Genomic DNA, 71,664 nt, shown 5'->3' with positions numbered 1-71,664 from the left:
AAGTAGTTAACACAACACCTGAACAAAATATAATTGCAGTTCTTCTACAAACAGAAACCCCAAATTTTAAGGCATAGCATCCAAGTATTAAAAGACTCCAGGAAACCAAGGAAAAGCAATTGCTCAATATTCCATTTTAAGCATTTACTATTAATTCAGGTAAAAGGAAATAGATTTTAAAATTAAATTTACTCCATTAAGAACAACAGAAAATTTGATGCTTCTGAGACATATTGACATACTTAAAATAAAAAATCCCCTCTATGACTTTTAAACTCCTAATTTCTTATTTTTATCCTACTGCATCCCATTTTACTAAGCTGCACTTTCCACTTATGTTTTCCAGTTCTAATTTAGAAGTTCACTCAACTGTACAATTGGCACATACCAAAAATCCTTATGCATTTAAATATGCTCACTAAATATTTCATCTTAAGCCCAAAGCATAAAAAGGCATCACTGGCACTTTCAGGTTAAAACACACACACAAATAAATTGTCTGTGTATATATATTTTCAACATATCATTTCAAAGTAGTTTTTTCCACAGCCTGTTTTTCTACTGGTAGTTTAGAAAGAGTTAAAAGCCAACACCCTACATACAGAAAAACAAGTTTTATATTTGAGAGAAAGAACAGACATGGCGTCTTTTGTTCTTACCAAAATAGAAATGGATTGTTTCCCCTTTTCAGAAGCAATGGTGAACAACAGCTCCCTTTCAAAGTACTTAGGAGTTTGCAGAAGACATATAAGGCACCTCTGATTTCCCTCCTCCAAATACTGTAAAGGGGTGCAGTCTACATTTGCTGCAGACCCCCACCCTATGATGCCCTACACAAATGCTGCATTGGGGCAACAACAAGCTGCAGTACAAAATATCTGCCCTTCAGGATTAATTATAGCAAGAAAATAGTTTGCAAAAAAAAAACCACACAGACCTTTTTCAATCAATATTAAGGGGAAAGTGCATCAAGTCCTTAATGTTGCGGATTAATTACCCCCCCCCCCGCAAAAAAAAAGAAATGGTGCATAAGATGGGGGGAGGCAACAGAGAAGAGAGAAGAAAAACTCTGGCTCAAATGGCGGCTCTGGTTTGACACCAACATCCTTGAAGACCAGGTTCTGCGCCTAGATCGGGAGTCTATAGAGACAGAACCCCTAATTCAATTTAGGAACTCCTTCAAAATGGAGAAGGGGTACTTTAACACCCCTTTAAATTACAAACAAGAACATGCTCAGTAAATAAAGCGAGAAAGAAACCAGGGTGATGGCTTCTTTCCAACCCAGCCTTGATTATCAGGTTTTGCCCTTGCTCCCAGAAGCCCCTCATGGGCACCCCTAATTCCGATTAAGAAGCCACACATCAAAGTGTGAGTTTTAATACATACCCAAGACTTGACAGGTAAAGGACGAGGAACCGGGTCTTTTTCCTTCCTCTGCCGCTCTTTTTACGTGGCACTCCCCTCGCCCAACTCCAGCTGCCAAGATGCCCCGAAATGGGGAAAATTAGGAAGGGGGCTTAGGTCTTGCCCTTTTCCTTCCCATAATCATAAAAAAGCCCAGGCGAAGGAGTGAATTGTGTCTTTCCTGCCTAGGTTCTCATGTCCTGTCCCAGGAAGCCTTAACACTCAGCACCTTTTCCCCACCACACCGATTTTAATTGGGAGGTGGGGAGACAGGACCCCCAACTGGAAGGAGAGGACCCTAAATCCGCCTTTGCCCCGAGTTAAAAAAGGCGTCGAGGGACGGCTAAAAGTGATGGCCGGCGGTTCTTTCCCGACAAACCACCACCTGCCTCTCCCAGGCGGCTCTCCTTTCTCAAGGACAAAGAGACAATGGCGGAGAAGGAGGACATGGAGGGCTGAAAGGGCGGACGATACTTACCACCCAAAGCGGGAGAGACGAGGCGGGCATACCAAAAGGGGCTCGCCGGGCGCAGCCGCAGCCGCTCTCGCCGCCGCCGCCGCCCCGAGGACGAGCCGAGCCAGCCCTGCCGCATAGGCGCCTCTCTTTGCGGTTGTTTTTCTGAGGGGTTGGGGGTCGGACAGGCCACCCTCCATTTCAGGAGCCTGGGCCCAGCCGGAGAGCCTCCCCACTCCTCAAGCGAGCGGCCGCCTCGGGCCAGGGGGGTGGCCGGAGGAACAGGCGCCTGGGACAGGGAGGGAAACGGCAGCAGCGACCAGCGGAGGCTCCTGTCTCCCCGGCCATCTTGTGTCGTATGTGCGTGTGTGTGAGGGAGCGAGGGAAGTGAAGTCTGTGCCCGTCTTCATTGCCTCTCAGCGAAGCCTTCCTCTCCTCCCCCTCCCCCACCCGCGCCCCTACCCAGCATCACAAAATGGCCGCCCTCCGCTCCCTCAGCAACGGCTCTGCGGCAGGGGGAGGGGGGGAGAAGGGAGGGAGGCGGGGCCCGCGCACGACGCAGCTCTCCACCCGCCTCCCCTCCATCCAGCTGCGCATGCGGGCAAGCCGCTTTTCTATTGGCCTTCCTTCCTCCTCACGCCCATTGGTCGCTCTGCTTTGGCATTCGCCTGTCACGGGGCTGTGGGAACCCTATTGCTTCGTTTGCTCGCCGCCGCCCTGTTGTCATCTGCTCTCCGCCAGCTGCTACTCCCGCCTCCTCACCACCCTCCACGAACTATAACTGGCTGAGACGCGAGTCCCTCAGCTGCCTCTTCTTCTTGATTGGCGGGTTTTGGGTTGCTCCCGCGCCGCCCCCCTGCCCCTCGTTCTCGCCTTGCTTCTTTGCAACGGTTTTCTCTGTACCCTTCGCCCGGCCCCTTCGATGGCGAAACACCTCATCGTCCCCCCCGCCCTCTCACGCTTCTTGCAGAGCTATAGAAAATACGCGAAGGGAGGGAAAGCGGCCGAAGCTGCTGATGGGGTGGGGGGAGGGGGTTGGTGCGGTTATTGCGCGTGCGCGCAGGGTCATCACTCGCCCTTCCCCCACGCTCCCTCCATCTGTCAAGTGCGGTGTGTGTCGCTCCCACAGATGCCGCATCACAATGTAAATTCGACTAAATAAACAATTTATGCATTGCTTCACATGAATTTATGTGTGTGTTTGGTGGGACGATAAAATCCCTGTACAATCAAAGTTAGTATCAGAAAGCAGGAATCAATGGAAAATATACCGAATGGAGAGTTTTATTTATCTGTAGTATTTATATGCCGCTTTTCAGGTGGACCTCATAAAGCGGTTTGCATGAGATTGTTACAAGGAACAGAAATTTATAATTTTAAAACGTGAGAAAAGAACGTAAAAGACAAGTTGTTTAGAAAAGCACTCCCCCTCAGGGCAAGGTCGTCCCAATGGTGGCAGCTGAGGGGAGGCCCACTATGGGCACTGGATTGTAACAGTCCCTCAAGCTCCTTCCTTCAGACCCCTCAGGGCAAGATGAGGTGCAAAGTTAAACTATTGGCGCCTGTGCTATTTAACTTGTTCACAAATAAGCTAGAGTTAGTTGGGAGCCAGTGACTAGGTGGCCAATTTTGCTTGATACTTTGGTTGATTCTATCAACATCCTATGTGGGGGTTTGGGGGGGGGGTTGATTATATATTTTGTGGTTTTATATTTTGATTCTTTTCCGTGAACTGCCCTGAGACCTCCGGGTACAAGGCGGTATATAAATTCAATAAAATAATTAAAAACAAAACGGGATCGTGAAGAGCTCCAAAAATAACCTCTCAAACGGAGTGAATGGGCAGTAAAATGGCAAATGATATTCAGTGTAAACAAGTGTAAAGTGATGCATCTTCGCCCAAACCTCCCCCCTCCACCTTAATTTCACATATATGATCATGGTTTCTGAAATGGTGGTGTCCAAATGCCTTGGGGATATACAGTGGTGCCCCGCAAGACGAATGCCTCGCAAGACGGAAAACCCGCAAGACGAAAGGGTTTTCTGTTTTGGAGGCGCTTCGCAAGACGAATTTCCCTATGGGCTTGCATCGCAAGACGAAAGCCCATAGGGAAATGCTGGCGGTCGGGAGCAAAGACTTTCGCCCACAGCCGGCCTTCAGAAGAGGACCTCTTCTGAAGGCCGGCGGGGGGCAAAAGTCTTTGCTCCCCCCCGCCTGCCTTCCCCCCCGCCTGCCCCGGGCGATCTTAAAATGCTGGCGGGCGGGAGCGAAGCGTTCACTGCCGACCCCCAGCATTTAAAAATCTCCCCGGGACAGCAGAGAAGTCTCTGCTGTCCCGGGGAGATTTTAAAATGCTGGGGGTCGGCAGCGAACTCTTCGCTCCCGACCCCCAGCATTTTAAAACGCTGTTCCGAAGCGGGGCGGGGGGGCGGGAACACCTGCCCCAGCCGCCCCACTTTGGAACGCTGTTCCGAAGCGGGGCGGGGGGCGGGAACACCTTCTGAAGGCGGGCGGGGGGCGAAAGTCTTTGTCCCCCCTGCCTGCCTTCCCAGGGGCTTTTAAATCGCCCCGGACAGCGGAGAAGTCCTCCGCTGTCCCGGGGCGATTTTAAAATGCCGCCCGCCAGCATTTTAAGATCGCCCGGACAGCGGAGAAGTCCTCCGCTGTCCTGGGGTTTTTTAAAATGCTGGGGGTGGGAAGAAAAGCCCTTGTCCCCCCCCCCCCCAGCCTTCAGAAGAGGTCCGGGGACAGACTGTCCCCGGACCTGGTCTGAAGGCGGTTTCCCTAGGAACGCATTGATTGATTTTCAATGCATTCCTATGGGAAACCGTGCATCGCAAGACGAAAAACTCGCAAGACGAAGAGACTTGCGGAACGAATTAATTTCGTCTTGCGAGGCACCACTGTAGATGTCAAATGACAATGCCAACTTGCCAGAGAGGGCATTGCACAATTGGGGAGGGGGCAAGGGAGAATCAGAGACTGTGATTTTATAAATCATTACTATTCTTCACAGAAAGTCGCTACTTAACCAAGGTTTCTTCAGTACTTTAACTTAGCTGCTGCAAAGCCTCATGAGCTCCTGATGATCTTGCCTTAAGCCTTTGCGACAAACATGGTGAACCAACAGTAGACAGCAGCACAATCATCTTGTTGACATTTCACGCCCAGCCAGCTGGAAAAGTTTATTCACTCTAATAGTGGGGCTGCCCTGTGACCCAAGGAGGATGTTAAGAACAAACACCAGAGGATGATGAGGAAACCAAATGTGAAAGTTCAGCTTCTCTGATTCAAAATATTAGTTTGCCAGTAAAATTTTTATTAGTTCATCCATTGAACCAATAGCTGACAGTAGATCACTTAGAAGCCCACAGACTGGGTGCTTTCTGAATTTGGACTTTCTGAATATGAACTTTTATCTTTTCAGGCTGATTATAAGTTGTGCCAAAGTTTAATGCCCTGAGAAGAAACTTGCTTCATAAATTGCACCATGACCAGAAGAGAGTGTCATTTATCTGCAAGTTTAGAAACATAGAAAAAGGTTCAGGAAAATGACATGGTTTGTGGTAACTGCCTCAACCAAAGAACCTAAGGCACTAACTACATCAGAGTTATTGAATCCTCCTGCCATCGAGCACTGGTGGGCGGTAAGGAAATTTTACCATCAAGAAAGAAGCATTAGTGGGCAGTAGGTATAAAAAGGTTGACTACCCCTGCTTTAGACTAAGAAGGATGGTCACATAGGACTCCTCCAGATAACCTGTTTATTCATCCTGATTTGCATACACAAAGCTTACAACATAGTTAGGCTATGTCTGGTCTTTATTGAGCATATATATTTATGGTGAGGTTATATGACAATGAGCATTCATTTGATTTTCTTGTGAAGTGTTTACATATCTTCATTCACTCCACACTTTTCAATGCATTTTGCATTCACTTTCCAAACTGCAAAAAGTCTGTTATTTTAAAAGGTGGATTTCTTGTGCTAGGATTGCAGAGTGCAACCCCAAAGTTTGGGTATGCACTTGAATCCCTCTCACAAGATGCTGATGGTCTGGAGGCACACATAGTACTGTAGAAAACTGGTAGTTGACTATTATACTTTCTCCTCAACATTTTCCTTGTAATGTATTGGTAGACGAATCTATGGAGTTTTTACATTCACATTGTTTCTCTGGAGTTCTTCCCTTGTCATTCAAGTCCCCTGATCCTTTCAGGTGTAACTATTTTGCCTCTGTTTTCTCTATAAGCTACAATTACCCAAAGTGTGATTATGCACAATTTACACTGATTCTCCTTTGTTATTCTGACTTGGCTCTGATACTCTTCTGACAACAACTCTGATAATAACCTCAAACCAGGATCATCTGCCCATGAGGTCTCACACCCATAGAATGTACTGTACTGAACAGAGAGCATAATGCAAAACCTATTAGGAAAGGCCGTAGATCAGTGGTAGAGCATTTGCTTTGCATGCAGAAGCTCCCAGCTTAAATCCCCAGCATTTATAGATGGGCCTGGGAAAGTTCCTTGCCTGAATCTCTGGAAAGCCACTGCCAGTAGTTGTAGACATGAGGTGGGGAAATATCCTCTGTCCTCTTTATCCTTCATCCAGGCAAGCAAGACACATTATCAGCATTCAAAGGTGCTGTCCAGCCAGGCAAAAACAGTAAAGGAGAGTGCAAAGCAGGGCAGGGATGCAGTCTGGGAAAGGTGTGTGGTCTGAGGATAGTCCCAAGCCCTAGACAAACAGACCTGAAGGGGCACATTTAGCACCCAGGCCTGAGCTTTCCCATCCCTGATGTGGAAAATACTGAGCTAGATGGACCAATTCCTCATACCTCACCTCTCACATATAAATTTGCACATGCATTACCCATACCGCCCTTCAAAACCTCTCCAGGTTTGCATGGTCAACAGTGGCGTAGCGTGGGTTGTCAGCACCCGGGGCAAGGCAAGTAATTTGCGCCCCCTAACCCATGGATTTGCGCCCCCTAACCTGTGGATTTGCGCCCCCTAACCCATGGATTTGCCCTAACCCCAGATGTTGCGCCCGGTGTGGCCGGCCCCCCCTGCACCCCCCATGCTACGCCACTGGGTTGGCCAGTTGGTGTTAAAAAAGATAGAACTTTTTTTATGTATGCTACAACAGCAGCAAGAATACTCATTGCAAAGTATTGGAAGACGCAAGATTTACCCACTCTGGAAGAATGGCAGATGAAGTTGATTGACTGCATGGGATTGGCAGAAATGACTGGCAGAATCCGCAACCAGGGAGAAGAGTCGGCAGAAGAAGATTGGAAGAAATTTAAGGACTATTTACAGAAATACTGCAATATTAAGGAATGTTGAATGATGTTGGATTGAAATTACGTTAAGTGGTTTCTAGCTGTAATGGTATAAAAGGTTATGAAAAAATGGTTTTTTAAAGTAAAAGTTTAAGTTTCAAGAACTTGGATAGAAAATAAGGTGTTATTTAGCGGTAATGCTATGAGATAAGGATTTGCTGAACAAATAATTTGAACTAGAAAACAAGAAGGGGAGGTATGAGGAGGTCAGGGAAATATGTTATTGAAAAATAAGTTGTGAATTTTATGTGTTTTTAATATATATTTTTTCTATTTTCTGCATTTTTCTCTTTGTATAAAATTGAAAACTTTAATAAATATCTTATTTTAAAAAAAGGAATTTATTAAATTTATTATTTGTGGAGCCCCCGCGGGCCGAGGCAGCCAAAGCCCCCTCCCCTTGGGCGCCCGACGGAGGAAGGAACCACGGCCCGCCGGGCGGCCAGCGGCCTCTCTCCCGGTGCTGGGGGCGTACGGCGGCGGCGGCAGCGGCAGCGGCGGCTTCTCCTCCTCCTCCTCCTCCTCCTCCTCCTCGGGACTCGCTTCTCCGGAGGCTGCCCCAAGGTGAGCCCGAGCCTTTCTCCCTGCTCCGCGTCTGGCTGCCTTGCTCTGCCGCGGGGGCGACAGGGTGTGTGTGTGTTGTGCGTTGCGTTCTGCCTCCCGGGGCGGGAGGGAGCATCCCGGAGCCGCCTCCCCCTCCTCCTCCTGCGCGGGGCATGTGCCAGAGGAGGCTCCCCGGGAAATGGCCCTGGGCGCTGGGGGGTCTGGGCGGCATCCGCGGCGGCGGCGCTGAGCGAGGCGAGGAGGAGAAGCTGCCGGCGGGCGAGGGATGCGCGGGCTGAGCGAGGGGCGTTCCCCTTCCCTCTGGACTCGCGCCCCCCCCAGAAGTTGCGCCCGGTGCGGCCGGCACCCCTGGCACCCCCCACGCTACGCCACTGATGGTCAATGTGGTGTTTCTGCAGCTGTCAGTCTTAAAAGCACAAGAAAAGTAGTACAGTGGTACCTTGGGTTAAGTACTTAATTCGTTCTGGAGGTCCGTTCTTAACCTGAAACTGTTCTTAACCTGAAGCACCACTTTAGCTAATAGGACCTCCTGCTGCTGCCACGCCACCGGAGCATGATTTCTGTTCTCATCCTGAAGCAAAGTTCTTAACCTGAAGCACTATTTCTGGATTAGCGGAGTCTGTAACCTGAAGCATATGTAACCTGAAGTGTATGTAACCCGAAGTACCACTGTATTCTTATTTGCACTGACTTCACTGTCCTTATTTTCATATTGAAATTGAAACAGGAAGCCCCCAAACTACAGCGTGCTGAATAGAGAACTGAAAAATTATGTGCTGCTGAGTGCTGTCTACATTATTAGCCGCCTGGCCTTTCCCACATCACTCATACTGTACTGGGTGTCAGCTGACAACAGCAGACTTCCACACCCACTAGTTTTTCACATAATTTAATCAAGGGCATGCATGGGACTGTTGTGCAATTCACAGGGATGTTTAAAAAAAATAATCTTATCCTCTAGTTCTGAGATATAAAAGGACCTCCATGTGCGCTAAATATTGTGCCATGATGCTACTGAAATGTTCTAGCTGCACTGCGTCACAAAGTATTCAGTTTCTCAACAGAGGATATGTATTTGCAAGGATGGGGGATGGGAAAGGAAGTGGCTCTTGTGTCAATAATCTGTCTCAGAAGACTGGAGCTCTGCAGGGACAAGTTCGTATTTGATTTAACTATTCACCTTCTGGAAAGCTTGGATTTTGAACATGGAATCAAAGAAAACAGTAATAAATAAAGACACAATAAAGACACTTACTGAGATCTGAAATAAGATGGATGAAGCACTGGAAAACCAAACGAAGAGAACAACTTGATAAAGATGTAATGTATATCCTCATATAAAGTGAATTAACAAAGCATGGCTATCTCACAATAAACAAATAGGGTGCTACCAGCCAACCTCATTATTGAGGATTCATTCTGATTTGCTTGTAGGTTACATTATGTTGCATCAAAGCACATGTTGATCTGCACTTTCTAGTCCATTTTCCCAATTGCGAAAAGTCTGATATTTGGGGGGAAGCAGGTTCATTGTGCAAGATGTCCCAATCAACTAAATGTGAAAACTTAATTAGCAAGTATGTGATAGCAACAGCCTGGAAGCATCCCTAGAATGCTTCCAGACAGGGGCTTAATATTGTAAAATGGGTCACTGAGGTATCATAAATGGGTTGTTGACAACAGGGTGGTGTTGTTCTTTAACTTATTGGATTTCAGCCTTGTAAAGGATAAATCTGGATTAAACTTGGGGGTGGGCAAAGAGTAGCACCCATCACACAACTGTCAGAAAGCACCCCTAGTATGGAAGCACCCCACATCATGAAGATGCCCTGTAAAAACTGAGTGAACAAACCATGCTGATATTATGAAACCAAATACAGAAGCCAGTTTCTCTGCATTATTCCACACTCTTACCCGATTGCCATAAACCAGTCAAACCGGGATGTCACACCCAGAATGGGGAAAAACCAAGTCATAGCTGGCTCCTTTGGCAAAGCTTAGGTTAGCAGCTAGACTAGCCTTCTGCAACAATCATCTTTAAGAGCATCTTTGGTTGCCTCTTGAGCCCAGGATGTTTTGCTGCTTCATGCAGAAAATGCCACCCTGCCTCCTTTGCACCTGCTTCCTTGCCACTGCCACATCCGCCTCCTCTGTGGCCTCCTACACCACACCCATCTGTAGCCCCTCACCGCCACTGCCCCCAAATAAATGCCTTGGTTGGGCCCAATTAATCACCTTGCCCTATTGCATCTGTGCACCCCATCCATGCCTATTTAGGATCACTGCTGGAGCATCTTTACAGCAAACATGCACCATACAAGTTTTTAGTTCCCTGCAACAGGGGTCACCAATGTGGTGTCTGTGGGCATAATTGTGCCCTTGGGTTCTTCTTGCCCACAAAGCTTCTGAAGGCCCCCTTCACCTCACTGCCCCATTGGCCATGAAATGGTAGCTACTGTTTTCTTCCTTGAAAATTATAGAGATGGAGGAAGAAGTTGGAAGTGTAGAACTCTTTCCCATCTCTTCATGATGGGCTTTTCAAGGCTCTCTTCAACTTTACTGGAACTGACTTTTACTCAGCAAAATCTGTAAAAAAGGGGGGGGGGATTGTGGGTGCACATGCTCTCTCTCTTTCTGTGTCTACAGATGTTGCTGGACCCCAACTTCCATTGTCGTGGCTGTGGCTGCTATGAGTTGGGAGTAGAACAATATCTGGAAGGTTCCCCATCCCTAGTCTAAAGAGAGTTAATGGGACAGAGTGACTGGTTATTATTCCTTAATGGGCAAGTGATGTCTCTCTATGGGATATTTAAGAAAATGGTTTCTTAATCCAGAAATCATAGGAAGCTGCCTTAAACGAAGTCAGAATGTTTAGTTCAGTATTATCTGCATTGACTGGCGGCAGTTCTGCAGGGCTGGGGATTGAATCTGGGACCTTCTGCATGCAAAGTACATGCTCTACTACTTTGCTAGGGACCTGCTCCATGAAAAAGAAAGAAGTCTGAGCTTTGAGGAGGAGGCATCCTGGGTTGCCAATACCTCTATAAATCTAATGTAGGACAGTGAATCTACCACCTTCTAGGAATGCAACACTGCTTGCCACCATGTACATGTTACTTGTATCCAGTGCTTTTTTCCTGGGGGGGATGCAGGGGTACACATAAACATTTTGTGAATCTTTGTACTTTTGTCAATTTACTGTATTTATTTTTCCAGATTTGAACTATAAAATGGTGATTTTTTTGGAGTCAAAATGAGAATACCCCAGCGCCAGATTTGCATTAAGCTAAACAAGCTGTAACTTAGGGTCCCCCAAAAAATTAAAGGAAAAAAAAACCCTGGATGTACATTTCAAAATATGAGAGAAAAAACAGAAAAAATAAAAACCTACGTACAGCAACAGTGTTTTGTGTTGTGTAGGCTTCTATGATGTAAGTAATGGGCCCCGCCTGCTAGTCTGCTCCCTAAAATATCACTGGTTTGCTCATTTCTATATATCGGGTGCTTATATTCTGCATGTGCAAATGGCTTTAGATACCTATTAGGTCCATAAATTACCATATAGCATATATTCAACACAAAAAAGCGACAATTTGTTGTTGACAAGGACAGCTGGACATATAAAAGGTCCCATTACCTTCAGTAGCTTAGGGCCTCATCAAACCTAAATCCAGCCCTGAGTACCCCTAAACATTTTTAAAGAAAATAAAGCACTGCTTGTATTTTTCTTAAATATAAAAAAATACAAGACCACCACAAATCTTCAAGAGAGTACTGTCCCTGGAATGCCTCGCTTAAGGATGTGAGGACCTCCTAACAATAAATTTCTGAGATCCATCAGAAGTTCCACTAGTATCAAGCTCCAACTTTAAATTCACCCACCTCCACACACCCAAAAAATGGGGGAGGGTGCGCTAGGGCAGACAACCCAGCATTACAGGAAGAAACTGAACCACTCCCTTTAGGAGCAATAGAAAGCTCTACAGACCAAATAACAAGCACCTTCTTGTTTCCACTGCTGCTGCCTTCACTAAATATAGCCTGTGTAAAAGAGCCACGAGTTTCTCTCTGCCCTTTTCCCTAGCCAATAAAGTCTTTGCAAACAGCGTCCTCCCTCCACCCACTCTCTAAGGAGAGAACTGCTACCGTGCCCTAGTTACAGAGGCGAAAAGCGAACAGCCTCCTCTTAACAAACATGGATCCATCAGAATCAAGTGCAAATGTATTCTGCATAGATTCCATGCACAGCACAAGGGGGAAATGCTCCCTAGTGCTAAGCATTCAGCAGCGGCACAAATTGGGACATGGTTATTAATTGTTATTTATTGCATTTTTATTATTTTGAAAATTTATCTATGCTTAATTACTACTGTCTCAAAGACTAGTACAAGTAGCGCAATACAATTTATTGAACAGCTTCTACAAATAATTATAATGTTTATTGAAATGTTATCCCGCCCTTCCTCCCTGAGGAACCCAGGATGGCAAACAGATACACAATTTAAAAGCAAAAGCAGTATAAACCAGGTCAAAGCATTCTAGAAACAATTACAATTTAAAACATTTAAAAGCAGCTACAGTTAAAAACATCCATCCACCCAACAATCTTGGGATTGCCAGGCGTAGTCTTGGCTGAGACTACAAAGCGGTTTCAAGGCATTGTACAAGTGATATAAAACAAAGAATCTAAAAACATAACAAAAACAAACAACAATTTTAAGCATACAAAAAAAGCACACCACTCCATTAAAATACCAAACAGCACAAGCCTAACCATGGCTACTCAGAAGGAAGCCTTATAGAATTCAACGGAGCTAGGTAAATGGGGTTAGGATTACAGCATAAATCAGTGGTTCCCAGTTACAGGTCCACGGTTCCCATGGGGGTTCACGGCCCCACCCCCTGCCTCCCACCCCCCAACTAATTTTTTGTCATTTTTGCTTGATAATACCTCAAATTTTATGGCCTGTTTTAGCACTGTGTTAAATATATTGGCCAAAATCAGTTTTGAAATCACACCGCGATAATGATTTTGACCTGACAATAAGCAGCAATATACTGCTCCTCACACGAGGGAGAACAGAGCGGACGATTTCAAGGCACCCCCTAGATCGCAAGATGATCTCAGCCAATACCACTGCTTCACCCCACCCATGCGATCTCCATGACTGTTCCTTCCCTCATCCCTACACCTGATCTCCAATTTCAGACATTGTGATGTAGGCTGAGCCTAGTCCATGCCAGGGAATCGTTGGCCCGCGTCCTCAGATCCAGAGAGAGAGCAAAAGAAAGCACCAGGAAAGATCCTTCTTTGGAGGAAAACAGTTTATTCTCTGTGCACAGTGACAGCCAGCAGAATAACTTCTGGAAGACTGGCTGCCCCGAAATACGCCTCTGCAAACTTTCTTATACCTTGAGAAAGCTCTCTCCCTCCTCCCGTCTCCCTCCTCCCGTCTCCCTCGTCCCGTATGTGTCTTTCTTATCTTACATTCCTAAAGTAAGAAAGCGAGGGGCCTCTGGTTATTTCTAGCTTACAGTCTCCTTCATATGTGTCTTTCTTTATCTTGCATTCCTAAAGCGAGGGGCCTCTTTTGCAGAAGTCAAATTAGCTCAGAAATTTACTTAGATCCAAAGTACAGAGAATATAGAAGATCCTTCTTAGGTACAAGGTACAAGGTATAGAAAGCATATAGAAAGCAATCCTTCCCTCTCCCTTCACTCCCTCCTCTTCTTATGAACAACCTAATACTTAGGTTCGTTCTGGGGTAGGGGTCTATAATCTCTCATGAAAGCAAGCACACGAGGTCCCATCATGCGAGACATCATCTTCTCCATCATATTTTGCATACATTGCATCAAGCAGGGCATACAGAAGCAGAAAAGCAATAAAAGCATTATTGGACCTATCACCATAGTAAATATCCTCCCCATCCATCCACCTGGGAAGATGCCGTCCAACCAAGACATATCCCAGCCCTCCCAGGTTTGTACAGGGACATGTGCTACCTTTTCAATGCTTGCTGCCAGATCACGGATAGCCTCGCCATGGTCTGAAATGTTGAAGCAACATGCTCCACCTGTGAGATTTAACGCTGCACAAAAGCCTCCATGTTGCGCCAGGAGAAAGTCCAATGCTAATTGGACTGAGAGAAACGCATTGCGTGTCTCATCCAATTGCGTAGCAATTAGCCTAAGGGCCGTGGCTGTCGTGTTAGCAACAATCTCTACCGCTGCCTGGAGTCTGATTACGCGGTTCAAGTTATAGATCGGCCCCCTTGCCCCAGAGATTTTCTCTCCCTGATTCCATGAGGCTGGAGCATAATGGGCCAGTATCCTTTCCGGAGGCCACTGATTTTTGCCCCAATTCTGGGAGCTGCCACCTGCAAGTATTGCCAGGTCAGCCGAACGCCTCCTTCTACGGGGTGCAGAGGCAATCTGGTCAGGAATCCACATGGGGGGTATTAAGTAGGCTGGAAAACAGACCCCATACCATCCTCTTGGGAGGGCATGATAGGCCTTCCTGCCACACACCCAGTAAACGTCCTGACCATGGGCAGATATGGTGCCTCTCAGCAAGCGGGCCAGGCATGCAATCAAATTGGAACCAGAAAAGGTTCCTGTCTCGGACTCAAACATGTTAGTCGGGGCTGGGAAGGTACGATCACAGTGGGAAGTGCCCACATAGGTCTGAGCGTCACTTATGTCATTTGATTTGTTGACACAAAGGCAGCCAGTGATCCTGTGAACCTGGAAAGGGACGGAATGATTCCATAAAGAAGAATGGTTGCCCAGAGGCTGGAAGGCAACAAGTGGAGTTGTAACCAAGGATTCATTCCAAGGCACAGGGAGGAGTGGCATTCCTCCCAGAGCATCTACAGGGGCCAGAGTGCAGACGGCACAATTGGTCCGATTTGCAGAGAACACAACCATCTCAGCAACCTGAATCCACTTATTATATGTGTGGTGGGCCCCCCACAATTGCAGCAGTTGTCTGGTCACTGTGAGTGGTATTGGCATTTCAAAGGTCAAAGGCAGCAGAAATACCAGCATGGGGACCCACAGTCGTATTTGAGCCATTGTATGCACGGGGAGGGGCTTAGGTAATTACGCTGAAAGAAAAGACCCACTAGACACCCTCCTCTGCAGGGGTGGCGTAAAGCAAACCAGGCCCAGGTACCTTCAATAAAGTTCAGTTATGCGAAAGGAAAGAAAAGAAAATGTGAAAATGTTCTCTTTCAATCCATGCTGGATCCTGGAGCCGTGCCAAGCGTCAGCGTCCGGAGTGACGTAGGCAGGGCTGTAGTCTGGTGGGTGTCGGGTCGTCTGGTGGGCGTTGGGCATCTTGGGTCCCTTCCAACAAGGCTGGAGCGATGTCTGGGCGTCTGGGTCCAATCTGGGTCCTCATCATAGGGATGCAGAGGCTCGACCAAGGCACAAGGCGTTCCAGCAAAAGCTCACCTGTTAAGAGAAGAGATAACAAAGACGGCAGCGATTGCACAGAACAAATTGATAGGTAACATTTGCACATAAGGTATAGGCCTAGCAAACATTAATTCAAAAGGGTATGCTTGGCAGGAAACTTCGCAAGGGGTTAACAGTTCTGTTCCTTGGGTTAAATTTTGCCAGCTGAGATTTTTTAAAAGTCTCATTTGTGTGCTCTAGGTTTCAGAGCTTTAAGCCATGTTGCAAATTTCAGTTCATTTGCCAGTGTCTGTAGAAAGAACAATGCGCTCCTTGCTTCTGGCAAAGTTTCAAATTCCTCAAAATATCAATTCCTATGTTATGCTGCGGCTCCTTTTTCAGAATAAAATTGCACCTTAAAAAGAAAAACTTGACAAAGTTCACAGAAAGCATTCACTTGCTTTTAAGAAAGTCACTTCTTCAGGTTAATACTTTGGGGCAGGGGGGTGGGTAACTCTTGGCCTTCTGGGTTTATGTGGCTGAACTGTAAATCCAGAAAGTGTGAGGTTCAGGGTAACTGGCTGAATGCAGCAGTGTCCTTGGAATAGCTGCCAAGAGATAACGCTCTGAAGCTACCTCCAAGCGCCTGGCACAAAAGGGGGGGGAGCTGATGTCCTGTGACTTGCATGATTTTTTTTTAAAAAAACAGTCTGTTCAATTGCTTTTTTGCTGCAACAGTCTTTTTGAGCAAGAACAGAGATGAAAAGAAATAATTTTTGAGAAATCTTGTTGTTCCCAGCCTGTGGGGAGTGGGGCCTGTGGGCATTCCATTTCCCAATGACTCCCTTGCCTGCAGATGGCGCACTGGCTTCTTCCCTAGGCGTCTTCTGACCCTCCCATGGACACCCTCGCTTGCTCCAGGATTGCGTTTTTGGCTTTCTGGCTGCTGGCTGTTTGAAGACAAACCCCTAATTATTTTGGCCAGGTCCTCTTCGAAAGAAGGATTCTGATTTAAAGTGCTTGGAGGTCTGTGGTCCTGGGCATCGGATGACTCCAGGGGGTCGTACACTCAGTGGAGTGGGGCCATCAAAGTGGAGTTTTAGCTGCCTCAATTGCAACTATTAGCTGCCTCAATTGCAACATCAGTATTGTCCGCTGCCCTGAGGGCATTTTTCTTGCGGATTTCCTCAATGGTCAGTAATTGTAATTCTAGGGTTTTAAATCCCTTGGGTTTTAATTGTCTCTTTTTTAACAGTTCTGTCCTATGCGGCTCTCAAAGCCTTCCCTTCTGTTTCTTTCTGCCAGTTCACATCCTTGCATTGTGCTGCTTCTAGAACCAAGAAGCCACATCCAGCTCTGTTTTAAACAGTTCTACATACTGGAACACTCTGTCAAACTGCTTACTAGTCCATCTTATCTCTTTATCTAGAGTTTTTCTGAAGTCTTCATCATCATCATCATCAACAACACCTTTCTCTTCACCTTCCTTGCTAACTCAACCAATCCCTTTACAAATTCCTCATCATCCTCTTCTTCCTCTTCTGATTCATCAGCCTTGGGGGGTTCAGGCTGGGGGCCAACTCCTCCCGGTGCCTGGGGGCCTGGGTCCAGGGGAGGGGCAGTTGGTGGAGCATAGGGTGGAGGTGGTTTAATGACTTCCCCCTCCTCTTCTTCTGGGTCTGGTATCACTGGGGGCTTTTCTGACTTCCCTGTCGGTCGAACTGCACAAACTGTACTTTGTGGGGCGTCGCCTCGGCAGGCTTTCAACCACGATGGGTTCTTTTCTACATTGGTTTTCCAAGTAGAAATGTAGGGGATCTGGTCTGGGTGGACGTTCAAGATATTTTGATACAGTGGGTTGATTAGTTGCAAATCAAAACTCCCCTCCGAGGGCCAGTTAGTTTGTTGCGAGGGCCAGTCAACCTCACATAATGTTCTCATCCTCCGTTGCCTCAATTTGATTCCCCAATCATCATGCTTTGTGGCTGCTTTCCAGTTGTTTAAAAAGCATTCCAGAGGACTACATTGGCTTGCCCCAGACCCCATTTTCAGATACTCTGCTGCTAACAGGTTGTAAATTCTCTCACTCTACACACACTACAGCCCTACAATCGCTCGGCCAAGGGGGACACTAAGCCCTGGCCCACACTTGACAATTCAGTCACTAGAGTATCTGACATGCAACATACAACATACAAAACACATCAATATAATTTCAACATGTAACACACTAAACACACCAAAATAATTTCAGCATGCAATACACAAAACACACCAAAATAATTTCAACATGTAATACACAAAACACACCAAAATAATTTTCCCTCTGTTCCCCCCCCCCCTTTTTTTTTTTTTTTTTTTTTTTTTTTTTTTTTTACCAAACCTTACCGGTGGCACACCACTGCCACGCCCCTTTTTTTTCCCTTCCTGGCTGCACTCTACTGCATAACCAGGTGAGGCTGATCAGGCCTCCCTTTTTTCCCTTGGGCTCACGCCCACGCCCTTTCCCTTGGGCTTACCGTTTTCTGCTGCAGATTCCCTTCCCTGGCCAGTCCTCTTTCCTCCCTCGACCTGGGTCCTTGCTCCGGAGCGGTGTGGCTGGCTCCCCCCACAAATTGGCAGGGCGCGCGTGGAGCATGCAATTGCCGATCCGAGCTGTCCACCAAGGTCGAGCCTGGCTCTCCCCAGCCCTCTGAGGTGGGGCAGATTCCCGGTCAGGGAACCAAGATGTAGGCTGAGCCTAGTCCATGCCAGGGAATCGTTGGCCCGCGTCCTCAGATCCAGAGAGAGAGCAAAAGAAAGCACCAGGAAAGATCCTTCTTTGGAGGAAAACAGTTTATTCTCTGTGCACAGTGACAGCCAGCAGAATAACTTCTGGAAGACTGGCTGCCCCGAAATACGCCTCTGCAAACTTTCTTATACCTTGAGAAAGCTCTCTCCCTCCTCCCGTCTCCCTCCTCCCGTCTCCCTCGTCCCGTATGTGTCTTTCTTATCTTACATTCCTAAAGTAAGAAAGCGAGGGGCCTCTGGTTATTTCTAGCTTACAGTCTCCTTCATATGTGTCTTTCTTTATCTTGCATTCCTAAAGCGAGGGGCCTCTTTTGCAGAAGTCAAATTAGCTCAGAAATTTACTTAGATCCAAAGTACAGAGAATATAGAAGATCCTTCTTAGGTACAAGGTACAAGGTATAGAAAGCATATAGAAAGCAATCCTTCCCTTCAGTGATATATCGGAATATTGCAGTGTTTAGCTCCTGATATAGCATGATGTTGAAAACCAGATATCGCTCAGCCCTTGTCTGTTTCTTTAGTATACCTAAAATCCTTTGCTTATTAGGGGCTACCCCACATTTTGTTCAAAAAATTGCTTTGCAGAGGTAACCAACGTAGAGTTATCAAAATTGTCAAAACTAGGGGGTACATGGCTTGGCTTTTGACAAATAGGGGGTCCTCAATAATTAGCTAATTGAGAACCACTGGCCTAAATTAATACCAGCACAGCTGTCAATTAATAGAAGGTGATCAGTAGTTCACAGCTCATCAGATACAAAGGAATGCCTGAGCATAAAGGAAACACTTAAAGCTGGAGCTAAATAAATAGCATAAGTTGGTGGTGACAAGCAGGACTCATTGGGAATGACCCCCCAAAAATTCTCCTTTTGTCACCATCCAAACATCTCTTGCAGGAGGGCCTTGGATGAAGACCTCAAAGTCTAGGTAGCTTCGTGTTAGAAGAAGCGTTCCATCAAGTCTTGGGGTTCTGAGCCACGTAAGGCTTTAAGAAAACAAGACAAGCCTGCTGGATCAGGCCAATGACCCATTTAGTCCAGCATCCTGTTCTCACAGTGGCCAACCAGATGCCTGTGGAAAACCCAACAAACAGGACCTGAGCACAAGAGCCCTCTTCCCTCCTGTTGCTTCCAGCCACTGGTATTCAGAAGCATCACCGTCTCTAAGAGGGGAGGATCAACATAGCTATCAGTGTTAGTAGCTATTGACAGCCTTCCCCATGAATCTGCCCCTGGAATCATATTTCAAAGACAACCAAGTTGGTTGCCATCGCTGTTTCTTGTGACGCTGAGCTCCATAGTTTAACTACGAACTGTGTAAAGAAGTACTTGTTTTTATCTGACCTGAATCTTAATCTGAAAAGGTTCTCTTGATTCTAAGGATTTCAGTGATTTGAGAAGTTGGAACAGTCTGGGTATCACCACTAGCTACCAGCCGTAGAGCTAAATGGCAAGGCATTTTTAAATAACAGGGGTGGAGGTTGTATAGTTACTCTTCTTGGCTCGGGGGGGGGGGCATAACTCCATACCCTCCATCATTTATCTCAGGCTTCCTCAACCTCAGCCCTCCAGATGTTTTTTGGCCTACAACTCCCATGATCCCTAGTTAGCAGGACCAGTGGTCAGGGATGATGGGAATTGTAGTCTCAAAACATCTGGAGGGCTGAGATTGAGGAAGCCTGATTTATCTGATGAAAATAGAGACATCCTAAGGTAGGGGACAGCAAACTTTTTCGGCAGGGGGCCGGTCCGCTGTCCCTCAGACCTTGTGGGAGGCTGGACTATATTTTTTTGGGGGGGGGGGAGAATGAACAAATTCCTATGCCCCTCAAATAACCCAGAGATGCATTTTAAATAAAAGGTCACATTCTACTCATGTAAAAAGACGCTGATTCCCGGACCATCTGTGGGCCGGATTTAGAAGGCGATTGGGCTGGATCTGGCCCCTGGGTCTTAGTTTGCCTACCCATGTCCTAAGGAAAAGTGGGACATTAGGGATTAAATCAGATGGGATTGCTTCTGTAAATCTGGGACTGTCCTTGGAAAATAGGGACACTTGGAGGGTCTGTCACATGGGCACCTGATTCTGATGTAATAGGGAAGGGCTGTAGCAATCCTAAGACACCATTAAAGAGTAATAAAGAAGAAAAACTTAATTCAGGTTGGTTTTCCTGTGACCCTTTTGGAAGGAAGGCTGCTGGTTTTCTGTTCCTCTTGTCCTTCTGTCTGCTTTGCTCAATGAACTGGTTTGGCTGCTGCATAGCAAAATGATCCTGCTTCTTCAAGACTACTATGTCCTGCATTTGACTGCAGCTGTTACTGTTGAACTAAATAAAGCGTGCTCGTATGTTCTACGCAGCCCTATTCAATGCTTCCTTAACTGGGAGCATGGAAGTGCTATCATGAAACTTGCATGATCTGCAGAGGCCAAATGTGCAGCAATCAATGGCTGGTCTAGCTGGGCAGGAAAAGAGCTGCTTTTTTTCTTGTTGAAAAAATACTGCCAGCTGAGCACTAAGAAAATACAACTTCCCAGCAATAAAGACTGATGAACTTGTTTCTGGGCTGCAGGAGAGGTTAATGCTAATGCTTCGCACCAAAATAAAATAAAAACCTTCCAATTAGAAATTGAGTGTTGCAGGGGGAAGGCTGCCCAGATAACTAATTTTCTATGTGCAGGGAATTATCCATGCACTAAATCATATCTAAAGTAATCCAGCTAAGAGCCGAACTCCACAAAATTGGTCTCAAAACGTGTTCCCTAATCCGAATCACACAAATCTGCTCTGTCGAGAGGAGATTATATATACTGTTGACAAACCTAGACAGCATCTTAAAAAGCAGAGACATCACCTTGCCAACAAAGGTCCGTATAGTTAAAGCTATGGTTTTCCCAGTAGTGATGTATGGAAGTGAGAGCTGGACCATAAAGAAGGCTGATCGCCGAAGAATTGATGCTTTTGAATTATGGTGCTGGAGGAGACTCTTGAGAGTCCCATGGACTGCAAGAAGATCAAACCTATCCATTCTGAAGGAAATCAGCCCTAAGTGCTCACTGGAAGGACAGATCATGAAGCTGAGGCTCTAATACTTTGGCCACCTCATGAGAAGAGAAGACTCCCTGGAAAAGACCCTGATGTTGGGAAAGATGGAGGGCACAAGGAGAAGGGGCCGACAGAGGACGAGATGGTTGGACAGTGTTCTTGAAGCTACCAGCATGAGTTTGACCAAACTGCGGGAGGCAGTGGAAGACAGGAGTGCCTGGTGTGCTCTGGTCCATGGGGTCACGAAGAGTCGGCCACGACTAAATGACTATTCATGCATTTTGCAAACAGGACAAATATTAGCCTGGGGGGGAATCTTGATTGAGGAAAAATACATTTGCATGTCTCCCTGGTAGTGAGAAGTATGGTGGGCTCCAGAGATGCTCCCATGCAGGCTGTGAGAGCTTCTACCCTCTCCATTATAGAGCCCACAGGTTTCAGAGACACAGGGGCTCTCTTGCTTCAGAAACTACCTGGTGAGCCTCTGCCCTTCTGAGATCAGTTTACTTAAGCAGCCTTGCTCCCCCATTAATCCCTCTATCATCCCATAAATCGCTCCCTTGCTCCAGTTAATCCTTTCTCTCCCTGCTTACCACTGGGGTAGCTAGCCTCAGGAGGGCTGCCTTTTCCTTCCTCCTACATTGAATTCTAAAACACGGTGGAAAGGATTGGTGTGTAGAAGTCTGAAGTTGCAGGGTGCCAAAGACCAGTAGCTATTTCTGCAGCAGGGTCCCTGTCTCCAGTGTCCTATAGCCGCCTGAAAAGACAGCTTTTTAGCCACATTATGCCCTGAAGTAAAGCATCTAGGAGAACTGAAAACACAAGGGGCTTCAATTTCAAGAGAACAGTGTGCAAGTTCTGCTATGTGCAAAGGAACTTCATTTAAATCAATCTGAAAAAGGATGCTGGAGCACTCCAAATCATTTGCCCATGTGCGTGCACAGAAAACAGTAGCTTGGCTAAAAGGAAACACATGGAGATCTGCATTTTGCAATATATCCCTATTTATTATTATTGCATAATTACAAGATCATTTATAAACTCAGAAGGGGCATGGCTGTCACACCCATGAAGGGACATCTGAATTTGCCACTACACTACTGTCTTAGCCTAAGTTCTTTACTCTTTTCTTTTTCTGTTACTGCTTCTCCATCCTTGCTCCCTCCCTCCTCAGAACCCCCTATATATAATGTTATAAGAAGTCTAAGGCCCCCAAAATAAAATAAGCGTTCATAAATGTACAAGGCAAAAACATACATAAGTATATAAACCACGTGTCTGATATAGTACAGGAGAGCAATCCTGAAGCCATTTTGACTCTCCCAAATTGACCTCAAATATTTCTCTGCAAGGAGGAAGGAAATGGGAAAGCCTTTCCACAGCAGCGGAGCAAGCCGATCGGGCGCCTGGAGCGGTGCATGTGCCCTGCGCCCAGGGGTGCGGCCAGCCAGGGCAGGATGCTCTGCGGGGCCTCCAAGGAGTCTGCCTGCCTCCTCCCACTAAGCCGCCCTACAGCTGAGGGGGAGGCGGTGGGCGGACCATTTGGAGCAGCATGATGGAGCCTGCAGGCACCCAATTCACTGCATCACTCCCAGGAGAGAAGCATGGCTCAGGCGCGCTGCAGGCCCCGTGGTGAATGCCGCCCAACATTTTGTCACCCCTCTCCGTGGTGAAACCCGGGGTGAACTGCCCCCACCACACACCCCTTCCTCCACTTCTGCCTCTCCATTGTCTTTCGCTTACCTGTCTTAAGGGCGTATTTGTGTATGAATAGGGTGAGCCTATGACCTGGATTCAGGAATTAAAGCATTTACCATCACAAAAGAATGGCCAGGCTGCCCAGGTAAAGCAATCAGTGACCATTATCATGTGTCCTGGCAGACAGGATTTCTGCTGTAGACCGCCTCCTGTGATGTATTTCTGCTCTAGACCACCTCCTTCTGTGATATATGTATGAAGTCTATATAAGGGCTTGTGCACCATTGTTCTGGGTTCCTCCTCTCTCCTGCATGTGGTGAGTGAGGACCCTGTTGCAACAGTTCATGTAATAAAGATCAGGCTTACTAGCTACTCTCAGTATTCTCTGGCTGGCCTCTGTTATTTTCTCCTACCGAAAGGGAACCCACTTAAGGACTCTATACAGGACTCTATATATCATTTTGGACTCACAGCTGTCCATGGAGGCGAAGGTTAATTCTGTGTCCAGGATGGCTGTCTACCAGCTCCACCTGGTACGCAGGCTGATTCCCTACCTGCCTGCGGACTGTCTTGCCAGAGTGATGCATGCTCTAGTTATCTCCCGCTTGGACTACTGCAATGCGTTCTACATGGGGCTACCTTTGAAGGTGACCCGGAACTGCAATTAATCCAGAATGCAGCAGCTAGACTGGTGATTGTGAGTGGCCGCTGGGACCACATAACACCAGTTCTGAGAGATCTGCATTGGCTCCTAGTACGTTTCCGAGCACAAATCAAAGTGTTGGTGCTGACCTTTAAGGCCCTAAACAGCCTCGGTCCTGTATACCTGAAGGAGCGTCTCCACCCCCATTGTTCAGCCCGGACACTGAGATCCAGCACCAAGGGCCTTCTGGCGGTTCCATCATTGTGAGAAGTGAGGTTACAGGGAACCAGGCAGAGGGCCTTCTCGGTAGTGGCGCCCGCCCTGTGGAATGCCCTCCCTTAAGATGTGAAGGAAATAAGTAGCTATCTGTGAGCTACTCTGTGTGCCTTTCCAACAGAACAGTGGGATAGAAATGCTTTACATGAATGAATGATCCAAGTGAGGTGGAGAAGTGCCAAGCAAACGGCAGGCCACACAATTCTCACAACTGCTGGGCTGCATTGGTCTTAGCAGGCCCCAGGGCCTTTTCAAACATTTCAGAAACTTTGTAACTAAGCAAACTTACATGTGGGCTCCTTGCCCTTCCTCACTTCCCCCCTTATGTCTAATTTTTAGATTTCTAGTGCCTTGGAGTGAGGGACCTGTCAAACTTGTTCTTTATAAAGCACAATACACACTCAGGGGCAGGCAGATCAGGACCTCTGGGAAATTTGCAGTAGATCAGAGTTTTTGAAGAAAGCCTGGCTAAGGACCATCTGACTACTTGTGCACCAACTTGATCACCAAGGTGCTTTGTTGGGACACTTCTTGTGCTTGTCTCCACACCCCTGAGGTTCAGCAGGCCTCTGTTAGGAGAGTGTGGCAGGCCCTGCCTTGTGCAACTCCTTGCCAGAAGAAGCTCAGCACGAACCGTCTCCGCCTTCTTCTAGAAGTCTCCTAAAAATTGTGTTAGTCAGACAAACATTTGTGCCAGCTAGCATTTATTCATGTTTTTACTGTTATTACTGTAATTGTGAGTGGTGCACAAGAGTTCCTTTCTGTGGTTGGTTTTTGGTGGTTGTTTTTTTAATAAAAGTGTGATTTATAAATATTTAGTAAGCATTAAAAAGGTAAAGGTAAAGGACCCCTGACAGTTAAGTCCAGTTGCAAACGACTCTGGGGTTGCGGCGCTCATCTCGCTTTACTGGCTGAGGGAGCTGATGTTTGTCCGCAGACAGTTTTTCTGGGTCATGTGGCCAGCATGACTAAGCCACTTCTGGCGAAACCAGAGCAGCGCACGGAAACGCCATTTACCTTCCCGCCAGAGCGGTACCTATTTATCTACTCGAACTGCTAGGTTGGCAGGAGCTGGGACCAAACAACAGGAACTCACCCCATTGCGGGGATTCGAACTGCCGACCTTCCAATCGGCAAGCCCTGGGCTCATTGGTTTAGACCACAGCGCCACCCACATCTCTAAGCATTAGGACCTATTAAAAAACCAAAGTAGAGAACAAGCTTTTTGAGTTCTCCCAAAGTCTCCCCCGTGTTGAATGTTAAAACAAATCAGGGTGGGGGTGGGGAATAGTGTGAACTCCGTTGTGGTTCAGTGGCTAGGTTGTCTTAATTCAGGTTGCAAAACTACAGCAAATTGGGCAATCTTGTGCAACAAATCTAATTACAAAACTCCTAGGTGGTTTGCTGGAAGGAAAGTAACTAGGAAGAGTGGGATAATTTCCTGGTTGCCATGTCCTACAACCTCCCTGTAAAGAAAGAATTGACAATATACAGTGGACATTTTAATATACCTTGCAAGGTTGTTTTGGAGATATAGTGGAAGGGGGAAAGTGTGTATACTTCTGTGGGCTTCTTTACAAGAAGGAGTGCAGGTATTTAATTAATAAATGCAGCGCCTCAGTCCCCAAAGCCTAGAGTTTGCAAGAAGGTGTTAGGGAACTGTAGTTTGCCAAGGATGATGGGAATCGTAGCATTGTGGATGGTTAATGAGTTCCCAGAATCCTTTGGGGGGGGAGTCATCTGCTTTAAATGTATAGTGTGCACACAGCCATCATCTTTCTCCCTTTCTTTTTCTTTCTGTCTTTCCCAAGCATAGATTTGCTCAAGACTTTGTGACATTTTAGGGGGTCCTAATAAAGACACTCCGTTGCTGCAGCTAGCATTTCACACAGGTTTCATGGCAGGCTTCCCTTTTTTCAAGCTTAAGAACGTTATCTGGAAAGAGCTGTCTATCATGGATTTCTTTTTTGCTGTTTTCCTTTACCACACCAGACGCCAGGAGCACCTCCCAGGAGGAACGTGGCACGCAGCCTGCATACCAAAAGGCGTTGCTAGGCAACTGACGAAAGGGGATCTGGGCCTGGGCCCCTCCCATCATGCACTGCAGCATGCCTTGCAAATAATTCTTGCCACGTAGGCAAGAGAGTGGAAATTTACTACAGACTTTTTCCTTAAAGGGCCAGCATCACCCTTATTCAAGTTTCCTAACACGGAAAACATTTTACAAATACTGTTCTGCAAGAAAACCCATGCATCTTTTCCTTTGAGTGCATGGCAAACTTTGCGTAGCTGAACAGAGGCTTCCTTGAAGATCCCCACAATACATTTGGGCTGGTTTTTTTGCTACAATAAAAACGTGAAACACCACTGCAAGATCAGCAAAGAGCTTAATAAACAGGAGGCCCTCCAGATTGGTGCATTATTGCAAATGTATTTTGCTGCAGTTTCTTGATGCAATAATAGTGCAATAGTGGTGAACTTCTACTTTCCTTTGTTCTGCCATGCTACCGTGTTACTGCTGCTAATGCAACAATCTGCCCACCCCCAAACATTTAGAACCACTCCAGATGGACCTTTATTAAGAACCTAAGAGCCTGCTGGATCAGGCCAGTGAATCATTTAGTCCAGCATCCTGTTCTCATAGTGGCTAACCAGATGCCTGCCGGAAACTTGCAAGCAGGACCTGAGCACAAGAGCATTCTCCCATTCCAGCAACTGGTATTCAGAAGCATCCCTGCCTCCTGTGGGAGCAAGTTCCAGAGATTATGTACTGCATGAAGCAAGTTCATTTGTGCGCCATGGGGGTCTGTAGGGCGGCACAGGAGTCTTTAGTGCATCACGGTGGCAGCTGAGCATCGCAAGTTGGGATTCTGGGTGGCAGTGGAGTTTGTGGGCGGCACATCAGCTCCTTGGCTTTTGGCGTCTGTCCTAAACAACTTTGATTTCTCTAAAGAAGCTAATGAGGCTATTGAAGTGGTCAAGCAGGACATCCATTTCATCAATATCCTCTTTTAAAGCCATTCAAGTTGGTGGTCATCAGCACCTCATGTGGGAGTGAGTTCCACAGTTTAACTATACACTGCAGGAAGAACATTCTTTTCTCTGTCCTGAATCTTCCAACAATCAGTTTCACTGGATGTCCCCAAATTCTAGCACTATGAGAGAGGGAGAAAAACACCTCTCTCCCCACTCTCTCCATGCCATGCATAATTTTACAAACTTCTGTCATGTCTCCTCTTACCCACATTTCCCCTAAATTAACCCCCTCCCCAATACTGCAACCTTTCCTCATTGGACAGTTGTCATAGGTTTCTACCCCCTCGTCTCTCCCTGTCCGCCGCCAATCTCTCCATCTTCCATCTGGGAATGCAAGAAGCATCACCACACTTCCAAGACACCTCCCACCCAGAGACAAGCATTTGAGGAGGATGCAAAAAAAGGCTGGTGAGGGCCTGGCCTATGGACAGAGAGGCCTCTAGGTCCAAGGGTTTCAGCCCCTGATCTTGAAGTGATTGGCAGTGGGTTTCCAGGGTCTCAGATAGAATCCTGTCTCAAAGCCTCTGGCATGAGGACTCCAACTCCCATTAGCTCCTCCAGTCAGCATGGTCAAGAATGAGTCAGGAGTTTGAGTCCAGCAGCTTCCCTGCTCCTGTGCTTAAAAAAACAAACCTTTTTAAAAAAATTAAACCTGGGACTTTCTGCATGCAGGATGGAGGAATGATCTTGAACATGTTACTTCCTAGGATTGCTTGCACAGAGTGCCAGATAAGACAGAGCGTGATTAGATCTGGCAAGACATTCGAAACATTCTTAAGCAATTGGGCACACATGCCCAGCTCCAGCTCCATATACTGGAATAGCCTGGATTGATAGCAAGAAGTCAAACCTCTCCAAGTTTCTAGCATCCTCCCCAGACAGCAGCACTGCACTTCCAAACTTCTGAGCACTTGAGCTTATAGGGAGGAATAGCACAATATTAATAAAGCATCAATGCAGTGGCTGTTGGAAAATTCCCATTCTACCTTTAGTTGCAGACATGGAACTGTTGCATGTCACATGTCTGTTTACATTCCAGTACAGCTTGCTGGGAACTTCCGTTTCACTGTCTCTCTGAGGAGAAGAAAGGGAAACAACATGTTTTCTTTGTCCTGATTTATGCTTAATAAAACTTTAGCTGTTAGTATGTTTCCACAAGCCTCACACCTGTTCTGTTTGCGCAGTATGCTCTGCTAATATAGCGTGCTCAGGCTTTTGAAGTCTGAGTTGCTGATTTACATCGCACCAGAGATCAGGGGATCATCACGGCTGGAAGGGCATGATCCAGCTGGGGGCTAGCCAGCTGGCATCTCGACCCCCGAAGGATGCCACCAGTGGCATGCCCAAGCGTTGTAGCTGAAATATTCACCTGTCTACAGTTTTAAGTCAATTAGGCCTCTTTATTTACCTTTGCAGAAATGATTGCTGATGGTTGCACAGCAATCACGAAAACATGCTCAAAACCAGTCAGTTGTGTCTTGTGCCTTTTCCGCTTTCTTGATGTTACACAATTGGGGTCAAGCTACGCTCTGTGTTATTCTAGCTTTCTCCCTTTCAAAGGATGCTCAAGCAGGGCGTTTTTCATTCTGAAGGAAAAGTAGCTGCCAGTCCCTGAACCAGAACATGCACTTGATCCAGATTGAGGGTTCATGTGCGGGGACTGCTTTCCCTTCAAATTAAAGGGACCATCTTAAGCATGATTAACTGGACTCTACATGCTTTTTTAAAAAAGCATGAGTAATGAAACATCCAACGTGGCCCTGCCATTCCAGACTATAAAGCATTAGCATTTGTTGCCTTTTTCTTCTGACAGAGCTACTGTGCCTTTGGGCTCCTCCAAACTGTTGGCATTCAACTGCATATTGTCAAACTCAGGTTGCACAACTGAAGCAGACCTGGTGCTCTTGAGGAACAAATCTTTTTTTTTTTAAAAAAAATAATTTTTATTAACCGGCCAATCAAATCAAATCAAATCACATCACATAAATTCCGAATTACACAGCCGAATTTTAAATTTTGTTGAGGGGACCCATATTTCAAGATCCGAAGGGGGATTCTGATCATCTACTTACTACTGCGTTAATGTTCAAATCAGTCCAAACAAAGTTCATAATTCTATCCAGTCTTATCTTGCTGTTTCCACATCACATCTTGTTCATATATTTTCTCTTTTTTCTTTATGATCTCTTCTGATAGTCTCCTTAAGCCGATAAACACCACTAATAATCCTGTGTGAATTTTTCCGTTCTTCCAATCCTCAAATCGAGATGGTTTCCATATATCATCGCCTTCATAGATAACATCGCTCTTTCCATCTTTAATTACAGAACTGTCGCTCTTAAGTCCCTCTGAGGAGTTTCACCCACAATATAAAAACAGCTCTATTTCTCTATTTCTCCTCCCAGACTTAAGTCCTCCGACAGAACTTCCCAATATGGCGACGGCACTTTTAACTGCGTCATTCCAAAGCCCTTATACATTCCACGCTCTTCTCAAAACATGCTTTGGTTCGAACGTTTATCTCCACACAGCCTTAAATCCACAGCTTAAGTCCTTAAAACGACATTTCTGACTTGTGGGGGGGGGGGATTCTTGTTTAATCACATAAAAGAAAGAAAGGAAAGTTTTTTTCCCCCTCCCGCATAAGTCCCTTTGCCATACCGAGTCTTGGCGTATCTTCTCATGATTTATACTTGTTCCTCCGACTCGTCTTGTTTTATCAGAGATCTCTTCTGTTAGCAGTCTTTACTCCCCCTCCTTCCTTGAAATATGTGCATTCGCTTCATCCAAATTATTTCTTTTGAAGTTCTTGCAGCTAGTGGCGCGGATCAGAGACGGCGTCCAGGAGCGCCGAAATCCCACAGGAGGGCATTGTGCCTAGTGCCCCCATCCCCACAAATTCGGGGGTGGTATAGGGCACAGCAGGCAAGGGCAGTCCCACCCCACAATCCTGGGGGGGTAGGGAGGCTATTTACTCCCATCACAGCCTCCAAATTACCTCGTGTGGGTCGGAGAGATGTTATTGTCAGCCATCTTCTGATGCGCCCCTAGTGGCCCCCTCTCTTGAGGAACAAATCAACATACACCCTTCCAAAATAAAAGATCAAACTGTTTGAGATTAGAAAATTGTTGGGGAAATGCTTGAAACAATGTTGTCTAATCTTTCCGCAAAAGAAATCAGCATGACCAGTCAACAAATAGATGACAGCATCTAATGTCTCCGCAAACCTTGCTTGCTTCCAAATGATCTGTTTATTGAGCGTTCATCCTGATTTCCCAGCATAGTGTTTGCTGTTGGTTTGTTGGGCAAGACCTCCCAGTCAACTAAAACTGGGCAACTTGAATTTGCTGCTATGCGAGGAATCATATCCCCAAATAGTGACAGTCTGGAAGTTCCCCAAGACAAAAACATTTTGAAAGGAAGAAAGCAAAACCTTTTTTTTTAGCTGGTTTTTGGATCAGTCTCAGCAAGCTCTGCTTTGAGAATATAAGAACAGAATGTGGGATGTTTCCTTCCTCAGAGGATGTCTGCCACTGGCTGCTTTTAGATTTAAAAAATAATTATATATATATTTTAAAAAAATAATATGATGCCCAATTAATTGATGGGGTTTGAGTTATTGTTGGCACCCATCTATCTCAAGAGACAATGGGGAAGTCAAACAGCTGTTTGGCAGCACCAAAGTGTGCAAAGCACCTAGGGGTGCAAGCCTGGGCAGTGTTCATGGAGGTCCAGGGCTGCCTAGACAACAAGACCCTCTTCTCAGCCTCACTGATGTGGTCCAGAGGAAAGCAGAGCAGTACTTTTGGCACCAGCTTGGCTGTATTGTTGTTGTTGTTTAGTCGTTTAGTTGTGTCCGACTCTTCGTGACCCCCTGGACCAGAGCACGCCAGGCACTCCTGTCTTCCACTGCCTCCCGCAGTTTGGTCAAACTCATGCTGGTAGCTTCGAGAACACTGTCCAACCATCTCGTCCTCTGTCATCCCCTTCTCCTTGTGCCCTCCATCTTTCCCAACATCAGGGTCTTTTCCAGGGAGTCTTCTCTTCTCACGAGGTGGCCAAAGTATTAGAGCATCAGCTTCACAATCTGTCCTTCCAGTGAGCACTCAGGGCTGATTTCCTTCAGAATGGATAGGTTTGATCTTCTTGCAGTCCATGGGACTCTCAAGAGTCTCCTCCAGCACCATAGTTCAAAAGCATTAATTCTTCGGCGATCAGCCTTCTTTATGGTCCAGCTCTCACTTCCATACATCACTACTGGGAAAACCATAGCTTTAACTATACAGACCTTTGTTGGTAAGGTGATGTCTCTACTTTTTAAGATGCTGTCTAGGTTTGTCATTGCTAGCTTGGCTGCAGGAATTGCCAAAAGGTGTATAAGGTGCCACCCAACCATCTTAAGGACTCTGCTCTGGATTTGTGTAAGGTTTACTCCTTAGCCTTTTCTTCTCCCGAAGGTATCCCACAAGGCAGCAGAGGTTTTAGATCAGAGTTTTCCTTCTCCTAGATGGGCTATGTTCCCCGGAGCCCCATCTGCCCCAAGATGATGATGTCTGGGAAACGGGGACATTTTGCATGCAGATGTCCCACCACTGAAGGTACAGCCCTCCCTGCACCCCAACAGCCTGCAGCATTATTTTAACAAGGCAGCCTCGTATTACAGGAAAAATATACAGGAGGCTCCTTCGAGGGACCCATTTGATCGAGTGTTCATCCTGATTTGCTTGCACAAAGCTTTATGCGGAGGTTAGTTTTATATGGTAGCTTCACATCTTCCTGCTAATCATTCCTTCACCCCTCAGTGCATCTCTCCCCACCCCCATTTTATTAACCACAAAAAGTCCACGGTGTGTCTTTGCTTTTTTAAAGTGGATTTGTTGGGTGGGTCAGGTCGACGGATCTCTTTCATCTGCTTTAATTGCACAAGCTGAAATGTTTGGTATGCGCTTGAGTTCCCCATCCCCCATTGCAAAATTCTGACAGTCTGGAGCTAGAGAGAAGGACGTAACCAGGAGATCGGGTACCGAAAATTAAGAACCGTCTCTCATCAGTAGGGACAACCTAGGAGCACATGTATTCAGTAGGCAGAATAATGCGTTTATGAAGTCCAATCCAGATAAATGACTGCTCCATTCTGCTCCAGCACCCCTTTTGTTGGAGAATGCGGCCCTGCGCTCCTTGCCTTTCCTGCCTTGGAGATGACGTAAACCCCCCCCCCCCGCTTGTTGCTATAGCAACCATGGCACTGCGGCCTGGCCAGGCATGCTGCAGCAGGGAACGCCCTTCAGGAGAAGGAGGTGCTTCCACCTAGTGGAAAGCAAGGGCAGAGAAATCTCCTCCACCCTCCCAGCAGCAGCTGGGCCACATTTTGCTTGGTGTCTCAGAGAGCAGCCATTTTCGAAAACCTCTCTGGAATGCATGAAGCTCCTTTTCACTGTGTGTGTAGTGGGGGGGAGCGGCGGTGCCAAATCAATTTTAACTGTACAACTGAGTAACATGTTGAATGACACCTGAATTGGTGGCAGTGTGGAGGCCTGCTAAGGAAGAAAACGATTATAAATTATACTTCATGCATTTATAATTTATATACGATAAAACAAGCCACCTCCTGCTTATAAAGAACTTATTTACATTTTTGCCTGGACATTCCCCAACAGTTGATGGCAGTTCTAAATCACCAGCTTGTAACTGCCTTCAGGGTGCTTGGTTGTGTTTGTACATAATAATAATTTGTACATAAAAAATACGGCTCTAGATTAAAAAAATTAAAATCAGTAGAACAAAGCTGGCATTTCTTACTGCCTAATGCCTATAAATATATAACAGAGCAGTTAGATTTGTAGGGGCTGCTCTAAAATCGTGAGAGAGGTTTGCTGAGGTGGATTTCAAGAAGGAGAAAATGAGTTGTTGTATTGCATTACATCTGTGTACATGCTATATAACCCATATCACTTGGGAAGGCAGGAGAACTAATGTCCATGTACTGGAAGAAGCACAGATCACTAGTGTCGAAGCAATGATTCTTCAACATCAACTTTGTTGGACTGGTCATGTTGTTCGGATTCCTGATTATTGTCTTCCAAAGCAACTACAGTGGTACCTTGGTTTATGAACTTAATCCGTTCTGGAAGTCCGTTCTTAAACCGAAACCATTCTTAAACCGTGGTGCGCTTTCCCTAATGAGGCCTCCTGCCGCCGGTACCCTTCCACCGTTCGGATTCCATTCTTAGACCGAGGTAAAGTTCTCAAACCGGGACACTATTTCCAGTTTTGTGGAGTTTGTAAACCAAATCGTTCTTAAACCAAGGTACCACTGTACTATATCCCCAACTTAAGAATGGAAAGCGTAATGCTGGTGGACAGCAAAAGAGGTTCAAAGACGCTCTCAAGGCAAATCTAAAAAAATGTAGTATAAACCCTGACAACTGGGAAACACTGGCCTGCAAGCACTTTAATCGGAGAACAGCCTTTCCCAAAGGTGTCATGGGCTTTGAAGATGCTCGAACTCAGGACGAAAGGGAGAAATGTGCTAAGAGGAAGGCACGCTTGGCAAATCCACACCATGAACAATTCCTACCCGGAAACCTATGTCCCCACTGTGGAAAGATGTGTGGATCCAGAATTGGCCTCCACAGTCACTTATGGACCCATTGTTACGACCGTGTTAATGGAAGACAACCTTATTCGGCTACGAGGGATCACCAAAGAAGAAGAAGAAGATATAACCTTCAGGGCACATTCAAAGCACATTCACCCCCTCAAAGAATTCTGGGCACTGCAGTTTACCCCTCACAGAGCTGCAATTCTCAGCAGCTTTTAAACTGCAGTGCCCACAATTCTTTGAGAAGAAAAATATGCCTCAGGTGTTGCTTCAAAAGCATCTTGCTCATACAGCCTTTGTGCTCCTCCTTAAACGTGAGCACAGAGCATACCGCTGTCAGTCCTGGGATATTCCGTAGGTGCTGCTGGGATCATGTTCTTTACTGAAGGATTTCTGCATAATGTAACGACCATAAATGGCTGAAGCAATAGCAATAAAGCACCGATAAAGAAAAGCCTTAAGCAACTTTGGGAGGAGGTGGAGAAAAAGGAATGGGTAAGCCCTCTGGTGGTTAAAATATGCCATTACAGCTTTGGGTTACACCCACCCACCCTTTGTTTTGTGGTTTTGTGGGTATTGTGGTGGCAGTATGGAAGGATTGTGGATGCTCCCTAATGAGAGCAGGCAGATGTAGGGCTGGGGAGGAGTGTGTAATTTTGCCCCACCTGTTAATGTAATCTTAACTTGGGAAGAGAGCAGCAGGAATGAGAAGTTCCAGCTCTACCTTTCCAAAATTTTCATGTCTGTGGCACACTTATTAGACATGTTTAGAACATTATACATGAAAAATTATTAAAAAACTGATTTAAAATTTACAGACTGTTCCCAGTTGAAGGAGAATTATATGAATATGATGTACAGATGGCATATGACACCAGTGCAGTTAGGGAAAATGTACAAAACTAGTTCAAATATATGTTGGAAGTGTAAAGAAAAGGAAGGGACATTTTATCATATGTGGTGGGATTGTAAGGTAATTAAATTTTTTTGGGAAATGATATACAATGAATTGAAGAAAATGTTCCATCTAACATTTGTTTAAAAACCTGGAGCATTTTTGTTAGGGATTGTAGGGAAAGACCTGCCCCAAAAGCTGAAAAACATCTTCATGTATGCGACAATGGCCGCGAGAGTCCTAATAGCACAAGGATGGAAGTCTGAAGAAATTCCAACTAAAGAATCATGGCAAGGAAAACTGATGGACTATGCAGAACTGGCAAAATTAACACATAAGCTACGGGACAAGGATAACTGTGATTTCAAAGATGAATGGGAACCCTTTACAAATTATTTGAAGACGCAACAAAGTGAATTGGACTACTTGGCAGGTTTTGAATAAACATTCACAAACTTTTTATTGACAATTGTAGCAGGAACCCCCCACCCCAATCATTCAGTTTGTACAAACTTCACACACTCACACTCACACACTACATATGCCACACTTCTGTTATAAATTCATAGAAAAATCAACCATACATCGGATTTGCACTGTTCCATTTTTATTTTACTCCATATGACAAGGGCTATCAAAGGGGGGTGGCTTGGTTCTGGTCAGCCATAATCCCTTCACCATCCCAGCACATCCACAGGAGCCCTGCCCAGTTGCTATGCCAACCCTGATGGTCCTAGACAGAAGACCATCAAGATCACAAAGAACTTGCATATGGGAGTGGATTCAGCATGGACTGAAACAAAGGACCATGATCAGATCTTCCCTCTGGGGGCAGGAAACTGCCAACTCCCCTTTGTCTCCTGGAAGTGACTCATGGGCAGGGGGAAAGGAGGAACCAGCCAGGTGACAGGACACTCAGGTTACCACCACAACTCCTCCCTCAACCCCTCCTTTCTGTAATGTATGCATGATGTTTCTGGGGGTGGGCTTGACCTAGAGGATGGGAATTTCAAAAGTTTTTATAAGGTCTTGCACACCATCTTTCTGGGTCTTTCCTCTCTCTTGCAAGTGAGGGGAACACCCTGTTGCAACAGTTCAATAAAGGCCAAGCCTACAGGCTGCTGTTTTGCTCCAAGTTATCCTGGTTGGTGTCTTTGTTTTTGTCCAAGGGAGCCCTCGGATTTTTCCGGTAACACAATAATCAGTTAAATAATTTAAGGATTTATACAACTTTGTAACATGCAGAGAACAGCATTCACAGAGAAACCAAAGACTGGAACTGAGGGAAGTCGAGTGTGTGTGTGTGGTTGTGTGGGAGGGTGTGGGGAGGGAGGAAAAATGGGAAAAAACTAAGGATGATATGTTTCGGGTAATATATTTTGTTTAAATTTTCAATAAAATTATTCAAAAAAAAAAAAAAAAAAAACAGTAGACATTAGAAAATGTTTCGGGACACAGTAATTCAGTTTTACTAGCAAACTGGCACTTAAACCAACCCTTTTCCAGCCCCAGGAGGAGCACAGGGAGTGTTTGCGCAACACTGCAGCCAACACACTAATGTGTCACAACACAGAGTTTGGAAAGCTCTGCTATAAATGCATGCAACACATGCTGGGACTGTGTGTGTGGCCTCTGCTGTATTTCTGTGTTTCGGATCTGCGAGTAGTAGTTAAGGTTCCCATTTGCTAGTTGTTTTAGTTCATCCTGAAGTTTATGGTTAGCTTATCTAAAATTATTATTGTTGCTGTTATTAATTCAATGTCTGTTCCACCCTTTATTAAAAGATCTCAGGGCAGTGTACATTATTAAAAACATATTTTACAGAGCATAATAAAAATAACATAAACCATAGTAACAGACAGCATAAAAATAATCATAATCATTCTGTGCTGCTTTAAAATTTATTTAGTTATTTAATAAAACTTATATACTGATTGATTGTAGAAAAAACCCTAAAAGTGGTTTACAAAAAAAGATAAAACAATAAAATTATCACTAAAAGGTTACAACCATAGTTTAAAACTTATAGAAGGTTAGAACCGCAATAGAATAGACTAAAACAAATTAAAACTCCTACAAAATTACAAAAAATCTGGGTAGGGTTGTCTAAATGAGAATGTTTTTAGGTGCAAAAAAGAAAACAGTGAAGGCACCGGCCTCTTTTCAAGAGGCAGGGAGTTCCAAAGTGCCAGTGCGGCCACACTGGTGCAGGTATTATGTGGCACTTGCAAAAGTGCGAATTCTGCCAATGGAAGCGCTTGAGTGGGCACATATGGGGTAAGGTCTACTTGCACTTTGACATGCTTTCGAACTGCTAGGTTGGCAGGAGCAGGGACCGAGCAACAGGAGCTCACCCCGTCGTGGGGATTCGAACTGCTGACCTTCTGATCGGCAAGCCCTAGGCTCTGTGATTTAACCTTGTGGTTTAATCTTGTAAGTAAACTGGTCCCAAGTTGTTAAGGGCTTTATATACTAATAGTATCACCTTGAACTTGACCCGGTATGTGGAGTTCCCAGAGTGGTTTAACCATCCAATTCTCTTCCCAGGGAACTCTGGGAATTGTAGCCCTGCAAAGTGAATAAGAGGACGCGGGTGGTGCTGTGGGTTAAACCACAGAGCCTAGGACTTGCTGATCAGAAGGTCAGTGGTTTGAATCCCCACGACGGGGTGACCTCCCGTTGCTCGGTCCCTGCTCATGCCAACCTAGCAGTTCGAAAGCACGTCAAACTGCAAGTAGATAAATAAGTACCGCTCCGGCGGGAAGGTAAACAGCGTTTCTGTGCGCTGCTCTGGTTCGCCAGAAGTGGCTTAGTCATGCTGGCCACATGACCCGGAAGCTGTACGCCGGCTCCTTTGGCCAATAAAGCGAGATGAGCGCTGCAACCCCAGAGTCAGCCACGACTGGACCTAATGGTCAGGGGTCCCTTTACCTTTTAAAGTGAATAAAGGTCTCCTAACTATTCTCAGCATGCTTAACAAACTACAGTTCCCAGGATGCTTCGGGGAAAGCAATGGCTGTTTAAATCAGCATGTCGCTGCTTTGCACAGTGCAGATATTGTCACCATCCGTGTGTCTTGGAAAACAATGGAAGAGAGTGCCTTTGTGGGTGAAGTCAAACCGTTGGAGAGTTACAGCACCTGCTGCGACTGCAGAGAACGATACAGGAGAGCCATGCTTCGTTGCAGCCGGGGCAGATGAGGGCGTCTGCTTGCCTCTTGTTAAGGACTTTGTGCACCAGTGATAACGCCTAAAATTTGGCCCAATAGCAAATGGGGAACCAATGCAGATCTGTGAGCAGGGGTGCAGTAATCTGGCAGGGTCTCATTCCTGTCAGCAACTGCGCTGCAGCATTCTGCTCTAACTGCAGTCTCCAGATCAAGCGCAAGGGGAGCCCCATACAGAGCCCATTGCAGTAATCCAACCCTGAAGTCACCAGTGAAGTGACCCAGGCTTCTAGTCATGCAAAGAATACTTGCAGAAACCTCTTCTATTAAAGCTGCAGGAGCCTCTTCCTCATTTGCATTGTGACACCCTAATTCAGTTGCTCGGGGTTGACAAAGGCCTGCCTCCGCCACCCCCTTGAGGTTGCCACCTCGCTCACTGTAAGGGGCTGGGAAGAAAACCTCAGATAATTTGATGCAGTTCCGATTCCACCCAGCAGAGAGCAGTGGCTGCTAGTCATTTTTACCTTTTGCATCCTGCAACAAAAAAATAATAATCTGGGGAGGGCCTATCAATAATCTTTGAGAATTAAATGTGTTCAGTTAAATGTGCAGAAATTAAGGAACCAACAGCTGACTGATCAATTCCATCATGTTAGGGAGCTGCTATTGTGAAGGGACAACTACTCCTCTAGGCTTTTGTCCCTGCAGTTTCCTCCTAAAAGGGTCTGGCATTGTTTGTGGCCAAATGATGGCCGTGGAAGTCACAGTTAACTGCCAGAGTTGTGGAGCTGCAGAACAAAGTCGCTTTGCAGCTGGGTTCTAGCATAAGAGAAAAGGAAAGAAGAGCTCGCAGACGTTTAGAAGCTGTGAGGCTGAAAGGGTGGGAATTGGTTTTGATGTGAATAGGGTCAAAGCGCAAAGAGCCTTTTCCCATCTTTAAAACTTAGGTTTTTCCCTTCTCCCTGCGCCTCCCTTGTGAATAAAATATATTTTCCTATTCTTTCTGTTATGTACTGAGTTCAATAGGATCCAAAATGCAGCAGTCTGATTGGTCCTAGAACAATAGGACCCAGAATGCAGCAGTCCGATTGGTCCACAGGAACCACCCACTCGAGCTCCAGGTGGAAGTGAATCCGCAACCTGATTGGCCTACAGGAGAATCCTGGAATTAGCCAATCACGTGGGGCCCATTGTGTAAATAATGTATATAAAGCAGACATTCTGGGGGAACTTCCATTCCTCCTCACCACTATGAGCTGAATAAAGAGCATGAAATCCACTCTCGACTCCGAGTACAGTGGTACCTCGGGTTACATACGCTTCAGGTTACATACAGTTCAGGTTACAGACTCGGCTAACCCAGAAATAGTGCTTCAGGTTAAGAACTTTGATTCAGGGTGAGAACAGAAATCGTGCTCCAGCGGCGCAGCAGCAGCAGGGGGCCCCATTAGCTAAAGTAGTGCTTCAGGTTAAGAACAGTTTCAGGTTAAGTACGGACCTCCGGAACCAATTAAGTACTTAACCTGAGGTAAAAAGGTAAAGGGACCCCTGACCATTAGGTCCAGTCGTGACCGACTCTGGGGTTGCGGTGCTCATCTCGCTTTATTGGCCGAGGGAGCCGGCGTACAGCTTCTGGGTCATGTGGCCAGCATGACTAAGCTGCTTCTGGCAAACCAGAGCAGCGCACGGAAACGCCGTTTACCTTCCTGCCGGAGTGGTACCTATTTATCTACTTGCACTTTGATGTGCTTTCGAACCGCTAGGTTGGCAGGAGCAGGGACCAAGCAACGGGAGCTCATCCCGTCACGGGGATTCAAACCGCCGACCTTCTGATTGGCAAGTCCTAGGCTCTGTGGTTTAACCCACAGTGCCACCCGTGTCCTGTGTAACCTGAGGTACCACTGTATATTTCACTTTGCAAGCTTAACCTCCCCCCCCCCCCAAGCTGCAAGCAGACCCTCCAATAATCCCTATATTCCAGGGACAGCTGCGGATTTACAGAAGCTGTCCCGGTTTCTGATTTGATCCCGGGATGTCCCGCTTTTCCTTATTTTCATAACAGAAAGGTTGAGGGGTATGCGCAAGGCTTGAGGTGTATTGGCAGAGCTACAGGACTTGAGGCAAAGCAGAAGAATAGTAACTCACCTGATTCCAAAACAGCTTGATAAGGCGGGCAGGAAGGAATGTAACATTTATATGGGCTAGTAGAATTAGCTAAACAATGCAACTTTGATTCAAAGTTCCAAGTTGCCATGGCATGGTTGAATGAAGATAGGAGCATCGTACACATGTTCTGGTGATGCCTCAGGAAGTAATGCCTACTCATAACATGTAGTGCACACGTGACACTTTGTAGAAAAACCTATAACTATGAGCTTCATGCCTCAGCATGGTGCGCAGACTCAGTGTTTTAACACATCTGTGCCTTCATGCTTATGTCTGAAAATAAACTATTTCTAACTTTCCACCCCTGGCTGTGGTGGTGGTGGTTTTTTGGCCTTTGACCTCACTACAGTTTGGGGAGAACTGATGCCACTTTAAAAGAAGTAAGTTATTATTATTTACAAGTACTTGTCTTTTACTTGTTGATTATTGCATTATAAATGTAAGCTGATTTTTTTCTTTGTCTTTTTAATGCCCCCTTTCTCTCTTTGCTGCAGCTGTTTTATAAAGTATGACATAACAATAAGAAATACTTGGAGATTATTTTTTTGCATGCTGTGTTTTTGCTTGTGTGTGTTAATATTATTATTTTTGCTTCTTCTGGTTTGTAAATCATACACACACACACTCCTTTAATATTCTAAAGATTTTGAAATGGAAAGCTATGCTGCCCCTCTGACTCCAGTCTGTGCTCAGCCGGCCCCCATCCACCGGCTTCCAACCAGCCCAGAGTATGATACTAGCTGCCAGCTTCCTCCTCCTAAGTCTGTTTTGCCCCTTATACAACCCAGCTGGGAGGAAGAGGGTCTGGCAAACCGAGAATGACTTGGTTCTGTCTCACATTCACTCTGGCGCCACCTACTGTTGGCCTCCTTGCCTTCTGCCCTATCAGTTGCAAAGGGCGCCAGCCACCACTGACATTCCTTCTCTTGGATTATTATTTATCCCCAAGTGAGTAACTGCATGTCTACATATTCCTGCCTGGCCATCTTCTTTCATTTGCACCTCCTTTGCTGTCTCTCCCCCCCCCCCCACCTGGCTGGACTGAATTTAGACTGGAAGCGCTTGGGGGCAGGGATCCTTTTTGTTTTTGCTGGTCACTCTGCAAAGCACTGCGTACTTTGATGTTGCTGTATCAATACACCCCAAACCCCGCTTTCCTTGCTGCTTTGTGGCCTTTCAAATGAGATGCTATTAAGTTTCACTTGTGTGGGCTAAATCCTCAGCAAATGCAGCTTACAGGGAGATGTTCCTTGTCAGCAGCCAGGAGAGAGAGATATATATATACACGCCACCCAACAATAGCAGAGTCCTGTAGCACTTTTGCTATTGGGCAATCCATTAGAAAAAGTACCGACATCTAGCAATGAATCTTGCATTGTGAAATGCCAGGTGTCACTTAGCCTATTGTCACTTTGGCGAAGGAGATAGCCTTTTAGCCTGCTAAGAGTGTATTAACCTCTCTCTGAAAGCCTTCTCGACAAGCCTTGTTGTCACAACAGCAGATGATAAAAGAACGTGCGGATCCCAAATATCTCTTTTTTGCTCTTCAGATACAGCGGCATCCCTCCCTTGGGAAACGAAATAGTCCTCCTTCATGTTTGACACGTCCAAAAAAGGAACACATTCCAGCTCATGTTCATCCCTTTGGAAAAGGAACTAGTTTATTTCTCAGTTTATCCAAATGATCCTAAGTGGGGGCAGGTAGGGATTCCACATTCGGGATGTTGCAAGCTGTTGTGCTGAAAACGAAATTATACTTAAGAAGACTAAAAAAACATCAGAACACACAGAGCCTGCAAGGTGAGTTGTTTATTCCCCCCCCCCCCCAACAATTAAGCTTATAGACCCAAAGAATCTGAAAAGTAAAAAACACACATGTAAGAATGAATTAGAACTAAAATTGTCCAAAGGTCTATCAGGATGAACTTAATTCAGTCCATTCATCCGGTAACTATGGGAACGACTTTGAGATGTACTTGAGAGATTTCTGAACTAAATCAGTTAACTTCATTAAACAAAATTCATTCATTCTCAGCACATCATTTAAAGGCAGCTGAATTCAGCCCCTCCATACTGTTGCTTATTTTGTAGGAATAACTGGCAACATGTCGCTCAGGATGCTTCCAGACTCTTGATATTTTTGGATGGGATTAAGTTGCATGCCCGCCACACCTGGTTGGTGATAGAGGAGTGTGAGGAGTAGAGGGTATGGAACATAGAAAAACTGCCCTACAATTTGCCACACCACTAACAGGACTAGATGAGCCTTTGTCTTGATCCAGCAGGGCTCTCTTATGGCCCAGCAAAATGCTATTTATTTAGCGTCTGTACACACAAAAAGAAACATCGTTAGGTGCCTGTGTGTGTTTTGTCAGGTGTGTGATAGCTTTGGAACATGTACCTTTCTGGAAAGTTGCTCAGACTAGTCAAATGGCAATGCGGGAGGCACAAAAGTGGCGCACTGAATCCACAAACGATCCCAAACTGAAGCATCTTTCATCTCAAACGCTGCAGCAACAATGGAATCTGTTATCAGTGCCATCACGTCGCAAACTCTTCCCCACAGCTGGGCTCCAGATTTGGGTGGCAGCAGGTAGTTAAGACCAGATAGGCTCTTCAGAGCAATCCTCCGCGTTTGAAGTGCTGTTCTGTCCTTCTTGGAAATTGCAGGCTGGATTAAATTTGACGCTGGAAATATCTTAACTGGCATCACAGACCAGAAAGGAAGAAATAAGAGCGAAGAGTAAATTGCAGACAAACCAGAGCCTTCTTAAGTGACGGTTGTGCGTGCTAGGAAAAGGGTGGGGGTGAAGGATAAGAGCTTCTGTCCTGTATCTTTGGATTGAGAAAATCCATGCGAGAGACTCCTGGCCCAGGAGTGCTAGGGGGTGAAGGGTCAGGGAGAATAATTCAGCCTCATAAAAAGCTGCAAAAAGCAAGATGAACTGCTCCAAAGGTGCTCAGAAACATTTGTTAGGATTGTCAGTGCCGGATTTACGTATAAGCTAAACAAACTATAGTTTAGGGCCCCATTCTCTTGGGGGCCTTCCAAAAATTTAAAGGATGTACATTTCCAAAACATAAGATAAGTTCAACAATTACGTTGATAAAATACATATTTTGTTATGTGCAAATGGCTTTAGATACCTATTAGGTCCATAAATGGGACGCGGGTGGCACTGTGGGTTAAACCACAGAGCCTAGGACTTGTGGATCAGAAGGTCGGCGGTTCGAATCCCTGCGACGGGGTGACCTCCCGTTGCTTGGTCCATGCTTCTGCCAACCTAGCAGTTTGAAAGCACGTCAAAAGTACAAGTAGATAAATAGATACTGCTCCGGCGGGAAGGTAAATGGCGTTTCCCTGCGCTGCTCTGGTACGCCAGAAGCAGCTTAGTCATGCTGGCCACAAGACCCGGAAGCTGTACGCCGGCTCCCTCATCCAATAAAGTGAGATGAGCGCACAACCCCAGAGTTGGTCACGACTGGACCTAATGGTTAGGGTTCCTTTAGTCCATAAATTACCATATAGCATATATTCAATACAAAAAAACAGTGACAATTTGTTGTTGACAAAGGACAGCTAGACATATAAATGTTGAATGGTTTCTTTAAATGTAAAGGTTTGTCACTGTTCCACCCGATGTGTATGTCTTTAAGGGGCCAGAGCAAGGCCAGAGCAAAATAACGAGACCCAGCTTTACAGCTGTGAAACATAGCAGGTGCTGCTGAGTTGTATTGATTAAGCTGTGTTGGCAATTGGGTGTAGTATATAAGGAGCAGCACCTAGCTCTCCCATTACCCTGGGGGATGGGTTGGTGGTTGGGTCATGTTTGTTTGTTAATGTATTTAGTGTAAAAGGAGTTTTTGTTTTTGTAATTAAAACCTTGTTTAAGTTATTTTTGAGTCCCTTTTAAATGCATGGTCTCCCCAGCAAGCTCTCTGCAGCGCTACTATACTGCAAATAGCCAACAATAAAGGGCCCCATTAACTTCAGTAGCTTAGGACCTCATCAAACCTAAATCCGGCCCTGAGGATTGTCACTTGCTCTGTACTCTCCTGACCAGCAAGAAGTTCTAAGGTTTACAGAAGATGTAGGAAACCTCTGGCCTGCCAGTTGTTGCTGAACTGCAACTCCCATCAGCCCTAGCAAGCGTGGCAAACAGACGGGGATGGTGGGAATTGTAGTTCAGCAACATCTGGAGGGCCAAAGTTCCCCCACTTTTGATGGCGTTCTTCAGCTGGTCATTGGAGGGAGGGAAATCCAGGTCTTCCAAGGCAGGCAGAATCTGGAGACTGTTGACTGCCATGTTTTCCCGTAGTACAGTTCTTGATAGTGCTCTGCCCATTGCTTCATCTGCTTGCTGTGGCCTTTGATGATCTCTCCAGACAAGGTTTCCAGCACTGCAGTTTTCCCGACTGCTGGTCCAAAGGCCTTCTTGACGCCTTTGTACATTTTGCGAGTGCTGCCGCTCTCAGCCGCGAGTCAAATGCTGGGCACGGCTCCTTGCCTTTCTCAGTGCAACAAGTGTCTTTTCATGGCACGCGCACTTGGAGTTCACAAGAGCCTCGCACTTTGCAGAGATAACGGGCTCCATGTCCTTAATGCTGGCCTCAGACCTGACTGGTTGGTTCAAAGGGAGATCGCTGCAGTACAATACATCAAAAGGTTCAATGCTGTCATTGCGAATTGGGTGAAGAGAATTTTTTTTATATAGCATGTGTTAATTGGCTTACCAACGCCAAGATGTCTGTGTCTCTGACAACTGTTTTGTCAGTTGCTACTGTTAATTACATAATTATTGCAGTTGGTTCTTTTCTGCATTTGTTTCCCCCTGCCTCACTGTTTGAAAATCTCTCCTCACAGTCATTAATACATGCACACTTCATACATCTGATGGAGCAAACTGCAGTCCAGAAAGGCTTATGACATAATAAACTCGTTGGCCTTCTAGGTGCAACAGAGGAGCTTGTTACAGCCCCTTTAACTACCATTCACTTTAGTGGGACAGTTTAAAGCAGGTGCCTAACTCTCTTACTTAAATTAAGACTATTAAAAGTACTATATGAGGACTGGATTTTGCCCATTTGCAATCTCTGATTTATTTACAGAAGCCCCAAACAGACTCTTATTAGCAGGCAGCAAAGAGACTGTTCTCACATTATATTGATTTCACAACCTTCTTGTCCATTTTGTTCTCTCGTTTCTTCTTCAGTTTTGTATATTTCTTTCCCACGTTTAAAGGTGGGGAGAACGCATTTCCTACTTTGCAAATTCTTAAGACGTCCTGCAAGAACTGGCCCAGCCTCGCATTCCAATTGTGCAAACGACCTCAGCCGTGTACGCTGCAAAAGCGGTTTTGCTTTGATGTAGCAAGGTCGGCTCTTAAATAATTTTCACTGCCCGTCAGATTGTTTTAACGAATGTCAACAAAGAGGAAACCGACTGGAACAAAGATAGGAGTTTCCATTAAGGGTTCTGAACGGGAGGGTGGAAGGAAGACGGCCGCAAGGCAGGGCTCTCCCAGCTGAACGGCCAAAGTGTGCAGACCCAGTTGAAACAGGGGGAAGGACCCCTTTTTCAGGCTGAGGGCCGAATTCCTAAGGGGCGGGGCCTGCATTCCAGTGGTGGGCAGGGCCAAAGGAAAAATGGGCGGGGCAACAAATGTGACTCACTCTGTCAGGCCACACATAAGTCAGAGGTTTCTAAGCACACCTTCCCCCCTTCTTTTTTTCTTGTTTCTTTTGTTGTTTTTTTTGAAAAGTTTTTATTGTTAAAATAATTCAGCATTAATACATATTGTGAATATACAAACATACATTTCATACAATCCTTAAAAATGTTCAAACATACCTACACTCAGTCCCACAGATAATTCCATTTCCCATCACCACCCACCACCCCTCACCCCACCTTTGTGTTAAGACTTCCAATCTACTCAATTGCAATTTCTTTCCACTTCTATTACTTTCTTTCACACACCTTTAACCTAATTTCATGCTTCTTTTTCTATTACACATTGTTACCCATCTTATTTAGTATTCCAGTATTTAAAACGGAACTTGTTTATTCTAATAGGAGTTCTGGTTTTTCAACATGGTTTTGCCAGTATCCTTTAAACACCTTCCAGTCCCTGTCTATCTTCTCTTTTGAGATCCTTCCAATTTCTCCCATTGTTTTGGATATATTGTAGTACTCCAATAATTTGGCAAGCCACTCTATTTTTGTTGGTATAATACCACTTTTCCAATTTTTCGCAATCAGTAGCCTTGGCTACTGGTTTCTAAGAACACCTGTCTCCATGCAGGTGCAAGGAAGAGGCATTATCCTAGTTGAAGGGCACATCCCAGCGTGGAGAAAGCACTCAGAGAAGGGATTCGGCTGGGCTAGTCTTAGGGGCCTGGCAGAGAGGCCTTTAGGTCCCCCTGAGGGTTTCCACCGCTGAGCTAAAGTGATAGCCAAATTATGATTAAAATGTCAACTCCTGGCTGTAGGTGCGTATATTTATTTATTTTTTTTTTAAATGATATTTATTAAAATTTTCAAAAATACAGAAAGTAAGGATTAAAGTACATTCAAAGCCTTATTTTCATACATCCACTTTCCGGGACTCCCCCCTTCCCCCACCCCTACCATATTCCCCTTTCATATTGTTGGCTCCACAAGCTCTCAGTTCTAATTGAAACTTAATTTGTTTAGACCATTATTCGAATTTAAAATTTATACACTCCTCATCAATACCCTTAATAAAAGAAAAAAGTTCTCTCCCAGGGCCCACCCCATTTTCATTCCACAATTTCCCTTTTTTTTAATGATAAGGACACCCCACACAATAGAAATATAAGAAATAAGAAATAAAAAATATAATAGATGAAAAAGAGCCAATTCAGAAAAAAGAAGTTGACAAGCCTTTGGATTTTAGTTCTCCCCCCCCTGTCCCCGGTTTAATTTCCCCCTGACCACCAAACCATGTTATCCGCCTGGAATTCTTAAAGTCCATAAATCACCTATTTCCCCCAACTCCTTGCTGGCTTTTTCTTTTTATAGTTATTTTTTAAGACACTTAACTTCAAATCTTTAATAAAACTCCCCCCATTGTTCTTTCCAAGTTGTAGTCCAATTTCCTCTTGTTCCGCTGCTGAAACGTTCTAATTCAGAAGCTTAGTAACTCTGCAGGGATTATTGTTATTCAGGAACAAAAACTTGCGTTCAGTCCCTTCCTTTCTTCAATAGAAAATTCTATTGTCTCCTTTAGCTGAACACCCTGTAGACAAAATATTATTTCCGTTTTGCAGCTTTCCCAGAAGATAACCAGTCCTGTAAAATTCCAATGGTATTTTTCCACTTACGACCATCTTTGTAATGTCCCGAAACTCCTCTAGGGGGATTGTTGTAACTTTGTTTTCTCTAGTCCAAAAGTCCGATTGTTATCCATGTTTTCGCCATTTTGTATCCAAGTTTTAACGAGTTATAGCAAATTTGTAACAAATTTAACCAGCAAAGTTCTCATAATAAAATCCTCTCTACTTTCCGACTTTGACAGCTACTTTGACAGCTGTCAAAATCTCCGACTCTTTTCACCAGGCTCTCTCTTCAATCACCCCGGTTCCCAGGGGGGGGGGGGTTACGTTTCTTCTCCCTCAATTCTTCCTCCAGCACAGTTCTTGTAGTTCCCCATCGTGGAATTCTTAGTTTTTGTCAGCAATACAAATCTTTTTGGACCTTGGTTTCCCCATCCTTGTTTTGGAAGGTTTACAGTAGGGAGGGGGACTGACTTCCTTTTTGGATCCCCCCCCCGCTCGTGTCCAATCCGAAAGAAAAAAAATTCTTTTTTTTCTCCTTTTGAACCCGGTTTCCAAATTACTCACGGGTTGTTGTTAAGAAGTCCGAATTTTCAATGGAAGAAGTCAGCGCTCTCCGCCGGATGGCATGCGGCTGCGCTCGGCAGGGATAGCAGAGGACTCAAAGCACCACGCTTCTCCCCGGCACCCGATCCGTAGCCTTTAAAAAGGCTCCTTCACGAGTCGGGAGGGCGCTAGCGGTGCCAGCCGAGTCTCCATGTCCACGGCCTCCGTGGCCGTGGTTTTTAAGGGTCCCCGCATCGCCGGTGCGGTAGGACCCAGCCCCTGCCGAGCAGGCTCCCTCCGGAGCTCGGAGGGAGTCCGCCATTCGGCGATGGCGCCAACCCGGAAGTCCCTGTAGGTGCGTATATTTAAAGCACATGTAAATTACCCTCACCTCGGAACTGTAGTCTACCTGTCACAGAACTACCTCTCCCAGCACCCTTAAAAACTACAGTTCCCAGGAGGGGGGGAGTAATGTGCTTTAAATGTATGGATACGATCTTTGTTTTTTACCCATTGTTACCATACTGAAGGCTCTGGAAAAGAGTGGTCTGCAAATCAAATCAATGAATATTGTTTTCTTGCACTGAGGCCCAGGCAGGGCAGGGAGATAACAAATTATAGGGACAGAACTGCCTAAAGCAGGCATAGGCAAACTCCGGCCCTCCAGATGTTTGGGACTACAATTCCCATCATCCCTAGCTAACAGGACCAGTGGTCAGAGATGATGGGAATTGTAGTCCCAAACATCTGGAGGGCCGGAGTTTGCCTATGCCTGGTCTAAACTGTATAGAAATTTATTCATGTATGCTACTACAGCGGCAAGAATGTTACTTGCCCCAAAATGGAAAGAAGCAGAAGTCCCAGTAAAGGAAGAATAGATACAAAAACTTATGGAATATGCAGAAATGGCAAAACTCACCATAAGACTAAGAAATCCAGATAACAAACTTTTTATAAAAGCATGGAAATGGTTTATTGAATATTTACAGATAAATTGTAAACAGATAAGAACATTGGCAGGCTTATTGTAATAACCTACAGTTTCGTAAGAGTATATATTTAAAGAAGATAAATAAATGAGCAAGTTAAGTTAATTTGGATATGCAGAAGATATTAAAAATAAATGTAAGGAACCGCAGAAAGAGGGGGAAGGAAGTCAAGTTCTGAAATGTCAAGATGACTGTAAAAACAGCGAAATGTATAAACCTGAAAATTCTAAATATTGTTGTTGTTGTTGTTTTTTAAAAAATGGACGGGGAGATAACAGCCCCTAACCCTTCCTGTGTGGTTTGCCACCAGCAACTAAGATTCAGGTTCACAAGAATGAAATGCAAGCACACAACACACCACACCACAATAAAAGATTCACTTTGGCCACGTCCCAGTAAACCGTGGGCAGTTTAAGGCCTTTAAGGCCATAGCCACCTCATACATTTAAAGCGCATTTAGAGTGCATGGCGTACCCCAAAGGATCTTGGGAACTGTAGTTTACCAATAACAGAGTTAAAGTTCCAAGCGCCTTTAACAAGCTACAGTTCCTCAGATTCTTCTTTTTTGTGGGGGGGAGTCATGCACTTAAACATACAGTGTGTACACAGCCTATTTCTTTTCCTAGTCTGTCAGAAATTAGCAGGAGCAGGGGCGCTTGGCATGTTCACTTGAAGGAGACAAGTAGAATAGCTGGGGCTTGAAAAGCAGGAGAACTGGTCTGAAGACTTGGCCTGCCAAGCAATCCTATTTGAAAACAAGCAGGGAGAGATAGAGAATTTGTCCACTACATTTAGGTAGCCTAATCGGCACGTCAAGCACGACCAGCCAGCCAGACAGCAGAAGGTGACGCCGGTTCACTGGCCTTTGTTTCTTCTACTCTCAGCTACAGCAAAGGGCTTGGCTCTGTTGGCCGGCCCACTTTCTTGCCCCCCATCCCCTCACAACAGCTTTTCAAGATGGATTGTTAAATTGTTCTACTATGAAAACATGCTTTCAGCATCCAGAACGGATCCTTTCTGCCTGTTTTATCTTCTCTTACCAATGCAGTTCCCCTCTTTCTATTTTCTCTATATTTATTGTCCAGCCAGCCACGCCCTCTTTTGGAATACAGTGGTACCTCAGGTTAAGTACTTAATTCGTTCCGGAGGTCCGTTCTTAACCTGAAATTGTTCTTAACCTGAAGCACCACTTTAGCTAAGGGGGCCTCCTGCTGCTGCCGCACTGCCGGAACACGATTTCTGTTCTCATCCTGACCTGAAGCAAAGTTCTTAACCTGAGGTACTATTTCTGGGTTAGCAGAGTCTGTAACCTGAAGCGGATGTAACCTGAAGCGGATGTAACCTGAGGTACCATTGTAAATGCTTCCATCACAGGAGAACCCGCTATCTTCTGAGCCTGACTTCCCCACATCCAAATAACTCTCACCATTAGGAGGTTTGTCTGAGGACTACTCCTGATGACCTGTTGATTCAGCATCCATACTATTGGGGTTAACATGTGACAGGGCCTTCTCAGTGGTGGCTCCTCATTTTTGGAATGAGATACTTTTGGACTACAACTCCCATCAACCCTGTCTATTGGCCATGGTGCCTAGGGCTGATGGGAATCGGAGTCCACAACCACTTTGGTGACCCCTGTTGAGCTAGAAGCACCAGGGATCTCCCTATAAGGCAACTTCCACTTCCAGAAGACCCATTCCTTTGTGAATGCACAGCACCCTGTGTTTCTCAAACTTGGATCGCCAACTGTTTTGGGACTCCAACTCCCATCATCCCTGACCACTGGTCCTGCTAGCTAGGGGTGATGGGAGTTGTAGCCCCAAAACAGCTGGGGACCCAATTTGAGAAGCATACTCGGTAGACCTCTACAGCGGATCAAACTATTTTCTTTTAAAAAGGCAAAGGGACCCCTGACAGTTAAGTCCAGTCGCGAACGACTCTGGGGTTGCGGCGCTCATCTCGCTTTACAGGCCAAGGGGGCCGGCGTTTGTCCGCTCTGCAGACAGTTTTTCCAGGTCATGTGGCCAGCATGACTAAGCGGCTTCTGGCACAATGAAACACCGACACCAGAGCAGTCCACAGAAATGCCGTTACCTTCGTGTGTGTGTGTGTGAGTGATGTATCTTTATTGTTTTAAAATAGATACATTTATGCAAGGAAAGCGAACAATCCAACAGACAGACATACAATCAAATAAACAAACTATAAATTGACAAACAGGCAATAGCAATATATGAAACAACACAATTCTTATAACTAACATCATTTGTACTCCCAATGATGTGAACGATTGTAAAACTTACAAAACAAGAAATTAAAAATGACTGCCGTTTACCTTCCTGACGGAGCGGTACCTATTTATCTACTTGCACTTTGACATGCTTTCGAACTGCTAGGTTGGCAGGAGCTGGGACTGAGCAATGGGAGCTCACCCCGTCGTGGGGATTCGAACCACCAACCTTCCAATCGGCAAGCCCTAGGCTCTGTGATTTAGACAAAGAGATGGACTAGATCACCCATTGGATCCATTCCAACTCTACAATTCTGTGATTGCAAGCAAGTGGTACAGAAATCTTGTGAAATAAATAAATAAAATAAAATCTTAAACCAGGGGCAGGATCGTATTGGAAGAAAGCACTGTGTTGATTAATAGTAAGTTTCTGTTCACCAGCTGAATGCTCTCTAATTATTTTTTGTTAAGGGCCCACTAGCAGCATTTCAAAACATATGCTGCTCATAACCCCTGAGACAGCGAACTGAGGTTAACCCACATGTGTGAACAAGCCCAGAAAAGGGGAAGAACTCTCAGCATTCACCTTCTTTTTCCTGCTATCCTTCACGAAGGACAGAGATGAATAAGGAAAGGGAAAACAGAGAGGGAAGTGGGCAGCTCGCAAATCTGAACATGGGTCTATAAAGGAGTGGGCAGTTTGGGGGAGAGGAGAGGTCTTTTTCTGCACACCCAGAAGCCCCTTTCCCAACTTGGAGGCCCACAATCTTGTGAAAGAATGGGACAGCCCATTTTGCTTTTCCCCCAGTCATCTCTGGGCTGGAGAGGGGGAAAGAACAGTGTTTATTTTTCAAGCTGAGAGTGGGTGGCATCTGATGCAGTATCTTGATTGGCTGAGAAAGACCAATGGAGCTTATTTCCTTTGCTGTATGCAATCAGAGACCATTCTCCCTGGGACTCCCTATAAAGGGTGCCTTTGCTCTCTCTGTGTGTATGTGTGTCTGAGTAAATGGCTGGTCAAAGGAGTAGCCCAGGCTTCCTCAACCTCGGCCCTCCAGATGTTTTTGGCCTACAACTCCCATGAACCCTAGCTAGCAGGACCAGTGGTCAGGGATGATGGGAATTGTAGTCTCAAAAACATCTGGAGGGCTGAGATTGAGGAAGCCTGGAGTAGCCACTAGGAGCCTGCAAGATGCCTTGACCTGCTCTTGCTGTTTATTAGAATAATCTGTGCAATTCATCCACCAGAAAACTCTTGCACATGCTCAGAATGCACGATCCCTGCACCACAGGGAGTTAGACTAGACGACCCATGGCCAGTGCCAAATTTATGTATAAGCTAAACAAGCTATTGTTAGGGCCCCACTCTCTTGGGGGCCCCAAAAAAAATTAAAGGAAAAAACACCTGGATGTAAATTTCAAAAATATAAGATAAAAAACAAATAAAATAAAACCTACATACAGTAACAGTGTTTTGTGTTGTGTAGGCTCCTATGATGTAAGTAATGGGCCCCGCCTGCTAGTCTGCTCCCTAAAATATCACTGGTTTGCTCATTTCTATATATAGGGTGCCTACATTCTGCATGTGCAAATGGCTTTAGATACCTATTAGGTCCATAAGTTACCATATAGCATATATTCAACACAAAAAACAGCGGCAATTTGTTGTTGACAAAGGACAGCTGGACGCATAAAGGGCCCCATTACCTTCAGTAGCTTAGGGCCTCATCAAACCTAAATCCAGCCCTGCCCTTGGTGTCTCTTCCAACTCTACAATTCCAAGATTCTCTCATCCTCAGTATTTGCCAGCGCTTTCTCTATCACTGCAAGTCCACATTGAAGCTACTTTGACCAGATCAATTTCAGCCTGGGTTCCCCAAATGGGTGGTTGGTTGGTGGAACAGGGAGAAAAATAGCTGTTGTGTTTATTACTTTTGGGGTCTTTTGCAGTAAAGGAGACAAAGCACCATCTGCCCCCCTCTTAATACAGTTTGGTGCAGCAAACAAACCACCTGTGATTATTCCTCAGAAGCACCAAATACCGGTAACTTGGGCGAACTTCCTGCTTTTTTGTGTCAAGTATGATTAGGCTAGACCTTTAAAGCACATTCAAAGTGCATTTCCCACCTCAAAGCATTCTGGGTCTCACAGTTACCATTCCCAGCAGCCCTTAGCAAACCACAGTGCCCAGAATTCTTTGAGGGAAAGAATCTGCTTCAGACATGCTGAACGGGGATAGCCAATGAGGTCCCCTCCTGAGCTTGTGCCACTACAGCTCCTGCCATTGGCCTTGTTGGCTGGAGCTGATGGAAAATTGAGTCCAGTAGCATTTGGGGGGGAGGGCGCGCACCAGCTTGAGGAAAGCTTGTCTGGAGGGACATACAATTTTATTCCTTAGGGCGTTTGCACTGTTGTACTAAAATGGTCTTCTGTGACCCACTCTGATCATAGCATATTGGCAGAAAACACTTTTTATAAATAAACTTTGCTTTGGCACTGGCATGTATCCAAGATGTACACAAGAGTAGACTCCACGAAATTAATGGTGCCCAGATAGTCACATCTATTCATTTTGATGGGTCTACTCAGAGCAGGACCAGAACTGGATACATCATGACCCTATGACCAGAGAGGCTGTATTGTACAGTGGTACCTCGGGTTAAGAACTTAATTCGTTCCGGAGGTCCGTTCTTAACCTGAAACTGTTCTTAACCTGAAGCACCACTTTAGCTAATGGGGCCTCCTGCTGCTGCCACGCCGCCGGAGCACGATTTCTGTTCTCATCCTGAAGCAAAGTTCTTAACCTGAGGTACTATTTCTGGGTTAGCGGAGTCTGTAACCTGAAGCATCTGTAACCCGAGGTACAACTGTACAGTGTTATGGAGTGTTGGACAAGGACCTGGGAGATAAAATCTCGCCCCCCCCCCCAAACTGTGAAGCTCACTGGCTTACCTTGGACTACGCACTGCCTCTCAGTTTAGTCTACCTCACAGGGTCGTTGTGCGGATAATATGGAGAGGCGGGGAACAGTAAGCTCCTTGGAAGAAAGGTGTGATATAAACGTCGTAATAATAACAGTGACTCTGGGATGAGCCCATTTAATGAGCTCAGGCCTTGAAGGGAGAGCGATCCTGCCCATCCAAGGCTTGCTTGGGAGCGGAACCGCATAGGATCGGGTTGCCATTAACCCCGTCTCCTCCTTCGTCGCACCCTTAAATATTGCCCAGGGTGCTGGCGCTCACCTTTGGGTGCTCTACCTTAAAAAAAAAAGAAACCGTGACGGAGGCGGGGAGGGGCAATTCTGGATCTCCTCGTGCCGTGATGACTCGGCACTGCAGGTGGCAAGAAGCGCGGCGGAAGCCCTCTGCACTTGCGCAGGGGCCCTCTTGACGCCCAGGCCCATCTGCTGCCCGCTCCTTCCCGGCCGCGGCGGCTCCTCCTCTGCCCGCCCCTCCGCGTGCCCTGATCCGGCTCATCGGGGACGAGAAGCGGTGGGAGGCCGGGCAGCAGGCGGAAGCGAGGAGGGAAGGACGCGCCGCGGCGCCGGCCAGCAGCTGAGTCCTCCTCTGCCTGCTCCTCTCCCGGCCACCATGCGCACCTTCCCGGGCGCCGTGGCGGCCTTGCTCTGGCTCTCGCTCCTGCTCGTCCTGCCCGCCTTGGCCGCCGTGGCTCCTCCGCCCAGCGTCGCCGCTGCCGCTGCCTCCTCCTCGGGCTCCGGCTCCAACAGCTCGGGGCTCTCGGAGCCGCCGGCCGGGAACCGCAGCGAGGGCGCCCAGCGGAGCCCCATGTGGGCTCTGCTGCGGGACTTGCCTGCGCTCAAGGCCGCCGTCATCGGGGCTTGCGCCGCCAGCGTGGGGCTCATCGCCTGCCTGCTCCTCCGCGTCCTCAGGTGCGTAGTTGGGGGGTTGCCAGCTGCTTCCGCAGCCCGCGGCTCCTCTGCCTTTTGCAGCGCAGAACTGGAGCGGCCGCGAGCCTGCTGGGTTGGGAAGCTGCAGTGGGCGCAAGAGGAGGCCAGGCCGGGAGCCCCCCATCCGCACCCAGGCCGGCTCATAGCTGTCAACTTTCAGATTTGAAAAGAAGGGATCATCAGCCTCGAAAATAAGGGATCAGCAGCCTCACCTGTCCCGGGCACAGTCTAACAATCCGGGATAGCAGCGGGAAACGGCGCTGGAATAAGGGAATTTCCCGCAAAAAAAAAGGGAAGGTTAACAGCTATGGCCCAGCTTGCTTCTTTGGCACCCTTCGGCAAGGGGGTGGTGATGGTGGGCCGGAGTGGAGGGTGTCATCTAAAGGCGGCAGGACAATTGGAGGCATTGTCTGGTACGCCCAGAGTACTTCGTGCACATTAGAAATGTCTTTTATCAGATTGCACATTCTTTTGAAGGGGCGATGTGCATGTTTCATGTTGCTCCTGCAAACTGCTTTTGTTTCCCTTTGGGCAAAAGGCGGATGTAAACCTCAAGTGAATAAATTACCTTGGTAATCTTTATGATGATTCAGAAAGGTAGGCTAGTATCAGTTGTCCACTATATTATAAATTGGCTGAGAGATAAAAGGTTTGCTTCTTTAGCTGCTTGCCAGTAGTACTTCCTAGTTAAATAGTGGCCTGCCCTTTTAGTATTTAAAGCGCAGTCCTCTACAATGCTTACTCAGAAGTAAACCCCGCCACCTTCAGCGGGGCTTATTCTCAAACAGTTTATGTTGGATTGCCGCCTTAATATGCTTCATGTACATCAAATCGGTAATCTTCACAACAGCCCTGTAAGGTAGGTCAGTATTCGTTATTCTCATGTAGTAAGGGTTGGGGCTCACTCTGAAATAACTTTGTTTCTTAAAAGACTAGTCAGTATTGGCATAAGTGCTTTAGCATGTCCAAACTGCTTTGTTCTGACATTTATTTGCAGACTTCCTCAACCTAGTGCCTGCAGATGTTGGACTACAACTCCCATCAGCCCCAGTCAGCATGGCAAATGGTGAGGGATGATGGAGGTTGTAGTCCAACAACATCTGGAGGGCTCCAGACCAGGGAAGGCTTATTTATTGTACTATTCCCTTAGAGCTGGAAGTTGTTCATAGAAATCTGCATCTTCAGAAGTCTTACTCTTAACATTAAGGGATAAAAACCCATTGCAAAATAGGCTTTCCTGTACCAGGAGTCAGCAAACCTTTTTCAGCAGAGGTCCACTGTCCCTCAGACCTTGTGCGGGGCCGGACTGTATTTTGTGGGGGGGAAATGAATGAATTCCTATGCCCCACAAATAACCCAGATGTGCATTTTATTTAAGGACACATTCTACTCATGTAAAAACATGCTGATTCCCGGACAGTCCGCGGGCCGGATTTAGGCGGCGATTGGGCCAGATCTGGCCCCTAGGCCTTAGTTTGACTACCCGTGTCCTATACTAACTCAGTAAACCTTGTTGCAACCCTTTAAGAAAGTTGGGCTGTATTTATTATTGCCATGTTCCAGCTGAGAGTGACTTGCCTATTCCCCCATCTCTTTTCATATCTACCATGAAAACTGCATTTCTTTAAATGGGGGGTGGGGTGGAGATGGGATTCCCCTTTCAGGGGTCTTTTTTGCTCCCCATCTTTACTGGACCCTCCATGTTTTGGAGGGGTGCTCTCTGCCTTTTGCAAGCTTTGCTGTACATGTGTGTGTATGTTTTGAAAAGACCTATCAGAGTTGTATGTCTCTCATAATTGAATCATAGTTTCTTGAGCAGGATTTACACAAGGTGCAAGGTACCCCCTGCCCGACCTAGTTCCAACAGAGTTTCCCTGGGGAATGGCAGTAAGGAAAAGTCACTTCCTTTTTTTGTTTTTAAAATAATCTTTATTCTTGTTATACATTAATTTACATTAAACTATACACATACCAAACCACATATTACATACATACAAACATTACACACCCAATACATACCCAACATACCTACAATCTGACGTTTACACCACACAAAGTAGACTTCCGACTCATTCTCCTTGAGCTTTGTTACCAATCATATCTATATACGCATGTTATGTTTGTTCTTCTGTTTTTTCTTAACAATTATCTAAACTAGTGTTACTAAACCTTCTATTTATTTACAAGATTCAATCTATGTCTGCCAGGAGACTTGCGTTGTCCGTATAATTTTTGAGATATTCTTTGAATATTGACCATTCTTCGTTGACTTTTTGAACAGTATAGGAAAAGTCACTTTCAAAGTCACTTCTAAGGAGTCCTGTAACAGCCTCACCTGGACAGCCTCCCACTGTTTGCACACTTGAAAATCTCGCACTTCCAGTGGTAAACTGGACCAAGTGCTTCGCTAAGTGGAAGCTAAGTCTTTTCTTAGCTTTTCATGCTGAAGCAGACCATTGGTCCATCTAGCTCAATATTGGCTACACTGATTGGCAGCAAGGACTTTCTAGGGCAAGGTTTCCCAAACTTGAATCTCCAGCTGATTTTGGACTACAATTCCCATCATCCCTGACTAGCTCAGGATGATGGGATTTGTAGTCCAAAAACAGCTGGAAACCAGTTCTAGGGTTTCAAACAAGGGTGTTTCTTAGGCCCTACCAGAAAGATGCCAGGGATTTAACCTGGGATGTTTTGCCACTGAGCTAAGGCCTTCCTTGCAATCTCTCTTCTGATGGCACAGAGGACTAGGGATATCAGAAACTGTGGTAAAAGGATCAGACTATTTGCCTTTGGCTCAGTATTGGCAGTGACTCCCCAGGATCTCCAGCAGAGATCTTTCCCACTAACAGCTACCTGGTCCTTCTTAAACATGAACGATTGGGAATTAAATGTATGACTGTCTGCATTCAAAACATGTCCCCTTCCACACTGAACTATGTTCCCCTGATGCCACATCAGGCTTGCTTGTCTTTGTGGGTGTTTTTCTCTCTGCAGGATGCATCTGTGACCAAAGGTTACACTGCTTGCAAATATTTCTGAAAGCCGGTCATGTGTCTTTCCTGAAAAGAGGATTCTGCCTCTCCCAACAGGAATTCCTCTTGGTGGAGGAAAACAATAGTTGGAACTGCCTTTAGTGCTTTGGAGGCAAAAACGAGCAGCAGTTTTTTAAGTACACAGAGTTAAAACGCCCCTGGCCTGCCAGTGATCGTTGTGTTCCTGGGAACCTGTCTTTCTGGTATGAGTCATTCTCCTGTCATGTTGTCAAAAAGGAGAAGGCGCTGCAGGTGCAGTTGTCATGGAGGGGATGAGGAAATGTCGTGGAAGGGATGAGGAAGCTGGGCTCTGAAGGTTACACTTCTGCACACCTCCCCCGGCCCATTGCTAAATGTTTGAAGCTTGTGATGTTGGTGTCAAAGGCCATAGCTCAGTGGCAGAATAATTGCTTTGCCTGCATAAGATCCCAAGTTCAATCCTTGGTAGCTCCAGGTGGGGCTAGGAAAGATCCTGTTCCTAAATCACTCAGAGTAAACACTACTAAGCTAAATGGGTGAATGGTCTGACGTTAAGTGTTTTCAGCTTTGTAAGTGATGGCAGAACCTTTAGGTTGACAATTACTTGTTATATGAGTGCCTCTTTGCAGCATTTGAAATTCGCCAGGCGCATTTTGCACCTGGCTATTGTCTACTTGGAACCAAGTGATGATGCCCGGGTGCAAGGATGGTGCCTGACATCCCCAGCATCTGGAGGTGCATGTCATTGGATCTTGCCTGTTTTCGCACACTAATAACACATCTTGTAGAATTCTATCCCTGATATTTTATCTGCACAATCAGGACAAATTTTAGGAACCAAAATGTCATACTGAAAAATACGACTTTTGAACTGTCTGGCCCTAAAATGGCAGCTAGACCTTCTGTTTTGGTGACTGTAACCCTGGCTTAAAGAGCCATTTGGTTGCTAGCTTATATATCTGAGTTTCTAATGCTGCATCTGTGTTAAGTTTTTTTGTTAACTTTTCTAAGTTGTTGCAAGAGTTTTGCTGGAAGCAACTCAGAAATTGAACTAAGAATAACAGCAACAATATAGGAAGCTGCCTTCTTCCAGGACAGATATACCTCAGGGTTGTTTGCATGGACTGGCAGTGATTCAGCTTCCCAAATTCTACCTGGAGATATTTGGGGCCAAATTCTGCATGGAAAGCCAGTGCTGTATCATGGAGCTGTGGCCGAGAGATGACTGGTCTGTTAATTTGACTCCTCTAAAGGAAGCCTGCAAATAGCCACTTGCCTGCTCACCTGTGGCACATATGAATTTTCTCCAGGTGATCAAGCAAGGAAGCTTCACACACAACACACCCACAGCCATTGTTGCATTGATATATGTGATTGGAATTAGCAGCCTAGTAGAAACTAGGCTAGTGCTCATTTTGTGAAACTGATTGGCAAGGCTACCTTAGGTTGACATAGTATAATGCAGACTTAAATCAGTTTAGCAACCGTTCATTCACCAGGAAACCCTGGAAATAGTTGTTTCATGGAGGGTGCTGGAAGCATGAATGGTACCACTTGAGGATATCAGGTGGACAGTCTTGTGACTTACGTCACTGAGACACTTGAAGCTTGCACTTGAGCAAACTGAGCCAAAAAGTGTGTGTGTTTTTCTAGCCCTGCTCAGGGATATTCTGCATGCCTAAAGGCTACATGTGATTATGGCCAAGGTATAGCAATAATATTGTGTATGACCAGAACTGGATGCAGTATCAAAAGGGTGGATGTGTTGCCCAACCTGTAATGGCCCCGCAGAAATCTTCGTATCGGCCTCAGGCCCTTTGTGACTTGCCAACAGGAATATACTGGGTATGTGGAACATGGAAAGGTAAATTGCTCCCTCCACGATGGGATGGGATCTGTACACTAACTAGCTGATGGCTTTCCAGAAGGGTTACACAAATCAACTATGTAGCACCATGTAGGGGTGAAAAGGCTTAGCGATGTCACAGAAAGAGAACGGTTTTGTAAAAAGCAGTAAAATGTATTGGCAGAGTTCCTCCCCTCGACGCTGCACTCTCAAATTTTGCCCTGCTCAAAAAGTGCCTGGTGTGTTGCCTTTCCTTGGAGTTTGGGTAGGTGAATCATCCTTTCCCCCTGCTATGTTGACTTTGCCAAGAGGTATGTCGAAGGCATCCCAGTAGTGATGTATGGAAGTGAGAGCTGGACCAGGAAGAAGGCTGAAGAATTGATGCTTTTGAATTATGGTGCTGGAGGAGACTCTTGAGAGTCCCATGGACTGCAAGAAGATCAAACCTCTCCATTCTTAAGGAAATCAGCCCTGAGTGCTCACTGGAAGGACAGATCCTGAAGCTGAGGCTCCAATACTTTGGCCACCTCATGAAAAGAGAAGACTCCCTGGAAAAGACCCTGATGTTGGGAAAGATGGAGGGCACAAGGAGAAGGGGACGACAGAGGACGAGATGGTTAGATAGTGTTCTCGAAGCTACCAGCATGAGTTAGACCAAGCTGCGGGAGGCAGTGGAAGACAGAAGTGTCTGGCGTGCTCAGGGCCATGGGGTCACGAAGAGTCGGACACAACTAAACAACAACATGTCGAAGGCCAGCAATGTGCAGCCTAATCTGAACTGGTGCCAGATTCATCAGGGGCCCTTCCATGATTAATTTGTTTGGGGTGGGGAACCTGCAGCCTTCCAGATTCTGTTGTACTCCAACTTCCACCAGCCCTAGGTGATAGGATCATTAAGAATATAAGAAGACCGTGCTGGATTAGGCCAGTGGCTCATCCAGTCCAGCATCCTGTTCTCACAGTGGCCAACCAGAAGCCTGTAGGAAACCTGCAAGCAGGACCTGAGCACAAGAGCTCTTTCCACTCCTGTGGTTTCCAGAAACTAGGAAACCAAGTTGGTGGCCATCACTGTCTCCTGTGGGAGAGAGTTCCATAGTTAAATTATTTACGTCAGGGGCCAGCAAACTTTTTCAGCAGGGGGCCGGTTTACTGTGCCTCAGACCTTGTGAGGGGCCGGACTTTTTTTGGGGGGGGGGGGGAAATGAATGAATTCCTATGCCCCAGAAATAACCCAGAAATGCATTTTTTAAAAAGCACAGATTCTACTCATGTTAAAACACCAGGCAGGCCCCACAAATAACCCAGAGATGCATTTTAAATAAAAGGACACATTCTACTCATGTAAAAACACGCTGATTCCGTAGGCTGGATTGAGAAGGCGATTGGGCCGGATCCAGCCCCCGGGCCTTAGTTTGCCTACCCATGATTTACATCTATGCCTAATGAGAAATGGCAACGCAGTTTCCCACGATTATCCTGGGGTGTGTGCATGGTGGAGGACAATTATTTCCAATATGGAGTGGGGCAGCCTCCCGCCATCCATTGGCCCCCAAACAGTACAGCTGTGTTGGATGGGACTGATGGGAGTTACAGTCCAAAAGATATGGAGTGCATCAGGTAAGGGACAATGAATGTAGGGTCTCCTGCTTGCTTTAGCCTCATGAATGTATTGATCTGCAGCTGCAAGTTTCAAGGACCGTATTTCTTCCCCCAATCTTGCTTCTCAAGAGTGGTGGTACTGCCGGCTCAGAGTGGGAGGGGGCCACGTCTTGGGATCATGGGGTCAGGAGCGGATCCTTTTAATCCTGATGGCTGCCTGGCTAAAAATAGATTAAAGGCTGAAGAGCAGTCTGATCAGCGGGCAAGCTGACAGAGAGCGATTGCAGCCTCTGCGTGATGGGGAGCAGCTGTTCTTCATGTGACTGAGTGCTTGGTCAGAATCACAGCTGGTGAATGGAAAGGGCTGAGAGTGGCCACAGACTCCACCTTTCTCCATCCCCCTCCCCCCCCCCGTCTCTCCTAGCTGTCTTCTTGCTGAGTTGTAAGTTTAAGCATCCAGATGGGGGAGGGGGGGGACTTGAAGAGAGAAAGCCAAGGTCATTCTGGGAGGTGGTGAGAAAGATGGCTTATAAATGGCAAGCATTTGTACCAGAGGAGTACCCATGCTCTCTTGGACCTATTCAGCTTACAACCTTAGTACTTCTACGACTGTTCCTGCTGCTACTACTGCTCTGATTTATATGGCACTATCAGCATGCATGATACAGCAACAGGACAGGCCATTGCCCTTCGCAGCTTACTGTTATGATACCATTACTAGTTACATGGCACTATCAGTGTGCATGGCCCAGGAAGATGATAGGTCCCTGCCCCAAGTGGCTTGCAATTTAAAATTCCGTGTAGGGGCAATAGAAAAGGGAGGGAGGTGAAGCTAGGAATAAACAGAGGAATGGTTGTTTACACAGCATGTTATTTGGGTGACCATGTGGCTGGCCTTCTGCTTGAAAGTCTGGATAAAGTATCCCCCCCCCTTTTAAAAATCACAAAACCCACCTTCACTGTACCTTGCAATAAGGAAGTTTATAAGATGCACGAAAGTAAAACCATGTCTGTTGGTTGTAGTTGTTGTTGTTTTTAATCCATATCCCAAGGCAGGGAGGAGTAATTCTGATCAGTGTTAGTGATGGAGCAATCATACCTAGTGGATAGTGTTTGTTCTGGGCTAATTAATCGGGAATAAATAGGGTGATCTTGTGGACACTTCCTAAATGGGCTTGTAAAAGCTATATTGGTTTTTAATGGCTCATTATGTTTGTGGTTCATGGTAGTAATTTCAAAGACGGTCTTTACAATGGCAGCTGAACGGATTAAGCAGAAGATCTCAAGGGTTGTTTAATCACTGGCAATTACAGTCCTTAAGTGATGCAGCGTAGCAAGCCCCAGATAGGTCTGTGCCCCAATTGGGGTGCAGAGTGATGGTCCCTGCTATGGAAGGTGGGGCATCCTCATTTCTTAGCAGCATTTGTGTCTTTACAACCCAGGCAAATGAAAGCCTATTCAAGTGTGAACACTGTGCTCCAGATAATCAGAGTCTTAACCATACCGGATTGCAACTCTTGAATCAGACCAACAAAAGAGGCAAAATATTCTCGACATGAGAAGCTTCATGGGATCTGGCCTGAAGGCATCTAGAGACAAGTTCCGGTTTGAATTTGAACAAGGCCACACAGATGGGAATGAAAGCAGCCTGGAGGCTGCACACAATTGTTTTGAGGGATTTGCAGGAGGGTAATAGTTGTGCTAACCTGATGCAGGAGGATCCCATCAGTTCCCACTATGCTCTGGTCATGTATTTGTAAATCAAACATAATTGCAAAAGGTAGTCGAATGAGTAGAGTGTGGTGGTCTGGTGAGTAGAGAATTTGCCTTGACACAGGCAGATCTGGGTTCAAATCCCACATAGGATGTTCTCTCTCTCTCTCTCTCTCTCTCTCTCCTCCCTCCCCACCCCCCCACCTACAAGTGTTTTCTCATACAGTCGTACCTTGGTTCTTGAATGGAATCCGTTCCGGAAGTCCGTTCGACTTTTGAAAACGTTTGAAAACCAAGACGAAGCTTCCGATTGGCTGCAGGAGCTTCCTGCACTCAAGCAGAAGCTGTGTCAACCGCGTCGGACATTCGGCTTCCAAAAAAAGTTTGCAAACCGGAACACTTCTGGGTTTGCGGCGTTCGGGGGTCAAAACGTTCGAATCACAAGGCGTTCGGGATCCAAGGTATGACTGTATTAGCTGGAGCAACAATGAGAAGCTGAGAGTGGCTGGAAAACTGGCCTGGTAACAGTGGTCTGCTGCATCTTTCTCTCCACTCCCATTTGGATGGGTTTAAATAAATTGTCAGTGTTTTGTTTCCACAATATCCGTGTACACCTACAATATAATTTTCTTGCTGTTTTAGGTCTGGCAGGAAGATTAAAAAAACCCGCAAGTATGACATCATCACAACTCCAGCAGAACGGGTGGAAATGGCCCCCTTAAATGAAGATGATGAGGATGATGAAGATTCCACAGTGTTTGATATAAAATATAGGTAAGGAGAGGGGGAGGACGGTGTAAACATATGGGTGAGTGGGTGGAACTTTTTTAAAGGGGAGTGATATCTATGTTGGTCCATTAAGAATTGAATAAATTGGACAGTACTTCGCTACGAGATCTCCACCTAAGAAGATCAACCATTATTAGCACTTGTGGAATCTGATTAGTGCAACCTTCCCCAAGCTCCAGATGTTAATGAGTACAATTCCCATCAGCCCCAACATCATATGGCTATGCTGTCTGGGGGTTGATGAGGGTTGTAGTCATTAACATCTGGAGAGGGTACCAGCGTGGGAATTTAGGGAAAGGTTGCTTGAATTAGATCAGCTTCTACTAGGTACAAAGTCTGAGCCTCCTTTCATGTACCCCATCTTCAAGTTTAGTTACAAGCTGCAGACTTAGGTGTCTTTCAATATGATGCCCTCCTTTTTTGTTGTTTTTAAAATACAGACCAAAGAAGAGTTCTGGAGAACTTGAAAAGTTGCTCACAACTTTGTGAGGGTTCGGTTGGTCCTAACAAAGGTATTAGCCTACTGCAGATTTTGGATTTGTTGCGGGCAGGGGTGGAAATTAGTGTGTGTTCCCTGCCACTCGCCTTTTCCGCTCCCCTTTACAAATAAGGCCTGGAATGTATTTGGTGGAGTCATTTCCAACTTTCTCTTGTGATGAATAGCAAAGTAAGAGTAACCCTGTCCAGCTCTGTGGGTCCTTGCAGGTCACTGAGGAAGCAGCTGTTAAGTCTGGATCAAGCACAAAGCATACAGGACCTTGGACAGCTCCGAGGAGCTTCTGGAGATGTTGTCTCTGCAGGGATCCTGAGCCAACTGAAGCTTTATACAGTGGTACCTCGGGTTAAGAACTTAATTCATTCTGGAGGTCCGTTCTTAACCTGAAACTGTTCTTAACCTGAAGCACCACTTTAGCTAATGGGGCCTCCCGCTACTGCCACGCCGCCACTGCGCGATTTCTGTTCTCATCCTGAAGCAAAGTTCTTAACCCAAGGTGCTATTTCTGGGTTAGCGGAGTCTGTAACATGAAGCATCTGTAACCCGAGGTACCACTATACTGGCTAGCAGGGGAAGCAGGCAGGGTCAGCTCCAAGTGGAGAGTAGGCAAGAACAGGACCCTGGCGTACTATGCTAAAGCATCTCCCGAGGCCAGCTACAAGAGATGTGGTCTCTGCAGGGAGCTGAACCTCCCTTTAGGCTGACCAGACTTGATGTGTGGTAGGCTCTGTGTTCCCTGGAGGAGCTGCCTGACTAGTTAAAGGACCCTCACCTTACTTTGTAGCAAGGTTGTGGGTTACAGAGGTACTGCAAGGTATGCAACCTCTGAGTCAGAGGATTGTGGCAAGGCTGTGTCCTTTGGCTGGAAGGGCTGTGAGGTTCTTTCCGCTGCTCTGCCGCCTCCCGTAGGAAGTAGCTTGAGCCTCATCACTGTCCTCTGATGTGCATTTCAATGTTCCTGACAAAGGTCCGAGAAGGACTGGTGCAGTTGACAATGGCCAGGCTGGGAAGCAGCGCTTTGCATCCACACAAGCCTGTCTCTCAACAAACCCTCACCTTGCAAGACGGTAGAACAGTACAAAAGGAGACAGTTGAATTCATCAAAACTTGGGATGCTTTTCCATCATAGCTGGATCTCCACAGTACCTTTGTTCCTTCTGATAATAAAGGCCCCTTTAGATCAATACCCGTCCATAGAATATCCCCCCTTTCCAACGCACAGATGCCCTTTTGCATACAGACGTCGAGCATTGTGTTGTTCAAGGGTGTGTGTGCGTGCTGTTCTCTGGAGGTTGCTTTTAATTGGGTGTCTTGCAAGTGAGAGCTGGAGGGTCTTTTCTGTACACTGCTAGGTGGATTGTGTTGGGTGTGAAGCTGGTTTTTGAACACATTTATCTCTCAAGCAGGCTGACTTGCCTGCTTGGAAGGCATAATTGCTATTCCAAAATGGGATGTGGTGGCAGGGAGAAGGGAAGAATGACAAGTTTGCTGAGATGCTTAAACTCCAAGGTGTAATAATAATGATAATAATAATAATAATTAATAATAATAATTTTTTAACAATGACAACTACTCAAGATTGCAACAGCCAGCCTTGAATTTTCCACCATCATTGAACTGTTTCAGCCCAAGGGAAGGAGGAGTAGCACCAAGAGGCTCTTTCTAAGGCAAACATCTTGCCTGGGCGATGTCGCTGGGTGCCATTAGGAGACAGATCCTGGGGCTGTTTCATGTAGACCCCCAAAGTGTGTTGCAAGAGTCCTGCTAGCACACTAAGAAATTGAAACTATTAAAGCCTCTTATTGACCCCGAAGCCCTTCCCTCGGTTAGGAGGCATCAGCCATGCCTTTTGGTCAGCAGTCATCCCTCCTGAAAGAGAGAGATGGAGCAGGTTCAGTCACTGCCCTGTCAGAGAGGTTGCCCACTGAGTCTCTGTGTGAGTTGCCGTTCTGGATGTGCCTCCTTCCATGAATATATGTGCTCAGTATTGTTTCTCTGGCATTGCCCATGTTGCCTATTTGTGGATAGTGAATGTGTTGCAAAATACCTCTTGTCTTTGGGAAATGTACTTCTGTCTTTCTCTGCCTTTAGTTTTTGAAGTATTATTATTATTATTATTATTATTATTCATTAAAGTACATAACATTCCTAACACTGTACATAGATTAAGAGAGAAGACAGTCCTGGCATGCAGACTCACCATTTAATAGATTCAGCGTGTTAAGGAAATAAGGATGGGGATGGCAGAGGAAAACAAACATTGGAGAAGCTGCTCCTCCTTTGGTTGATGGCTGGGGCCACCCTGGGCTCCCCTTTGCTATGTTCTTCTTCCTGGGAGGCAAGGGGTGCAGCATCCCGGTGGACACTTAGTCCTTTGGCCAATGCCAGAATGTGCCTCCCTTTAACTTGGCTGCCTCAGGTATCTGGCAGTGGGAGCAAAGTATTCCCCGTCCATGCATGTTGGGGAGCCACAAACTCCCTTCAGCTGCTCCTTCTTTGACTGCTTGACAGAGCCAAGCTGGTTGCCCACTGCCCAAAATGGGTTTGGAGCAAAGAGACTAGGTTGGCCACATACTCAGCTTGTGAGGATGGCCTGCATCTTGTTGAATTTTATGAGACACACTTCTCTGCTGTTGCTAATTATTTCATTTCTCTTCCAGGTGAGGCTGTTGCACAAGGCTCATCAGGATGGAGGTCTCCTGTCAAGAACCTTGCAAGAACCTTGGCAACAGAGGGGAGAAGGAAGACAGAATCTCAGCATCAACAAAACTTACAATTTCCCACTGTTCCAAAAATATATACATACATAATTTATGATGGATTTTGACAAGAGACAGCTGAGCATCAGGCATATACATTGCTACTACATTCCTGGGTACCAGGTTGGAAGAACTGGAGGTGCTTTTCAACTGGAAAAAAACCCTCTCTTTTTGTTTTGTTACAGATTTGGTTACCTGCAATGTTTGTAGGCCAACCCAGAGCCCTAGTTATTAGGAGTGTCAGTTTTGTTTGAAGGCACCCAGGCTAACCAAAAAACTCTCTGCTCAGAAGCGCTAAACTTAGATGGATGGTTGTTCTCCATGGCAACTAAAATGCCTGGCATTGTGTGGTTCTGGGTTGTAGCAACCTCTGCTCATCTCACAGAAGCTCAGGACTTGTGCAAACTCTGCTGAATTGATTGAACCTGTGTATTGATGTGTGAATGTGTGTGTGTTTTGCTTTTTGTGGGTGAGACGTGGGCTGCTGTGATGACTTGCTACTACTACTGATAACAATTGCACTAATCATCTGCTCTTGCAATAAGGCTCTCTGCCTTCTCTCTAAGGGGATATCTCCACAATCCTCTGGGGAGGGCAAACTCTGAGAAGGAGGGGGAGAAAAACCCAGCCAGTTCAGGAGGAAAGGAAAGATCTTTTTTGGCAACCCCTTGCTCCTCTTTCCCTGTTCCAGAGGAAGTCAAACCTTACTGCCGGGGGGGGGGGGGGCTCACCTGTGACCCTGTAGATGTTGTTCTGACCGTTGGCTGTGCTGGCTGGGGCTAAAGTGAGTCGGGAGTCCAGTAACCTCTGGAGAACTGCAGGTTCCCGATTCCTGCCTTACACCGAGTGCTGTTTTGTGTCTGTGTCTCCCTCTGCCTGTGAGTCGCCTCTTTCTCACCTCTATTGTATTTCATGACAATCTGCAGTGAGGCTATTAAAGAGCAATTAGGATAACTTTGCTTTTTTTGCGTTGTCATGTGCTCCTGGTCAAATATTCTTGTTACCAACCAAAATGATTTTTAACATTGTTTTCAACTTTGGTCGACCAGGGTCCAGCTTTTGCCATGCGTAACACAAAGCCAAATACAGTGGAACCTTGGAAGTTGAATGTAAGCCATTCCGGAACAACGTTCAACATCCGAAATGTTTGAATTCCGAGGTGTGGCTTCCGAATGGCTGACAGCTAGGCTTTTTGCAGATTGGAAGCCGCATTGGACATTCGGGTTCCAAGGAACATTCAAAAACTGGAACACTTCTGGGTTTTCAATGTTTGGGAGCCAGAATGTTCAGGAACGGAGTGGTTCAAGAACTGAGGTTCCATTGCAGCTGGTCTCTTTTCCAGCACAGACCAAGTTACCTCCTTGCCATTGTTAACACAACTGCATGTTCTACCACGTGTCTCTTTGAAAGACTTCATCTTCTGTGCAAAGCAGCCTGGAGAGAACAATTCCCTTTTGCAATGGCCCTCCCTCTCTCGTCTACAGTTCCCCCGGTCCAGGTTGCAGTCTTCTGGTCCAGCAGCCTCTCATTCACCCTGAGACCATGGTGGTACTATTATCAAAACCTTCTCTGCATCCTCATGGAGGGATGCTGACTTCTTTTGATGTTCTGTTCCCAGAACTGGACATTTAGTAGAGGTCAGCGTTAACAGACCTGCTGCTCTTTGAGAAAGGGATTGTTTTAATCCTCTCTGCATTTCTGCCTTCTGTCCAGTGAACTTACCTGCCCTTCTTGGGACGTGGGTTGAGAAATATTCAGGGCTAGCCACGGGAGGCTCGCCTGCCTTTTGCTTCTTTGCTGTCACACAGAAACCGAAAACCTCTCATCAACTCTTAGGATTTCCTGATAGCTTGGAACTGTGTGGAGTTCTCCATGGGTGGGTGTTATTCTTGGGGCAGATTTCAAATAAAATAGAACTGTTTTGAGAAACCCCTTGATGTCAGCTCCTCCTTGGAGGGACAGGGCTGATGATCATCTCCTCCTGCCCTTAAAAATGTACATCTGGTTGGAAAAGTTGCTGCCAAGTTTTGTCTTTTGAACATACAGAGTGGGATTAAATCCTTGCTCACCAGTGATGGTTAAATCCTGCTGCATTGGCACTGACTGTAGACCAGGCATGTCCAAAGTCAGTTTAGGGACCTAAACTGTCCCCCTGTGGGGCAGTTTATTTATTGGGGTAAAATCCTTAAAAAGGCTCAACAACTTCAATCCTAAAAGGTCAACAACTTTGGTTGGCCCTTTGGTCAGCCCTCATGGATGTTCATCAAATCTGGCCCTCTTTGAAAAGAGTTTGGACACCCCTGTTGTAGACCCCTCAACCCTACCCCAAGCATCAGCTAGGTGAGATTCTGGATTTGATGGTCTTGTAGTAAGCCAATCCTGCTGTGTTTGGGTCCCTATTCTATTGTGTGAGTCTCTGAACCTCTGCCCTCAAGTCTTCCCTTGCTCATACTACCAACTGTCATCTCAGACAAGCTGCCCTGAAAGATCTTGGCCCTTGCCCGAGACCTTGCCTTTTCTTGAAGATCTCCCTTCCATATGCAGAAAATGGCAAATATTTACCTGAGATGGTGCTTGTGAGGGCGAATGGGTTCAAGATTGTCGAGCTCATGATTTATCTATCTCTGTTAGCCTACCTGGCTTAATCAAAAGGTGACCTAAGCAGTGGACCTAATAAAACACAGATAAAATCAGTAAAGGTTTTGAAAACAAATACACAGAGCTATGTATATGTCTGGGTAGGCTTGCTTGAAATTTGAGGAACGTAAGCTTAAAAAGGGACACAGGTGGTGCTGTGGGTTAAACCACAGAGCCTAGGACTTGCCGATCAGAAGGTTGGCAGTTCGAATCCCCGCGATGGGGTGAGCTCCCGTTGCTCGGTCCCTGCTCCTACCCTAGCAGTTCGAAAGCACGTCAAAGTGCAAGTAGATAAATAGGTACCACTCCAGCGGGAAGGTAAACGGTGTTTCCGTGCACTGCTCTGGTTCACCAGAAGCGGCTTAGTCATGCTGGCCATATGACCCGGAAGCTGTACGCCAGCTCCCTCAGCTAATAAAGTGAGATGAGCACCGCAACCCCAGAGTCGGCCACGACTGGACCTAATGGTCAGGGGTCCCTTTACCTTTACCTTTTAAGCTTCAAAAGAAAGCAGATTCCTGGTCTGAGGTACTTGATGACAGTGATTTTATATACCACCCTTAAGCATAAGATCTGAGGGCGGTTCACAGAATAAAATACAGGATAAAAACATATAAATGATTAAAACAAAACGGCAAAATGTTAACCATCCCTTCCCACTTAGAATCTAAACTAAGGCACCAGAGGGAGATGAGCAAAACTGAAAGAGGAAGGAGATGGAAAGATCATGATGACTGAGGGATGAAAGCTTTTCTTTAATGGTGGGGGTTAAACCACAAGCTTCATGGAAAAGGTGGGTTTTGGAGGGCAACGGGTGGTGGCATCATGCAAGCATATGTTCTAAATATGACATCAGTGCTCAGTCATAACACTGGAATTCTTCCAACTAGGTTTTGGAGTTAAGTGCAAGGATTTGAGCCTGCACACTTTTCCCATGACAAAACTGTTTTGACAGCTGGAATAAGCCTTATCTGCCTCAAGTTTCCCTGATTTGTTGCCCTTCCAATCTTTCTGGTTCAGCTCTTTGATCCCAGAGGTGTGCGGTTCTTTCTCCCCCTGCTGTCTCTCATTATCCAGAAAGAAAAAGCTTTTTGCTTTACGGACGCAGGTAATGGCCTTAAAAGAGCTCCGGTCTCTGGGTGAAAATCTACTTTCGTTTGCAAGTTCCCCTGCCTTCTCTTCTGGGCTAGGATTCAGACATCTTAAGAGCTGGAAACTGATGTTTAAGACCCAGTGCCGGTTTCAGGTTTTGGAGGGCCTTGAATGGTTGGAGGGGGTGCTTGCTAGAGTAGGGGTCATATCCCCTCTTGAAAATTCACCAGCATTTTAGTGTAAATTTCTGATGAACATTTTTGTATGTAATTTTGCATAAGATACACATTTTTGCAAAGCCGTTTCCCTTAATAACATGCCTTTGGTATGGTATTTCTTTTTGCTGATATATGCATTTTTAGGCACACGCTGGTCTAGTTCATGCATTTTTTTTACTTATTACTTGGCTGCAGAACTGCATTGCAAAATGTGTTAGTGCATGAATTTCACAGGACGGCTTTTGTTTTGGAAAGGGCAATTTTGGTCGGTTTGCCTGTAAATGCTGTTGGTGGCCACACGGACCTCAGTGTGACAACAGTCTTACTTTTTTTGCATGTAGGAAGATGTGTGCATACATACAGCACACACACACACACACACACACACACACACACACACAGACAAAGTGAATGCTATCCTAGGCTGCATCAATGGAAGGCTAGTGGTCAAGGGAAGTAATAGGCTCTATTCTGCCTTGGTCAGACCACACCTGGAGTCCAGTGTCCAGTTCTGGGCATCATAGTTTAAGAAGGATATTGACAAGCTGGAAGGTGTTCAGAGGAGGGCAACCAAGGTTGATACAGGGTCTGGAAACCAAGCCTTATGAGGAATAATTGAGGCAGCTGGATACATTTAGTCTGGAAAAGAGAAGACCTGAGAGGAGATATGATAGCTGTCATCAAATATCTGAAGAGCTGTGTTGTAAACAAAATCTGCCCATATTCCCTTATGGGGGACACAAGGGCCCTTATAGAGTCCTTTGTAGGTTCTCCATCAGTAGGAGAAAATAATAGAGGCCAACCATAGAATATTGAGCAGCAAAACAGCTAGTAAGCCTGATCTTTATTGAACTGTTGCAAAAGGGTGCTCCCCTCACACACAGGAGAAAGGAGGAGGACCCAGAACCAAGGTGTGCCTGCCCTTATTATAGACATTTTAAATTCCCTGCCCTGGAGCTCAAGGCCACTCCCCCGAAACATCATACCTACATCACAGAAAAGGCGGTCTACAACAGAAATTTGAATGTTGTTGTTTTTCCTG

General features: G+C 45.9%; 1 protein-coding gene across 2 annotated transcripts; it reads left to right on the top strand.

Annotated features, from left to right (window-relative positions):
- Positions 1–53,572: 53,572 nt before the first annotated feature.
- FAM174B (family with sequence similarity 174 member B) lies at positions 53,573–67,629 on the top strand. Of its 2 annotated transcripts, XM_080982261.1 has the most exons (4): positions 53,573–54,444; positions 63,274–63,405; positions 63,861–63,932; positions 66,577–67,629. In XM_080982261.1, exons 1-3 carry the CDS (start codon positions 54,146–54,148, stop codon positions 63,907–63,909), a joined length of 480 nt encoding a protein of 159 aa, XP_080838387.1. In that variant the 5' UTR covers positions 53,573–54,145; the 3' UTR covers positions 63,910–63,932; positions 66,577–67,629. The 2 variants fall into 2 exon arrangements, with proteins under 2 accessions (XP_080838387.1, XP_080838388.1); XM_080982262.1 differs by lacking the exon at positions 63,861–63,932 and having other exon boundaries at positions 53,611–54,444.
- The last annotated feature ends 4,035 nt before the right edge of the window (positions 67,630–71,664 follow it).

The sequence above is a fragment of the Podarcis pityusensis genome, assembly GCF_964106645.2.
Source record: "Podarcis pityusensis genome assembly, chromosome: 14".
Taxonomy (NCBI): Eukaryota; Metazoa; Chordata; class Lepidosauria; order Squamata; family Lacertidae; genus Podarcis; species Podarcis pityusensis.
The sequence above is the reverse complement of the archived record's forward strand: the minus strand, read 5'-3'. Positions and strand labels throughout refer to the sequence as shown.

What these genes read in the sequence shown, in the direction of transcription:
- FAM174B (XM_080982261.1), top strand. Translation starts at nt 54,146, where the DNA reads ATGCGCACCTTCCCGGGCGCCGTGGCGGCCTTGCTCTGGCTCTCGCTC. An exon ending in CTGCTCCTCCGCGTCCTCAG is followed by an intron (nt 54,445 to 63,273) that starts GTGCGTAGTTGG and finishes TTGCTGTTTTAG; the next exon opens with GTCTGGCAGGAAGATTAAAA. An exon ending in GTGTTTGATATAAAATATAG is followed by an intron (nt 63,406 to 63,860) that starts GTAAGGAGAGGG and finishes TTTAAAATACAG; the next exon opens with ACCAAAGAAGAGTTCTGGAG.